This window comes from Chelonia mydas, chromosome 4 (genome assembly GCF_015237465.2).
Source record: "Chelonia mydas isolate rCheMyd1 chromosome 4, rCheMyd1.pri.v2, whole genome shotgun sequence".
NCBI classification, from domain to species: Eukaryota; Metazoa; Chordata; order Testudines; family Cheloniidae; genus Chelonia; species Chelonia mydas.
This window is the reverse complement of record NC_057852.1, coordinates 35,670,890-35,739,102: the sequence shown is the minus strand read 5'-3', so window position 1 is coordinate 35,739,102 and position 68,213 is coordinate 35,670,890. Positions and strand designations below refer to the sequence as shown.

Genomic DNA, 68,213 nt, shown 5'->3' with positions numbered 1-68,213 from the left:
GCAGACAAATTTCAGATGTATGGAAACTTCAGGATTTTATTGGGGGTGTAGGATTATTTTAGGATTCCTTGTGTTTTGTTTTAAAAGAACCATTTAAAATTTAAACTTTAAATGTAACTCCCTTATATGAAAAATTAAAATGTCTTCAAAGCCTTCAAAAGTCCTTTAAAAAGCCTTAAAGGAAAAAGTTTTTACATAAAGGTCAGCTTCCATTCTATTTTAATCCATGAAAATATGCAGTTGGCAAAGGACTTATCCCAAATCACCAGCCAGAAGATTCATAGTCCCAGTAACACCCAATATAAAGCCACAATCATTCCTGTTTAGGCCCCAGCAAAGGGACAGGAGTGTAGTTTGTGCCTCCTATTCAAGGTCATGGAGGCTGCAGGCTGGTGTGGCCTTTGGCACAGACTAAGGCAACCCTGAGAGCAGCTCTAACTTGCTCCCTGACCCAATTACCCCCCACGGGTCTTTGCAGGACGTAATAGCCAGGACGTAAGCCTGTCCCAGCCACACCCCTTCCTTCCTCTGGTCCACCCATGCCCAGCTTCTACTCTGCCCACCCTAGAATGCCCATGCATCCAGGGCTGCTTTGGAGCCAGATGCACATTACTCAGAGAGCAAACATCAGCACTTCTCAAACTTCTCTTCTCTGAACACAAAATACTAGGAATATGGTAATGAAAGCACAAGCTGTGTCAAGTGAGGAGAGAGTGGAAATTTCCGACACTGAATGCCAATACTTAATGGAAAAATTTGTAAAGCATTAGTCATTAGGAGCCTGGTTTCTTATCAGCTCCTGTGGCAGTCTAAAGTCATACGGCTGTGTATGTGACTGCACAACTGGTTGCTGCAGAGAGGGTTATAAATGTAACAAACAGAGTCCTGAACCTAACTTTGCAGTTCTTAATCAGGCTAAATTCTTACTCAAGGACAAGGCCACATTCAATTATGGTTAATATAAGAACAGCCACACTGGATCAGACCAAAGGTGCATCTAGCCCAGTATCCTGTCTTCTGACAATGGCCAATGCCAGGTGCTGCAGAGGGAATGAACAGAACAGGTAATCATCAAGTGATCCATTCCCAGCTTCTGGCAAACAGAGGGCTAGGGACACCATCCCTGCCCATCCTGGCTAATAGCCATTGATGGACCTATCATCCATGAACTTATCTAGTTCTTTTTTGAACCCTGTTATAGACTTGGCCTTCACAACATCCTCTGGCAAGGAGTTCCACAGGTTGACAGTGCATGGTGTGAAAAAATACTTCTTTTGTTTGAAACCTGCTGCCTATTAATTTCGTTTGGTGACCCCTAGTTATTGTGTTATGGGAAGGAGTAAACAACACTTCCTTATTTACTTTCTCCACACCAGTCATGCTTTTATAGACCTCTATCCTATCCCCCCCCCAGTCATCTCTTTTCCAAGGTGAAAAGTCCCAGTCTTATTAATCTCTCCTCATATGGAAGCCATTCCGTACCTCTAATCATTTTTGTTGCCCTTTTCTGAACCTTTTCCAATTCCAATATATCTTTTCTGAGATGGGGCGACCACATCTGACGCAGTATTCAAGATGTGGGCGTACCATGGATTTACGTAGAGGCAATATGATATTTTTTCTCTTTTTAGCAATCCCTTTCTTAATGTTTCCCAACATTCTGTTCATTTTTTTGACTGCCATTGCACATTGAATGGATATTTTCAGAGAACTATCCACAATGACTCCAAGATCTCTTTTCTGAGGGGTAACAGCCAATTTACACCCCAATATTTTGTATGTATAGTTGGGATTATGTTTTCTAACGTGCATTACTTTGCATTTATCAACATTGAATTTCATCTGTTTAACTATCAGCAGCTCCAATAAAGGCAATAGACAGAATTACGTTGTTTCCACTAAGGATTGAATTTGGCCCTGGGAATTTTGTCTGAGTAGCAGCTACAGGATCAGGCACTATGAGCCAAATTTATTATCGGTAGAAAACTCTATAGGCCTCTGGGGAGTTCCACAAGGGATGAATGTGGTCCTATGACTTTATATAGAAAATAAGCAGCAGGGGATGAACTCAAACAACTATTAATGTTTTCAAAAATTAGTTTTTAAATAGTAGTAATAAAGCACATAAAATATACAGAGTATACTACTATACATACACAGACCTGATTCTAAGTGGAATGCTTTCTGAGTTTCCCCATGAGACATCTGGGGCTCTTACACAGGAGAACGTAATGAGTACTACCAGAAGCCGGTGGTGAAAGTGATTGAATTCTATTGAAGGAGAGCTGAAGTGATTTTCCTCCACAGTCTGTATTCCCAGAGAATAGTGGGAAATGGGATAAGGAGGCACTAAAGAAGCTTTCAGAGAAAGTATCATCCTGCCTGTGTGTGAGACAAGGGCAACCTTATTTAACGCTAAAGATACAATATTACCAACTTTGACATCTAAATGAAGGATCTAATAACAGAGAATTAAGTTTTCTGAAAGTAATTTAAGAATAGAGCAGCAGAGTGTAATGATTAGTGAAGGATTACAGACTCCAACGAGAAACTGCAGAACTGGAATTAATTTGCAAACTGGACACCATCAAATTAGGCCTGAATAAAGACTGGGAGTGGGTGGGTCACTATAAAAATTAATTTCCCCATACTAATTTCCCCCTGCTGTTACTCACACCTTCTTGTCAACTGTTTGAAATGGGTGATCCTGATTACAAAAGTGATTTTTCCTCCCTTGGTATTCTACTGTTGAGAATAGCCCACTTCCACTTTAATTGAATTGTCTCATTAGCACTGACCCCCAACTTGGTAAGGCAACTCCCATCTTTTCCATGTACTGTGTATACCTGCCTACTGTATTTTCCACTCCATGCATCTGATGAAGTGGGTTTTACCCATGAAAGCTTATGCCCAAATAAATTTGTTAGTCTCTAAGGTGCCACAAGTACTCCCTGTTTTTTCACCTGAAAGTATTTTTTAGCTTATTTGCGGCTGATTCCTGCAAAAAATTGCCCTTATTGTTCATTGCTCAGTCCTATGGGAAACTGTAGATGGCAATCAATACACAAATAAGTTCTTACTGTTTTAAGGTCCTATTTACACTAATAGCCACATGCTTATAACACAGAATTCATTTAAGACAGGTAAAAACCTGGCTAAGGCTTGCATTGTAGACAGGACAGAACAATGATAAAGTCCAATGGTGAAGCACAGTTGAGGAATACTTAAATTATGATACAATCCTGCCTCCACTGCCTTATTCAACTGTTCTATAACCATGACAAATGCAGCCCCTGTATGGGAACTGAATTCCCCAAGACAGTAGATGTTACAAGTGTAAAGTGGACTGAATGGTGATGGCTACTGCACAAGATAGGAAAAATAAGGGAGTGATTTAAAGGTTAAGTTAGCAAAGGAGTCAGTTAGCAATAACTTGTGTTTGTTTTTTGAATAGCTGCAATAAGAATCAATCAAGCATGAGGCATTAGGTAATGCTTCACTGAAAACACAACAGAGCCAAATAGTTTCCTTTTTACCTTTCTGATTGCTGCTGGCAATTGAGAAACTAGGAATCATGATTAACAGAGTACAAACTTAGAATATTATTTAATTATGTTGGGTGACACTAAACAGCACCACTTAGCATAAGTAATTAGAGGGCTAGAAATCAGAGTTAGGTAATAGAATCAAGCTGTTAAATCTTTTTTCCAGCAACAGTGCAATTGTAGAAGATATTTATTGAAATAAATTCAAGCTTTAGGGCAGAGAAAGGTTTATTCTTACTGAAAAATTTTATCATCATCATCATATGCTTTTACTAATCCTATTAAGACCAGGAAAAGGATGCAGTTTGCTAAACTGTATTTCCACTCTCTTTAGGAAAAAGCAGGGCCATTTTCTGGAGCTCAGCTATCTACAGACAAAGTAAGATCAGCTAGGGAGGAGGGACATACAGTCCTGAGCTTAAAGGGCTAAAATGCCTGAAGAAAGCAGATACTTAGCTGATATCAGCTCTAGCAAGGCCTTTTACAAGGTGCATGAATACACAAAGTGATTGTAAAGGAAATGCTGGAGAACTCGTTTTAGTGTGTGACATTAGCAAGATAGCATTAAGATAGATATGCCAGAATGCTTTACTGTAACCTGCACCAGTGTTCCTTAAACACTGTCTAGATTTTCTCACTCTTCGAGAACCAGTAATTTGGAGGGGGAAGTATTGATCCTAAAAGAACACGATTATACAGATTTTTAAAGAGATATGAATCCGTTGATTTAGCTTCACTCTGATAAAATTTTCAAAAACAAGTTATTTAGGAGTTTAAAGTTCCATTTTCAAAAGTAACTTGGGCACTTGAGTCTCACAGAAAGTCAGTAAGACAAAGGGCTTATCTACATAAACATTTAGTTTGTGGCAAACTGAGGCATGAATCTACCTCACATTAGCTTCCCACAGTCTGTCTGTGTGGACCCTGCTGGTACATATTAACAGTTCATGCACTAACGAACTGTCAGTGTGAGCCACCAGAATGGACTGTTGGACCATGGCAGGCTAGGGTAGGTTAGATCCACACCTCCGCTTGTCACAAACTAAATATTAGTGTAGCTGAGCCCCAAGATTCCTGACTGCCTGTCTCTTTTGAAAATGGGACTTTGGTTCCTAACATTTCCTTTGTTGCAAGCACAGAGGGAGGCATGGCTGTGTTGTTTTGAGACAAGCTGTTTTTTTTGTGAGAAAAAGAATAGAGGTTTACTAAAAAGCAGAAATAATTATCCCAAGCAGGTAGTCTTTGTAAATGAAGGGAGGAAGAAGGCTGATGTCCACCTCCTATCCTGGTGTACTAGTATGGATCCAACAGGCTCTTCTCCATAGTACTCTCAGAAGTCCTCTATGAAACCCAAACTGCTACAGTCATACTGAAATAATCAGTTCCCTCCCTTGCTGGGAAGCCAAGAGCAGTTTCTCAGTGATGAACTCGGCTCCTACTGCACAAAACAAATGATACCTCCAGCTCCTAAAAATGGGGTTTGGGAGATTAGATCAATCACTGTTAATGCTTTAAAATAGATACACAGTAAGGGGTATATTTAAAATACCTTGACAGAGGACACAGCAAGGCAGGTTAGAAAGGCAGACACACAAATTTCTTGCAAATAGTGCTTGTTGTGGGCACAAACTGGGAAGCAAAGACAAGTAACAAAACCACCGGGTTGTTCTCACACCCAGGATAGAAAGCAAAATACAAGATGAATGGATATAACAAATCCTAGATCCTGCATTCAGTCCTGTATTAATTCTCCCTCTATTTCCCTTTAATGCCATTGGACCAATTCCTGGCCAGTGGAGAGGCAATCCCCCCTCTTTTATGCCCTTCCACTCCAAGCTGCCATCAGCATCTTGCTAAAACAGACCTCACTGATTCCTTGGGCCTTGTAGGGAGAGATTGTCCTTTCTCCCCATTAGCTTTGGTAGCTGGTGGTGGATTGGAAGGAAGCTAATTCATCTGCAGCTGGACATAGGTCAGCAACTGCCTCACCAGAAAGGTATTCTCTCCCATTGACCCATAACATTTTAACCTTTTAAAACAACTTTCCCTTGGACAGATGACTCTATTCTTCCAGTTTCTTCACTTTATTCACTCTGAGAAAATGTTTTGCAAGCACTTGATAAAACATTTTTAAACACTGCTCCTGACAGCATTAATTTGCTAAGCACCAAACATGTAATCAGGGTCATCCAAGACACAAATGAATACAGTTGCTGCTCCATGGAGTTTGCACCCTATAAGGCAGACACAGACAAGATAAACACACTAAGAAATGAGGACTTCAGTTCTTTTTGTAAGAAGTCCTCTCTTCCATATGCATCTCTGGTATAAAGCTAGAGCAGAGAAGACAACTGAAACAGTAAAATTAGTGTCTGTGGAACTTGCATCAGGTTGTTCTATGCACATGAAGTAGCATGGAGAAAAGACAAAGCTGGGAACACGTGAAGGAAAGAAGGTGGTGATCAGGCTGTCTTTGTTGATGGAGCAAAGGAGCTAACAAATGAGATCCAAGAGGTAGGCTGAGGCAAAGTTGTGCAAGGAAATAGGAAGTTTAAAACTGGTGTGGTAGGCAAGAGGGAGCTAGTGATACAGCCTGATAGATGAGTGAGGAACATAACTCTGGAGAGACTGTCCAAAGGGGAGTCAAGGAGGCCAGATAAGAGAGAAGTTGCAATAATCAAGATGGGAAATTAGCAAGGTGTGAACAAGTGTTTTCACCATTGGGACGGAAAGGAAGGGTTAGATTTTCAGTGTATTGTGGTGAAACATGAACCTCTTCCACCTTTATTACCTTACAATAGACACCAAGTATAAAAGTGCATTAGAAATAACCAGACCGATTAGAGTATTTGTAAGCTCCCCTTTTGAAACTATTCTGTCCCCATTATAAGAAAGTTAGAGTTTTCTAAGAATAGAATTTAGGTACTCATTGAATAGATAAGCTATAGAATATAAAACAAAAACTAAATTACTCTTAAAGGCACATAGTACATAGGACTAAAAATACTTATACAGAGAAGTTAACCAAGATGCTTGGGAAATCGGTAGTATCCCACATTGCAAGGAATTTTACTAGAAAATAATGACCGTGGGCCTGATCCTGCAACCTATTACTCATGCGAGCGGTCTCATACTTCAAGTAAGACTATTCACAGAAATTTGCAGAACTGGGCCCCAAGGCCTTCTACACAATTGTTCTAAAGCAGATCAATCCCTATGTTGCCTTACCAGTTCTGGCTTTTTGTGTGGTATAAACCAGTGTGGTTAACCTTTCCAGACTACTATACCCCTTTCAGGAGTCTGATTTGTCTTGTGTATCCCCCAAGTTTCACCTCGCTTAAAAACTACTTGCTTACAAAGTCAGACAAAGGAATACAAAAGTGTCACAGCCCACTATTACTGAAAAATTGCTGACTCATTTTAACCATATAATTATAAATCAATTGGAATGTAAATATTGCACTTACATTTCAGTGTATAGTATATAGAGCAGTATAAACAAGTTATTGTATGAAATTTTAGTTTGTACTGACTTCACTAGTGCTTTTTATGTAGCCTACTGTAAACTAGGTAAACATCTAGGGTGAGTTGCTGTACCCCCTGTAAGATCTCTGTGTACCCATAGGGTATGCATACCCCCTGGTTGAGAACCACTGGTAGACACGTGCATTTTTTGGAATGGCCTGAAATGAAACAACTTCTGGGTTGATGAATGAGAAAGAAGAGTTTGATGTGGATACACTTTGGTATATCTTGGGCTGTGTATCATTCACGAGTGTTAAACGGTGTCTATTTAGAGGTCTACAAATTATGGGCTTATAAAGTCTCTCTCATGCTACTGACCAAATCTAGTTCCTCCACAGGTTGCACCCTTAACCAGAAAACCCTCCAGCCACTGAAGCTGAAACGAGATTACACAGATTTTTGGAATGAGACAGTTTATATTCTTTGACATTTTAACTTTTAGTTATGTGATGCTGTATGCAGTTACCAACAGCTGCTATAGTCCACTGATGAGCATCTGTGGACCCTTCCATAGCTGATTTACAATAATTTTAAATTCAGTTGAAATCTGTGGATTATCAAGACATATCAGATATATTTTATTAATCAGTTAGCTGCTTCCAAATGTAAGACAGAACACCACAGAGGGGAAAAACAATAAATTCATGTGAGGACAGAATACATTTTATTAGAAAGAGTAACAAAGTGCTTTCAATAAGACTTATGTCACACAAATATCTCCAGGAAACAACATTTTCCCCCTTATGGACAGTTACAATATGTCAATTTTCAGTACAAATGAGGTTCCATCAGCTTTGCTGTATGTGCAGTTTCCTCCCTGTACATAGTAATTCAAACATTTAAGCATCTGAAGACTCTTTTGGAGACACAGTTCTTATTATCTGCCCCAAAGACCAATAAGGATTACACAGTTCATTATTTAATAAGAATTTGGGTGATGTAATTCTTTTATACAATCACTGTATACAAACATACATAGATATGTAATTAGAACTGGAGAGAGAGACTGAGTCGCCTGTATTAATGTTAATGATTTTCAGCATGAGACTATACCCCTTGTATCCAAACAAAATTTACATTCACCCTTTATTTCTGAAGTAGGGACTCTATTCTGCACTCTTTGCATATCCAAAACTTCCAATGACTTCAAACTGTAGTTTGGGGGTGGGAGGAAGAAGCAATACAAAGGCTACTCATACATTTTCTCACAATATTTGACACAATTTTACAACATATTTTCTTTTGATACACATCTTTGTTCAGTTATGTTGCTCATTTAAAGCCATTTTCAATATAATGGAATGTCTTCCCCAGTTCACCCTCAAAAATAAAAAAAAAGAACCAACCAAAACAAAGAAAAACAGGGAAGGGAAATGCTGTAACATATAGATATTAAAGGCAGACAATCCTGTATACAATACAGACTATAAGTAATGAAGTAGGGGACATTACTGAAAGCCGGGGGGGGGAGGGGGTGTTTAAAGAGGAAAAGGGAGGGAGAGAGGCGTCCAAATGATAGATTTGTCCATCTCCATCTATTCCACGTTAAGTTTCAATAATAGAGGGAGCTTTTTTTTTTTTAAGGGTCATAAAATGCGGATATGAAAGAGTTGTAGGGCTGGATATAGTATCCTTCAAAAGAGGACAGACATAGCTGACACTATACTTGATTTTAGTTCAAAAGGAAAGAACCACCTTTTTATGAATGTGTGTTACATGACGTGTGGGAAGGAGAGCTACTGGGATGATTATATGCATATTGTTTGTGATCATTACTATGCACAGACAACAAATTATATGCAGAGAACTATACTGTCTTCCCTACTTCATTTCTGTGCCTGTGATCAAGCAGCCCCAGTTTTGGCCAGCTATTCCTTAAATTCCAAAACAATGGAAGGTTTCCTTTCACTTCAGGAAATTAGTGTATTCTGCATCACAACACACAGTCTGTGCACACACAGTCTCAGCAACAGGGAATATCCTACAAGACATTGATCTTTTCCCTACAAGGCAAAAGGGTTCAGATGAAATGCTCTGAACAATAACTTGTATGGGAGGAAAAAGACATGACATGTAAAAAATAAGCAAATTTTGTAATACAGCTCATATATACATATATAGATACACACATAAAACCACAACTATATATAAACAATACACAAACATACTATGTATATATTATTTTTTAAAGGATTTTTAAATGTTTATCCTTAGGCACTTGTGGGTCCAGAGCTCCTTCCATTACATTCAAATTGTATTCATACTTAGCTTTTGGAAATCCAGATTTCCAGCAATGTTTGAGTAAAGTATATATGAGAATATTTTATGATGTACAGTATTCCTATGTCATCAGTATACTTATTTTACTCATGTACAGACTGATATATTCTTTAACCTGGGCCCAGTCAACACACACTTACAGCTGAGCTTAACTTCTCACATGCAAACAGTCTCATTAATGCAGTGGGGCTACTTACAGAGGTAAACATATACATGAAATGTTACAGGATTGGGGCCTTAGTGCTTAAAACCACAAACAGTAATTGGTTTCAATGGTTGTAAAAGTTTACAAGGAATGGCTCCACAGGTCCTGCAACTGGATCAATGTGTGCAGGCCATGGACTCCAATATTCCTAAGGACCCAATTAACTAAAGGATCGGGGCAATAGAGATTGTTTTCATTGTGTTCAATGGTCTTTAGATGAAGCCCATAGTTTGTAAATAACTAAAACTACACATGGTTAAGGTCTGTCAATCCAAAAATGTTTGCAAAAACAAAAGTAAAGTAGCATTTCAAAAGCTTATATCTTAAATTGTAAACTGCTTTATTTAAACAAATGTAATAATGAAAAAATGCATATGGATAGGGTCAATTCTGTATTTAAAATAAATACAATGTTTTGAGAGGTGCTAAATTTTTAGCCTATTAAGTGAAAATTTTCTCTGGCCTTTCCTCTGCTCAGCACTTCTCAGGATTGGATCCTACATTACCAAAGTGAATTTTACAGATTTATTTTAAAAATCTATACAATATTATATCTTATTCTCTGATATTTCAGCTTACAACATGCATCTCTAGATGGTATATTTCCAAATCAAACACCAAAAATTCCTGAGTAAGACTGCAGTTGAAATCTATCTATACTTATCTTACTTGTGTAATTGCTTATATCTTACATTAGGGCCTGGGTCTGCTGTTCTTGTACAAGCAAAACTTGCATCTAAGTTAGGACTGGGCCCAGACTGCAGTAAACCAGAATCACCATCAAAGTTGATAGATTCACATTTAATACTAGTAATTCAACCCTCCTGTACATGAGGTGTAGAGGGGCTGTGGTCAGTATTCAAGCACATTAGCTGGAATAGTAGTTGCAGGGGTGGGGATTTATATTTATTTGAAAAGTCCCCAAATTATTTCTTCTAAGAGAACTGTTCTGATATTTAAAAAAGTCATTAATGGCCAAAGCCAAGCACACATGAGTAGACCTAGGCCTAGTCTACGCTAGAAACTTTGCCAGCACAGCAGAGTCAGTTAGGGGTGTGATTCTTTTCTCATAATTATATATTGGCAAAAGCATTAGGGTAGATACAGTTATACTGGCAACAGTGCTTTTTTGCCAGTATAAGCTGGGATAGTTATGTCAGTAGAGCTAGACTGACAAACCTTTTCTAATGTAGGCCTGGCATTACAGTAACTAATGTGTGTGTACACACGCACAAGCCAGTGGAAGAACACATTTTTATTTAGTTAACAGATTTCAGGGTCCAGCTTTCAAAAAGCTTACAGGAGAACAATGTAAAAATAACAGAACATAAAACTCATGGTTATTTGTACTCTTCAAAACAGAGAGGAATTTTCATTATACAAGAACCTGTCATTTCAAAATATCAGCCACACCATAGAAGAGAGGCTGACCCCATTTGGATGGAGGTGTTTTTATACCACATTTAATAAAAAGACAACCTAGGACTGAGCCCTCAAGGGTGCACTGGCTCACATACCCTCACTCAGGGCTTGTCCACACCAAGTTAGTATTTGACAGTAGATTCACACCCTGGCTTGCTGTGTACTAACGTACTGTGTAGACAAGGCCTTCGAAAGAGTAAGTTACTTTGGACAGTACCATTATTGAGAGCATATCCTTTTCATTCCCTTTGGATATGTGCTAGGATTGATGACTTCCTTTAAAATGAGTATGTAAATTTTAGTCTCACAAATGTAATGTGTAGCATGATTGGAAAATTGCAGCTTTTAATATGCCACTGTTTGCTTAAACACATAAATCCACTGAAAGGTGCCATGGTTGTAATATGTTATCCAGCAGGCCATTCATCATACTCTACTGTTGCACGTATATAATGACAAGGCACAAAACAGCAACTAGTCCAAGAGCTTGTAAGCCAAGGAACCAAAGCATAACCCAGAAGAATATGACTATTACAGGTTCCACAATCCGTTCTCCAAAATACATCCTTGTGAAGCCTATCCTGATAAGGCTTTTGTTTAGTTCACCAAAGAGAGTCCCCATCTTTTTATAGTCATCTATAACAGGCTCTACAGTGTGGTTTCTTTGTTCTTGCTGGATCTGTAGACAGAAAACAAAAGCAGAAAATAGTTTGGACATATAGAATATGTATACGATACTTTTCAGAGTAGCAGCCATGTTAGTCTGTATTCACAAAAAGAAAAGGAGTACTTGTGGCACCTTAGAGACTAATAAATTTATTTGAGCATAAGCTTTCGCGAGCTACAGCTCACTTCATTGGATGCATTCAGCTGTAGCTCACGAAAGCTTATGCTCAAATAAATGTGTTAGTCTCTAAGGTGCCACAAGTACTCCTTTTCCATATACGATACTGTTATTATTGTCTGTGTCTTACAATTTACAAACATCTCAGTTGTTTCTACTTTCAAGAATTAGAAAAAAAAATCAAATAAAATATACCAAAAAGTAGATGTAAAAAGGAACTCATTAAATTCAATACCTGATATGAGTCACATATTTTAACATAGTCAACAGTGAATATAGTGGATTCATTGAAAAAGTCATTTCCAGTAAGACTTTAGAACCACTGAACCTGCATGAATAACCTCTACTAGCAGACTACAAGCCATTAGGTATTTTGCACAAGACAAAGAAACTGAAGGGATTTTTATTATTGAAAGATGGCCAGGGAAGACAATGGGCTAGGATAGCAACAGGGAAAGCTGAAATTCATACTAGTGTGAATACATGGTGCAAGAAGTTGTGGAAACCTCCCACTATTTCCAGAGGTAGCGGTAGGCCGCAGTAGGGGTTGAGGAAAATCACAGGTGAAGTAGTGGTACCAGGGAACCTTTGCACCATTAAAGGGGGCTCCACACTAGCTCCAAATGGGACAGATTGGAGGGGGGCAACTGGATCTTCACTTATGCAGATCTTCACGTATGCAAATCCAGTGGTACAAACACCATTGTACAAGAGCCACAGAGGGGCAGAAGTCATTATTCTATCACATGGGTTGGAACAGCGGCTGCAGAGCTGGGGCAGCTCCATGGAATTCATTGCGCAAAACCTAAATACTTGGGATTTGAGTGAAGAGGGGTGAATTTCATGTTCAATAAGCACACTTTCAAGATGATAAAGTAGCTCAGGCACATGCCTTTTCTGATGCTTCCATTAGTAGCTATCACAGCGTAGACGAAGCTACACATCAATATTTTGGTCAACAAATCAATATTTCCAACAGGCTGGATGTAAACCCTAATTATAGTTATTAAGTGTTCATCATAAAGCAAAGTTTATGGAAGAGGGAGTACTGTGTCAAGTCTGGATTTATATTCAAAAGCTAATTTCTAACCACAGCTTCAATTATATCTAAGGGTAGAAGTCCACCTATTTCCTGTGGGTACAGCAGATAGTAATTGGCTGCCTGATGGACACTACCTGGGTAACTGATAGTGGGATCTGGTCCCCATTACAGAATCTGATAACCTATAATTTTAAAACGCTGAATTCCCATTAGTGTAAAGCACTTGCACTTAAGGGCTATATTGCAGCTCCAGGGATCACAGTGAGCATGCATGGAAAGACACCGCACACGTGGCTGGAGACACTTTCCATGTGCAATGCTGATGCAGACAGAATACTTCTGGGAGTGCCTGTAGGAGTAACTCCTACACCTTCCTGGAGAAACAGCATCTTCTGTCCCAACACTGGTCTTGGACAGCTGGCCAGCGCAAAATGGGATAGGGCCACATCCCATGGGGTTTGTTCAATACCACAAGCAATGCAATGACTTCCCTGATACTTGCACTACGGGAGGGTAGCAGCCAAGATCCAGGCTACACCATGCTCAGTTGGCCTTTTGGACAAAGGCAAAACCTTCAGCAAGACCCTTAAGTGAGCCATCACCTCATCAGGCCAACAGTTCTGAACTATCTTCAATCTCCACAAGGAGGACTGAACAAATTTTGATAGCCTGGAGGAAACAACTGAAAACACTAAATAATAGTTCACCCCTGAATTTATGGATTTGAATTCTTCCCCGTAACATAGATTAACACTACAGAGTACTGTCAGATTTTTGATGGAGACGCACATATCAAACTTAGTTCAGGACTGCCTGGAGTTTTACTTTTGTCTTATACATGTGACATGAATTAGTCCCAGGCCATTGGTGGGAAAGCCTGGAGTCCTTGCCTCTCTCGTATTACTTTACTCTGAAAGGTTGAAGCCAGCAAAATCACATACATTTTATTACATCAGAACAATGAATAAATACAATATTCTATTTTCTGTAATAGCCTATATTACAAAATTTTAAAAGTCTCTTCTAGAAATGTTTTTTAAATGAAGGCATTTACTTCATTCCCCACTTCTTAAGCACTGAAACAAACAAAACAATCTTGTATTCCTGAATCTGAGGTAAAATAGATACTGAAGCACATTAAAACTAGAACAAAAGCCTTCATTGTACGGCATGTTTAATATGGCAGAATAAATGTCACCCATTTTTCTGATACTGTAATATCTGTGGCAGATTATAAAGTAACTTTCAAAAATGAGATTCTTCATCTAGGGGAAAGCTGCTAAAGCAGTTAGCATGTTAGTAATCTTTTCCTTGGACCGAAAAAATCTAATAAAGAGAAATAATGTAGGGCTCTCCTCAGTAATTCAACATATTTCTAAACTAGTCTCTGTACAGATCTGAGTTAAAATTAGAATTTGAAAATGTGCTTCGAAGACTTTTGAGATGAGCAATTTTGCTTCAGCAGAGTATCAAAAAACAAGTGAAACTGAAAACAGATTACCAGCCATAAAATATAGACGGCACATTTTTCTTCACTAATGCTGCATAATTATTCCATATTCTTGCCAAGTACTTTCTTTACCAGTGGAGCTACAGTGGGAGTACTGTTAATATAAAACTCCAACAATTGGTTATGATACTTCAGACAGCTAAAGAAATATTACTAACTAAAGCTTAAAATTATTCATAAGTAGTCCCATTGAATTTAACTAGAATACTAAGCAGCATAAAGTTACGTAAATTGTCAGTGTTTGTAGGACTGCAGTGTTAGTGAGTGTATATGATCTTTGTTCAAAAATGAACTTTCAAACACTTAGCATTATCTGTCACTGTTTTAGACCCTTATTCATGATTGATTTCCATGAGACTATTCACACAGTTAAAGTTAGGCATGTCTTTAAGTACCTTGCTGAATCAGGCCGGGCCTTTGTGAGTGCTGCCATAATATAACAATGTTTTCAAAAGAGAAAAAAAATGGTTACTCATCTTCTCATAACTGTCGTTCTTCGAGATGTGTTGTTCATGTCCATTCCAACCAGGTGTGTGTGTGCGTGCATGGCAGCCGGAAGACTTTTCCTCATCGGGTTGGTCCGGGCCCGACCGACCCTCCAGCCCCTCAGTTCCTTCTTGCCAGCTACTCCGACAGAGGGGTAGGTGGGTGGTTATTGGAATGACATAAACATCACATCTTGAAGAACAGTTACAAGAAAGTCGGAGCTGTCCACTAACTGGAGCACTGCTCTACCGAAGTCCACATTGTCTTTGGCCTGCTGGGTAATCACATAACGCGCGGTGAAAGTATGTATGGAGGAACACGTCGCTGCTCTGTATATTTTCTGGGTCGGGACTTGCGCTGGGAATGCGGCTAAAGAAGCTTGCACCCTAGTGGAGTGCGCTGCGAGCAGAGGGGCACGCAACTCTGCCACATTATAGCATTCACGGATGCAGGATGTGATCCACGAGGAAATTTGTTGTGAGGAGACTGGAAGATCTTTCATCCCGTCTGCCACAGCCATAAAAAGTTGAATGTACTTCCTAAACGTTCTTTCAATGTAAAAGATTAGATTTCTGCGGACATCCAGTGAATGAAGCCTCTGCTCTCTGCATTCAAGCGTGGCTTAGGATAAAACAGTGGGAGGAAGATGTCCTGGTTGATGTGAAACTGGGAGACCACCTTTGGGAAAAAAGCTGGATGTGGCTTGAGCTGAACCTTGTCCTTATAGAACACGGTGTAAGGAGGCTCTCATGTTAAGGCCTTGAGCTCAGACACCCTCCTGGCTGAGGTTATCGCCACCAGAAATGCCACCTTGTATGACAGGTAAAGCAGGGAATATGTCGCCAGCGGTTCAAAGGGCGTACCCATCAATTTGGAAAGGACCAGATTGAGGTCCCGGGTTGGGGTTGGTTGCCGAACGTGCGGATATAGCCTGCCGAGACCTTTCAGAAAACGGCTGACCATAGGGTTGGCAAACACCGACTGCCCCTCTTAGCCTGGATGGAAGGCAGAGATGTGGGACAAGTGAACGCTTACTGACGACATGGACAGTCCCTGCTGCTTGAGATGGAGAAAGGAGTCTAGTATGAGTGGAATAGAGGTGAGTGTCAGGGATGGGTGATGCTGTGCCAACCAGATTGAGAATCTCTTCCACTTGGCAAGGTAGGTAGCCCTGGTGGAGGGTTTCCTACCACCAAGGATGACTGTTTAACTGGGTCTGAGCAGGAGAACTCCGTGGGGCTCAGCCATGGAGCTTCCACGCTGTGAGGTGCAACAACTCGAGGTTTGGGTGCTGGAGAAGGCCGTGATCCTGAGTTATCAAATCCAGGAGGAGAGGCAAGGTAACTGGGGCTTCCACGGACATTTCCAGGAGACTTGTGTACCAGTGTTGGTGGGGACAGGCTGGAGCTATCAATATCACTGAAGCCTCTTCCCTCCATATCTTGAGGAGCACCTTGTGAATGAGAGGGATGGGCAGGAATGCATATAAGAGACGGCCTCCCCAGGGGAGGAGGAGGAACGTGTCTGTGATGGTGCCCGGGCTGTGATTCAGGAAGGAGCAAAACTGTTGGCACTTCCTGTTGCGTTGCGTGGCGAGGCGAACAGGTCCATCTGGGGAAAGCCCCAACATTGGAAGATGGACTTCGTGACGCCTGGGCGTAGGGACCACTCGTAGCTGCGAAAAGACCTGCTGAGACAGTCCGCCTACTCATTCTGTACTCCTAGGAGGTACGATGCTTGCAGATGTATCGAATGAGCTACACAAAAGTCCCATAGTGTGAGGGCTTCCTGGCACAGGGGAGAGGAGCGCGCACCCGTTTGTTGATATAGAACATTGCCATGGTGTTGTCTATCAGCTCCCTGTCAAGTGGGCTTGGAAAGTCTGGCATGCCAGATGCACCGCTCTCAGCTCTCTGATATTGATGTGGAGAGTGAGTTCCACCTGAGACTAGAGGCCCTGTGTCCTGAGGTCTCCCAGATGTGCTCCCCAGCCCAAGGCTGACGTGTTCGTCACTAGCCAGAGGGATAGCTGAGGACAAGTGAAGGGACCCCTGCATACACTACCAGCGGTGGCTCAACCCACAGGAGGGAATCGAGGACCAGGCAAGGCAGAGGCATGACCCTGTCCAAACTGTCCTGAGCCGGCCAATACACTAAGGCTAGCCACAATTGGAGAGGCCAGAGTCTGAGTCTGGCGTGTTGCACCACATAGGTACAAGAGGCAATGTGTCCTAGAAGTTTCAGGCAATTCCTTGCTGTGGTGGTAGGAAACTGCCTGACTCTTCGAATGATGTCGCCCAGAGCCCAAGAACCTCGCTTCCAGGAGGTATGCCCTGGTGTGTGTCAAGTCCAGCACCGCCCCATGAACTCTTTCCACTGAACAGGGGACAGAGTCAATTTCCCCATGTTCAGGATAAGGCCCAGTTCATCAAACGTCATTCTTATGAAGTCGACTTGTGCCTCCACTTGAGCCCTGGAGTCGCCAGTCATTGAGGTACGGGAACACTTGTACCTGGCGTCTGCGTAGGAATGTGGCCATGACTGCTATGCACTTGGTAAACACACAAGCCGCCGCTGACAGGCCGAACGGGAGGACTGTGAACTGGGTAGTGTTTGTTGCTCACCACAAATCTGATATACCTTCTGTGGGACAGTGGAATTGCTATATGAAAGTACATGTCCTTCAAGTCAAGGGCGGCATACCAGTCCCCTGGATCCAAGGAAGGATGATGGAGGCCAAAGAGACCAGGCGGAACTTCAGTTTCCTCATGAACTTGTTGAGCTCTCGGATGGGCCTGAGCCCGCTTTTTGGTATGAGGAAATACTGGGAATAGACGCCCTTGCCCTTCAGCTCCTGAGGAACCTCCTCCACTTCTCCTAGCAATAGGAGCGAATGCACCTCCTGTATGAGGAGTTGCTCATGAGAAGGGTCCCTGAAGAGGGATGGGAAAGGGGGATGGAAGGGTGGGAGGACAGAGAATTGGAGGGAGTATCCCCTTTCTACCGTGTGGAGCAGCCAGCGGTCTGATGTGATACGGGCCCACGCAGCGTAGAAAGGGGATAGTAGGGACGAGAAGGTAAGGCGGTTTGGATCCAGTCCAAGTTCTGGTGTGCTGTCCTCATTTGCACTTTCAAAAGGCCTGCTTCTGGCCAGTTGAAGGTTCAGATGAGCCAGAGCCTTGGCCCGAATATGTGTGCGGCCTCTTCCTGCTGCTCCTGTGTCTCCTTCTTGAGCTGTCCTGCCGGTTCTGCGGTTGGTAAAACCGTGGAGGAGGCTGCAGCCTAAAATGCCTCCACTGCATGGTGTGGGTATCGAGGCCCAGCAATTTGAAAGTGGCTCTTGAGTCTTTTAGGCTATGTAGTCTTTTATCCATCTTTTTGAAAACAGAGTCACACCCTCACAGGGTAGCTCCTGAATGGTTTGCTGGACCTCGTTTGGCAGACCTGAAACCTGGAGCCAGGAGCGCCTTTTCATGGCAATCCAGGTAGACATCACCCGAGTGGCTGCATCAGCCCCATACAAAGCGGCCTGCAATGAAGCTCGTGAAATGAGCTTGCCCTCCTTCACAAGGGCTGAGAATTCAGCAAGGGAGTCCTGCAGCAGCAGCAGCCCTGCAAACTTTGCCATTGCCCCACATGTATTGTAGCAGTACCTGCTCACAATGGCCTGCTGATTAGAAATGCGGAGCTGCAAGCCGCCAGTGGAGTAGACGTTTCTACCAAAAAGGTCGAGTCGTTTTGCCTCCCAATTTTTTGGTGAGGGACCTTAATAGCCCTGGTGCTAATGTTGGTTAGCAGCGTCCACGACCAAGGAATCTGGTGGAGGATGGGTATACAAGTGCTCATAGCACCTGGACGGCACAAAAAAGCATCTTTCATTTCGCGTAGGCATAGGGGGCAATGGAGCCGGGATCTGCCACAAGGTTTTTGTGGTGTCAGCAATGGCCTTTATGAGGGGTAGAGCAAAATATATGCCGGTTCAGAGGGGGTGAGGATATCCATCACTGGATCTGCATCCTCCACTATCTCTTTTGCCTGAATACCCAGATAGTAACTTCAGTGCTTAACTTCAGTGCAACTATTCAGAATACATAAAGTTAAGAATATGCGTGAGTCTTTCGAGGATTAGAGCTTTACTGACCTGAATCCAATCCCCAAAGTAATGTCAATGGAAAGTCAGAGAAAGCACCAACAAAGAACCAACTAAGAAAACCAAGTTGTACATTGCAGTTTATTGAACCATCTTTTGTCTTTTATTGTAGAAACAATGTTCATGGTGGTAGAATATACTCACCTTGCTTCAGCATTTAATCACTTAAAAAACCGGTTTATTGCTAGTAACTGAGCTTCACAATTACATTTTCACCAGTAGATAACACTCTTTCTCCTAAAACCTGTATATTTCTGTGTCAAGTTTTAAAACAGGATCTTAACTATAGACATCACCATCAGCTCAGTCTATGATTTATTTTTGCAGTTGCTTATCTCTAGGGAACAGACCACCACTATAAAAACATGCTGTTAAAATATTTTAGGAAATTTTCTTATATTGGCATACCCAGTAATCCAGGTAAGGTCTGTCAAACGCTTCTGAAGAATTAGTATAACCTTTCGCGTTGTGCTCTCTACAGCTATTAATCTAATGTGGTGGCAGCGATCAACTGTATTAAAACAGCCTGCATAAAATTTTCAAAAGCACCTATATGGTTTAAGAGCTTAAGTCTCACTTTCAAAAGTGATGTAGGCACTTAAGAGGCTGTGGGCTTGTCTAAACGAACTATTAGTTCGTGGCAAGCTGAGGTGTAAATCTACACCACATGAGGTTGCCATGCACTAAGTGTCCATGTAGACCCTGCCACCAAATACTAAAAGTTCCCTTGTGTACTTTGATGTAAACTGCTTTGAAGGGGTTTAGCACAAATCCCACTGATTTACAATAGGTCATTTGCTGCTAAATCACTAAGGCACTTTTGAAAATCTTCCTTATCTAATTAGCTATTCTGAAATTGCTTTACATAAAGACTAGTACAGGTAGGTGATGATCGTACAATGATTAAATCAGAACACTTAACCTTGGTGTCACAAATGTGCTTGCTTTTCAAGCTAGAATGTCCATACATTTTTGTATCCGCTCAGTATAAAAAATAATTTGAAGTCTCACTACATTTTACTTGTGGCAAGTTTGCCATGCCATTCACAGACTTACAAGACTGCCTGTTGTCTATTTTCAGGAAAGCACATGACAACTTTGTGGTTTACGTACTGTTAGTAGGCAATGCACTGTTTCTAACTAAAATGGTCTCTCTCCCCACCATCTAATCCTGAATAGGGACCCAATGATAATCATCATTTTAGCCACTTAAAAAGTCAATATTATACATTAGATCCCATTATAGCACATTAAAACATGATAAACTCCCAAATAAAACTTAGGTATAAAAATCCCACAATGAAATAATATGATTCAAGCAACATTAAAACAAGATTGAGGAAATTTAGCTTTGAACTTTTACTTCTAAATAATTTAAAACAGATTACTGTATAAATCTAAGGCTAAAAACGTTGTTTGCAAATATCTCTTTTCCAAGACCCAATTCTGTAAGGTGCTGCGTGACCTCTGTTGCTACTGAAGTTATTATAGGTGCAGCCTATAATATTAAGTCACGGGGAGTTTCAATGGTACTACTTGCAAAGTAATGCACGAACTCATAAATAAGGATGGCAGAATTGGACATATAGGAAATATAATAACTTTTCAAGCTCAGGAACTTAGTTCTTTCTACTGCACATTGCAGGGTGGAGTACGTTAATATAGAGGGGCTTTCATTTTTCACTTTGTTATCTACAAATCAAGTTTGCTAGAGGGCGTCAACAATGAACAGAAGAGAAATCAGATGAATTAAGATAACTAACTTAATCAGAGCATTGCAGCAATGATTATGGTTGGTATTACAGTTTTAGTAAAAGTCCTTGTTTTCAGACATGTAAGTTTCTGAAGAAACACGATTTGGTCCAACCTCTACCATGTCTGTTCTTCGTTTAAAAATGACTTTTTGTATGGGGAAAAACCATAAATTATTGAGCTTGGTGCAGGAATTACTGGGTGAAATTCAATGGCCTGTGTTCTGCAAGCCAGACTAGGTGATTATAATAGTCCTTTATGGCCTTAAAGTCTGTGAAATAAAACCCAACTCAGCCATTTTTTAGTTATTGGAGTATTTCAAAACAAATCAAAACAAAAATATCCTAAGATTTTTCATGCTTTAAGAGATTTCAAGTGCACTTTTGTGTGCTCAGATTTCAGAAAGATGGGTTATTAAAAAAGAAAAAAAAAATCTCATCACAGAGTGATTGTCCCACAAGAGCAGAAGAGTTGAACTGACTAGAATGCTATCAGTTTCACTTTTCTCTTCTTGTTAATACAACATCAGCACCGTCTGAAGGAGCAGTAGCAGAACTGTGAATTCCCTCAGTGGGGGAACGTCTAAAAACATAGTGGTGTGAGAAAATGTAAGATTCCCATAAACTTTTGCCAATTTAAAACCACTGTATTTTTAAGGTTAGGGAGGAAATGCAAAACTTAGAACTAGGGGTTGTGGAGGAGGGAAGAGAAAGGAGAGGGAGTTTAAAAAAAGGGGCAGGGTGGGGAGCTGCCAGTAAGTAATGGGATAAACATTAGAATCATAGAATATCAGGGTTGGAAGGGACCTCAGGAGGTCATCTAGTCCAACCCCCTGCTCAGAGCAGGACCAATCCCCAATTTCTGCCCCAGATCCCTAAATGGCCCCCTCAAGGACTGAACTCACAACCCTGGGTTTAGGAGGGCAATGCTCAAACCACTGAGCTATCCTTATTTCCACCAGAAACAAAAGCTCTTGTCAGATTACAGACAAGAAGCACTATCTCCAGAACAGCTGATTCAACTGTCAAGACATGGCATAAGCCATAAATAAGGACAAGTCACATGCACAAAGTTACCAAACGAAAGAAATAATGGAAAGAATAGCACACTGAAGATTATCACCACATTCACCTTAAATGTGAAAAAAAAAAAAGCTTTGGATTTAAATCTGAATTGACATTTAATAATAAATGTCTAATAGGCACAAGAAAAAAAAGGTTACCACCAATAAATGGCAAAATAAAAATTAAAAAAACCAAAACCAAGCAAGGCCACAAATTTTTCCTGCAGTTTCTAGCCTTAACATAACCCAGCTACTAATTTTATCTCACTAAGGGTTATTTTCACATCAAGAAGCAGTGTGTATGGCTGATGGCATGCATACTTTAATGTAAAAAAAATGCTATGAATCTTGACTTTTTAGCTTTATAGTTATTTGCTGAAAAATACTCAACAGAATTTTTTGAATGATAAAACATTAAACACAGGAAGCTCTAAAGATGTGACAAAGCAGGGTCTCTAGAAAATACAAGGTAAAATGAAGTTCTTAAGTGTAAATCTGACCAAAAATATGAGAAAACAGATTACGAAAGCTGATGTCAGGGATATTCATGAAGGAATCAATCATGAGCACCTTCACCTCCCATGGAAGGACCCAAATTAGGTAACCAGGCTACGTATTCAGAGCAACACAACAATCAAGGCTGGGAAACAGAATCCTGAGCACAAATGTAACGGATGTTTGCTGGATATGTAGCTGCTAATACAACAAATGGAAGAGCAGAATACTCAACTTTCCAGGCACTCAGAGTAATCTGCTAGATAGGTCAAGATGGTGGTTTGGCTAGATTGTGATCCCATTTGCGACAGTTACCCCTTTGACAATCGCTTGGGCTACCTACATATAGCCTCTGCCTGCATTCCTGAAGACTACCCCCACTGAATTCTGCTCCGTGGCATACAAGGTTGCCATACATGGGCACTCGGCTTACTAATGATGTATGTTCTCAAACCAGAGCAATTCTGCTGTTTCTTAAGCTTTCCACTGCTGTGGGGAAGGTCAGGATTTCAACCTGTTTCCAAACATAACTTTGAATAATAACAACATCAAAATAATAAAATATTATTACTACTACTACTTATTATTATTTTACTTGGTTAAACACAACAGGATTTGGCTCAGAGTTAACCAGCAAGGATATTTTTGCTTTTCCTATTTTCCTCCCTCTTCTATCATTAAGTTAGAACGCAGCATCATACAGGAAATGTAGTAACCTTTCAACAAATGTTGGCTTTTATGAAAGTTTGGCATCCTATTCACTCAAAATACTTTAGAAAACCAATCTTGCTGTTCCCCAGCCACAGGAACATACCCTATAAAGAATTCACATGCACAACTCCCACTGACTTTCACTGAAGTTTAACATGCAGATTGATGGCAGAATGCAGCCCGCAGCCTCAAAAACTGATGATTAGTGCCTTTGACCGTGCAGGTCTAAGTGACAATACAGATTTTGATATTCAAGCAATAGAATACTGGGCAGAAAAACAGTAAATATCTAAACTGCTTTGGGCAAAATGACCAGGTTCACTACTCTAGAACATTTATTCTTCTGCATATAAATTAAAAGGCTAATAGATGGAAAGCAAATGAGGAACAGTTAAACAGTGCTTGCAGATGATAGAACAAACAATGAGCAACGATTTCCTGTATAGGAAAATTGCCAAGACCACCAGTATTTCTGGAAATAGTATCCATTAAAGATTTCTTTTCTAAATTTAAACAGGGAATTTCAACAAAGCATATGTTGTGGTATTAACACAGAACGATATCTGGGTCCAGTATTCATCACAGTAAAAATATATAAACATCTTTCATATTTTGAAAATGAATATGTTTTTGTAAAAATGAGAGACTTACTTGAGCACACTATGAAAACCATCATATCTTAGTCATACTACCTCCCTGTTGATGCCACATTTGATAACACATGCCAACAAGATCATCATCGGCAGCAATAAGCTTCAAAATGCCAGCAGAAGTTTTAAATAAATTTTGTATTAATGTGTTGCCTGCCTTGGATACTGAAATTATCTATCCATGTAACAGGTACAACCCTGACAAGAGTAGTGTAACTTTCCATACATCATCCACAAATGTACTTCAGCCCTAACCTGGAAAGAACACTCTTTAAGAGCAAGAATGTAGTCCATGATGATTCAAATTCTTGGCCTCTCTGTGTGTGGATCTATTTTCAGGACAGGGACCTAAGTTGTCCTAAAATATCTAATAATTTGCCTCTGTGCATAGCATGATCATGGTCTCTTAACTCTAGGGATTTTCAGCTTTGGAATTCACTTCCCTTGGTCTGAAACAACCAGAATTTGCTGATGTTAGAGAATTCTGCAAATTTCATCTATGTCCTCTGCCTTTTAGCCAAGGGGAGATGAATCTAGGTTAGTAATATTTGGGTGTGAGCTATTTTATGTTTTAAAATATCCTTTTTGTTAGCCTTGTTTTGCTATGCTGGATTAGCTGCAAAGTTTGCTGATTGTTTTATAGATTGTGCTTTAAAATTTGTTACAGGCACCGAGAGTTTAGTATTTGTGCTTTTAATTTACATATAATTCAAAAGAAATAAGATACAAAGGCCTGAACAACCAGAAATAAAATCTGAGTAGCAGTAAGTGACTTGTTTTTATAGAAGGAGAAACAAGAACAAACAAGAATAAGCTTGTAAGGCTGACCAAAGAGATAAGGAATAAACTGACAAACAATGAAAAGAAAAGCAACTGCTATGCAAAAGTTGTATTCAGCTGTTATGGCAACTAAAGTTCAAATAGGATGATGCAAACCATAGGAAAAAAGAAATCTAAGAGTACTGCCTCAAGTTGTTATGGCAACTGAAATCTGAGCACAGCAACCAAGTGAACACTATCCACAAGTCTGAATCCCTGCACATTCAGATCTTTGTGAAACAGTATACTATAATGAACTTAGATCAAAATAATATTTTATGAAAACACAAAGCTAGACCTGCCCACCCCACCCTATGATTTATCATCATGTTGCATCAAATAAAACATTAAAATAAGGCAAAAACAAAACACAGGAAATTTTAAGACAGCAAGAAGGAAAACCATTTTAGAAGTTGTGCTCCGTGTTTCTTTTAGATCCATCTTCCTTCTCTTTCAAACTATACTAAGATGCCTCTATTGCTATCATTAGAAATTTATCCCATTCATATTATTTTAAATATATATTTGATTTCAGCCCCTTTTGCACTGGTCCTTTCTTTATGAAGCCTTTTCTTGTATTTAAACATGTCCAAATATGCTTGAGGCATCTAATAACCTCAGGATTTTGTTCTTCTTTTAGCCATGTCCCCTTCTAAAATCAAGTCAACTTTACACAGCAGCACTCTAAGCTAAAGGAAAGAATTACAATTTAGCACATATGGCACTGATCTATTCTCAAATTCAGATTATAAAGGAACAACAGACAACTTCTTAAGTGTATGGAAAAAGCTATAATCTGCAGAAGTTTACTACAAAAGTGAACAGAACATGTTAATACTTAGCACGCTATTCAGTTGTGAGGGAAAAAAAACAACTTACTGCAGTAAACAACATGTGGCTACAATCACTGAAACCTTGTTGAGGAAGCTACAGAGCACTGTATTACTGTATACATGGCAGTCTCTTCAGTAGGGAGCCAAGACATTCATACCGATAGCACAAACTTATTTGAGACCATTACAGTCACAGATGAAGCCTCCACTCCGCTTGCAGATGTCCCTCTGCATGCTTGGGAATCTACTGAAATGTACATATCGTCCCACACTTAGGTGTTTATATATTTTTATAATAAATTACTGCTACCCATTTTTTTCTGTAGTAAATAGAAATACTGTATGTCCAAAACAACCCTCCAGATTTAAACACCCTTTAGGCACTTGAGACAAAAAAAAAAAAGCGTTATTAAAAAAACATTTCAGAGAAGGGAAAAACTATACTGGACTACTGTCTGGAAAACTGTTTAATATATAAAGGCCAAGTTCTGCCCTCAGGTATACTGGTACAATTGTCTACTATTACAGTTACACTGAGCAAATTTAGAGCAAAACTGGGCTATAACCTACTGTCTGTAGTTTCCAATATGTAATGTTGTATAAATTCTAGTGAATAGGTGAGGTGAATTCCCCCTTTTCCCTGCCACTGCTGAATCCCATTTTAAGAATAAGTAATCAGGACACTAGAATTTTGGTAGGAATTCTGTAAAATTAAGTAGCATTCAATTAGTGGAAAAATATGTATGAGGACATACCATTTTCACCATTTTTCCAGTGCTGTAATTCTATGTGCATAATTGCCAAGAAATCAAGGTCCTCTGTTGACTGAAAGACCCCTTTGAAGGATTTCAGCCATAGACCCTTTAACCAAAAACAACTTTAAAATGTGTATTGGAAATGTTCCAGTCAAAACTTTTAAAAGATGTCCGACCAGACACAGTATTAACTGGGCAGAGAGATAAACCCATATACTGCAGACGTGAAATAGAGAGACCATTAGGTTTTATATTTAACTGGGTCTGGAATAAACCAGAAACAGTACTTGAGGCACCACAATTTCTATTCTTAATGGTAGAAATTTGCTTTTGAAAACTCGCTGATCCTCCGGTAGTTTATGATTTAAATGATGTGGTCATTGCCTCTGGTAGAGAAAGGAAAACTATCAGTTTCCATTGATCCTACAGTTCTGCGAATGATGAAACGTCTAAGAGTGGGCTGACACAACACTGGCCTCAGTCAAGTTAACGTGAGTTGGAGACAGCAAGATAAGAGTGAACTTAAAACATCAGAGAACTATAAAATACCCTGGAAGGCAGAAGTTGCCAGTGCTGCTAATCACACAAAGGCAAAACGTAAAGGCCACATCTGTAGTCACTGAAATTATCCTCTTTGACTTAACCTCTGTTCTTTCCATACTGGAAAAATACTTGTAGCATAGCTTGTTGAAATCTTCTTTAAAAATTTCAGCGCTTCAAAACCTAAACAGGCTGACCAAATAATAGCTGAGTTTATAATCTGAAATCTCTCTGCCTCAAAAAAAAAAAAAAAGTTCTCCAAGGAAAACACCAAGAAGAAACATGCTTTTGGAAATAAAATACTGTTAAAAAATGACACGCTACATTTGGTACAGGTGTGTGCCTGGATCAGTAACTACTCTATGTGCAAAAATGCCATACATTAATTCTTGCATCTACACCACATACCACATTTGGGAGGAAGTCAGATTTTTGGCTTATCTGTCTGGATGGCTGAGGAAATTCAGGCTTGTGATCATGTGGCTGAGCTAAAGGAGAAGCCACTTACACCTCATTACACTTAACCAGGGGTGAAAATCCTGGTCTCAGTGAGGTCAATGGGAATTTTGCCATTGATTTAAATGGGGCCAGAATCTCATCCCAGATACGTTAGGCCTGGTCTACACAGGGGGGAATCGATGTAAGTTACATAACTTCAGCTACGTGAATAACGTAGCTGAAGTCGACATACTTAGATCTACTCACCGCAGTGTCTTCACTGCAGTGAGTCGACTTCTGACGCTCCCCTGTCGCCCGCGCCTCTTGTGCTGGTGGAGTACTGGAGTAGACAAGAGAGTGCTCGGGGGTCGATCACTGCCTGCCAATTCGGCGGGTAGTATAGACATACCCTTAGTGAAGGAAGACTTTAAATGTGGACTACTCTGAGCAGAGACATAAAGAGCTTTTGGTACAATCTGCATGACACACTTTTTTCCCCCCTTTTACAAAGCAGTATTTTTCTGGTTTGATGATAAAAGACGTTTAGAATCTACAGCTCTTAATGTAGGTTTTAGTTTCAGTTTTGATAAACCAACATGGTGCCTGCCAATCTAACACTTTTATCAGTAACAAAAAGGAAAGGAGTACTTGTGGCACCTTAGAGACTAACCAATTTATTTGAGCATAAGCTTTCGTGAGCTACAGCTCACTTCATCGGATGCATACTGTGGAAACTGCAGAAGATGTCTTCTGCAGTTTCCACAGTATGCATCCGATGAAGTGAGCTGTAGCTGTCTCTGCAGTTTCCACAGTATGCATCCGATGAAGTGAGCTGTAGCTCACGAAAGCTTATGCTCAAATAAATTGGTTAGTCTCTAAGGTGCCACAAGTACTCCTTTTCTTTTTGCGAATACAGACTAACACGGCTGTTACTCTGAAACTTATCAGTAACAGGCATTTATAGTTCTATGCTAGTTAACAATACAAAGTTTGTTTGCTATCCTCATCTTTTCTCTTATACAATACATACAGAACATAATATGACATTTAGCCCTCATCTACATGGGAAAGATTTTTCATATGTTTCTCCACTATAACAAGCAGAAAGCTATAGTAAAAGAGTGGGTTCATCCTGCCTTGTTTATTCTAGGTTAAGCTACTTCCCTTGTGTCATTGTGTCCACACAGCTCTGTGCTTTTTCAGAATAACTAAGCATTCTGGGCAGATATTCCCTGATGCAATATTCCACAACTAGGCACAGGGTCAGGGGCCGCTCTGCGTGGCTCCCAGAAGCAGCGGCATGTCCTCCCTCCGGCTTCTATGCATATGGGCAGCCAGGGGGCTCTGCTCCGCATGCTGCCCCACAGCTCCCACAGCCAGTGGGAGCTGCAGGGGTGGTGCCTGCAGACGGGGCAGCATGCAGCACAGCTGCCTGGCCATACCTCTGCATAGGAGCCGGAGGGAGGGGGACATGCTGCTGCTTCTGGGAGCTGCTTGAGGTAAGTGGTGCCTGGAGCCTGCACCCCAAGCCACGCCTCCGAGCCACCCCCCTGCGCCTCAGCCCCCTGCCCCAGCCCTGATCCCCCTCCTGCCCTCTGAACCCCTAGGTCCCAGCCCAGAGCACCCTCCTACACCCCAAACCCCTCATCCCCAGAGCTTGCATCCCCAGCCAGAGCCCCTATCCCTCCCGTGCCCCAAGCCCCTGCCCTGATCCCTTTCCCGCCCTCCGAACCCCTCGGTCCCAGCCCAGAGCACACTCCTACATCCAAAGCCCCTCATCCCCAGCCCCCGCACCCCAACTGGAGTCCTCACCCCCGCCTGGAGCCTCCTCCTGTACCCTGAACTCCTCATTTCTGGCCCCACCCCAGAGCCCACACCCCCGCTGGAGCCCTCACCCCCTCCCACACCCCAACCTCAATTTCATGAGCATTCATGACCCGCCATACAATTTCTATTACCCAGATGTGGCCCTCGGGCCAAAAAGTTTGCCCACCCCACTTTAAAATCAGCTGAGCTCTTCTGAACAAGGAAAATTTTTAGCTCATTTGCAAAAATATGAAATAGTTATTTGTATTGCTGACTCTTTGGCTTATTAACATTTAAGTTGTTAAAGTTTTTTTTCCTCCTATTATTTTACTGAAAACTCTCTGATGCCCTTGATTTTGTCGCGTTTTGTAATGCTGCATCTGCTTTGTTATTTGCTCATTGTTCAGCACTTGAACACATGAGAAAACATGCTCTAGAGCGAATAAAATATTTCTAAAAAATATGAAGGTGTATTTTCTCTTAACTGGCAATTAAAACTCCCCCGTCTGCCTATACATTTTAACAAGATTCCTGTCCCTTCATGAAGATCATCCTCACTGCATAAAAAAAGAGGGACAGAGATGCTTTAAACAGACAAATGTGCTTGTCGTCATCACACTCTCCTTCTAGTGGCTCCAGGATGGCAGCTTTGCACACGTAGAAAGGGCATGGCCATAATCATTTAGGCTCAGGATCCATGACGAAATGCCACGGGCACCTGATAAAACATGTGGACATGTTCTCCCTGAGTGCTCTCGCAAGGGATTCTGCTATCTCCTGGTAGCATTGCTCCTACCACTGGCTTTCTACCACTGGCTCTGTCACTGTGGTTTATTTTGCTAGTCCTTCCTCACTGGAATTGTTAATGTTGGAACCTGCAGCATTAACTTCAGAGGCATTTTGTTTCTTGTACCAGGGAAGCATAATATGTATAGCAACCACTGTCTGTTCCTTCTATTTTCTGTCCCTATTCTATGGTATCCTGTAATAAGGACCTCCCACAGGCTACAGGGTAGGAGGAGGAAGTGTGCAATGGACCCACTACTCTTTCTGTTGTATACCTCCCTACCACACACCAGTTCCACCCATAGTTTTGTTTGTATCTCTTTTACAGGAGAATGGGAAGGAAGCATTGGCCCCTCTAAGTGATCAACATTTTAAAAAGATAGGTGCACTGATGTCAGTTTAATTCAACAAAGTTGTGCTATATTCCTACTTGTCTCTAAAGCTAAGATTAAAAGAAAAGAACACATTCTATAAGTATCAAGCAAGCTTCTTCTACCGATGAAAAGGACGAATCATGACTGAGTGCACTCACCACTCCATTATGTGAAATTTCATAAAAATCAACAAAAAGCAATATTGATTGTATCTTGGTTTGAAGTAGCTTTGTATGCTAACATGGATGAATTATTGGTTGTTTTATATTTCAGCAGGGAAATTGTTAAAGCAATTACAAAGGGACATATCAAATAGTTTAAATTCAAAATTTTGATTATGCAGAAATATTTTACACAACATCAAATCCCCGTGGCAGGAAAAAAACCACAGCGGCCCAACACTGTAGCATTCAATTTCAGAAAGAGGAACTACACAAAAATGAGGAGGTTAGTTAAACAGAAATTAAAGGGTTCAGTGCCAAAACTGAAATTTCTGCAGCTGCGTGGAAACTTTTTAAAGACACCATAATGGAGGCTCAATTTAAATGTATACCCCAATTTAAAAACCATAGTAAGAGAACTAAAAAAAGAGCAAACCAACTGGCTAAACAACAAAATAAAAGAAGCAGTGAGAGGAAAAAAGGCATCCTTTAAAAAGTGGAAGTTAAATCCTAGTGAGGAAAATAGAAAGGAGCATAAACACTGGCAAATGAAGTGTAAAAATACAATTAGGAAGGCCAAAAAAGAATTTGAGGAACAGCTAGCCAAAGACTCAAAAAGTAATAGCATTTTTTTTTAAGTACATCAAAAGCAGGAAGGACCAATCTACTAGAATTCTTTGAGGCGGTCAACAAACACGTAGACCAAGGGGATCCAGTGGATATAGTGTACTTAGATTTTCAGAAAGCCTTTCACAACGTCCCTCACTAAAGGCTCTTACGCAAAGTAAGCTGCCACGGGATAAGAGGGAAGGTGCTCTCATGGACTGGTAACTGGTTAAAATATAGGAAACAGAGAGAGGTAAATAGTGTTGTCTTCTAGCGGTCTGTACTGGGACCAGTCATATTCAACGTATTCATAAATGATCTGGAAGAAGAGGTAAACAGTGAGGTGGCAAAATTTGCACATGATACAAAATTACTTAAGATAGTTAAGACCCAGGCAGACTGCGAATAGCTACAAAAGGATCTCTCAAAACTGGGTGACTGGGCAACAAAATGGCAGATGAAATTTAATGTTGATAAATGCAAAGTAATGCACATTGGAAAGCATACTCCCAACTATACATATAAAATGATGGGGTCTAAATTAGCTGTTACCACTCAAGAAAGAGATCTTGGAGTCATTATGGATAGTTCTCTGAAAACATCCAATCAATGTGCAGCGGCAGCCAAAAAAGCAAACAGAATGCTGGGAATAATTAAGAGAGGGATAGACAATAGGACAGAAAATATCATTTTGCCTCTATATAAATCCACAGTACATCCTGAATATGGTGTGCAGATGTGGTCGCCCCATCTCAAAAAAGATATATTGGAATTGGAAAAGGTTCAGAAAAGGGCAACAAAAATGATTAGGGGTATGGAACGGCTTCCATATGAGGAGAGAGTAATAAGATAGGGACTTTTCACCTTGGAAAAGAAACGACTAAGGGGAGATTTGATAGAGGTCTATAAAATCATGACTGATGTGGAGAAAGTAAATAAGGAAGTTTTATTTTCTCTTTCTCATAACACAAGAACTAGGGACCACCAAATTAAATTAACAGGCAGCAGGTTTAAAACAAATAAAAGGAAGTGTTTCTTCACACAACACACAGTCAACCTGTGAAACTCCTTGCCAGAGGATGTTGTAAAGGCCAAGACCATAACAGGGTTCAAAAAAGAACTAGATACATTCATGGAGGACAGGTCCATCAACGGATATTAGCCAGGATGGACAGAAATGGTGTCCCTAGACTCCGTTTGCCAGAAGCTGGGAATGAGCGACAGGGGATGGATAACTTGATGATTACCTGTTCTGTTCATTCCCTCTGGGGCACCTGGCACTGGCCACTGTCGGAAGACAAGATACTAGGCTAGATGGACCTTTGGTCTGACCCAGTAGGGCCATTCTTATGTAAATACAAATATATTCATAATATTGTAAATGTGTAATGAACACTGTTCTTTGCCTGAATCATCTGCAGAGCTTGCAACCCAAACATTTTGCCACAATGTAAAATGTGATTATTAGGGTCCTACCAAATTCAAAGCCGTGAAAAACACATCACGGACAGTGAAATCTGATCTTCCCAGCCAGCGGCTCCTACCCTGCTCAGAGTTCCAGCTACTAGTCCTGGCCGGGGATGGGGAGAAACAGGGCTTCCTCTTCTCCAGCAGGGGCCGCTCCCAGAGTGGGTCAGACCCACCTGTGGCTGCAGGACGGTCAAGCTGTCACCCCTGCCCCCTCGTGGAGAGGCTCTGGCTCCAGCTGTCAGCCCCTACCTTGGGCAGGAGATTGTTGGGAAAACCAGACATATGGTAATCCACCCCCCATACTCTGTTACCCTCACTTCTGCGCTGCTGCTTGTGGTGGCACTGGCTTTAGAGCTGGGCACCCGACCAGCAGCCTTCCTCTCTGGCTGCCCAGCCCTGAAGGCAGCACCTCTGCCAGCAGCAGCGCAGAAGTAAGGGTGGCAATCCTATGACCCCCTTACAATAGCCTTGTGACCCTCCCCTGACCACCTTTTGGGTCGGGACCACCACAGTTACCAATACTGTGAAATGTCAGATGTAAACATCTGAAAACATGTAACTGACTGATTTGAAAACCTCCAGGTCACGAAATTGAACAAAATGGACCTTGAATTGGTAGGGCACTAGTGATTACCCACTGTGAAAGTAACTCTAAACAAAAATGAAATTAACCAGTCTGTTTTTATTGGCTAGTTGAGTGAAATACAGAATTTCCCTAAGTGATGTTAAATGCATAACCTGCGTAAACAAACTAAGTAATTAGTTAAATTCTTATAATTATTCAGTTTTCATAAACCCCATTGTTATCAGAGAGACAAGGTAGGTGAGTAGTTACCATTTATTCCACCTATAATCTGTTCCACCTTGTTAGTAATGACGCTTTAAATAGGTTTCCCAGACCTGAAGAGTTCTGTGTAAGATTGAAAGTGTGTCTCACCAACAGAAGTTGGTCCGATAAAAGATATTACCTCACCCACCTTGTCTCTCTAACATCCTGAGACAACATGGCTACAATACTGCCATTTTAAAAAGTCCTTTTAATTAATTGCGGCAGCTCAACCAAATATTGATGTGACACTGTTTTCTGAAGTGCAACACTTTGTTTTAAAGGTTTTTTGTTGTTAGGACCTACATCTAAAGTCATTATTGCCTCCATTCTATTAGCACAGAACGCTACATTCAGGTGCGTATGTACTAGCAGAGCCTGATGCAGGACTGGAACCATTGTGAAGATATCAATAATTATTCTAAACATTCCTCCTTACCAAATCTGATTTCTCTTATTAAGGGGATGGGGGAAACAATGCCACCTCACCACATAAGTAGTTATATTATTAGAGGGCATAACAAATGTTACTGTACTATGTAACTGCATTTTATAAAAGGATGTTGTTGACATGATTAAAATCTGCAGTCCTATAATATACAATTTGAGTTGTTATAAGAAGTTTGCTATAATAAGTGGTTTCATAATCATCTTTTGCCTCAATCTAAAGAATAAATTTCAAGTAGATCACCTAATTTTCTTACTGCCTCTCATGCACTTTGCATTATTGTAATGTCTTTTTGAGTCTTTAATGTATTTGGTTGCTCCTCAATTTTCTCTTGCAGTTCAGACCAGACACGAACCAAAATTGCTAACTGAGGAAGTTGTGTGCAAAGCTGCAGGAACCACAGAAAACTGATTTGGATGGCTTACACACAATACAAAAGCTGTACTATTTTTTAAGGATTCATACTCTAAAGCTGGATACCATTAAATCTTGTTTGCAGTTTTCCTGCTTAAGATGGAATGACTGAAGATCTTTTTGAGATAGGGAGATAAAAAATGATGAATCTGATATAATTTATAAATTTGCAGGGGAGATACCAAAATCTTGAAACCCCTTGAATAACTAGCCCCAGCTCATCAGAAAGATCACCCATCCTCTCCCTTTTCCACACCAGGTGACCAAAGCACCAGGCTGCCAGGTGACTCGCACACTGAGGTCCAGCACACTCACCGGTACCTCAGCCACCCTTGCTCCAAGCACTACGCTTCCCTGGCTTCCTGGTGTAGTGTCGGATACTGCTCTGCGTAGTAATCAGGTAGCAATTTCGTACAGTAGGATTTCTTACAATCTACACGTATCAGTAAGTGCTACCGGTAGCACATTACTACGCGGAGCGGTATCCTACACTACATCGTAGCACCCAACACACCCACCAGTTCGCCGGCCCTGCACCGAGCAGCCGCCCCGGTGGAAAGGTCTCAAGGCACAGCCGCTCCCCGCTTCGCCCCGGGGCCATCGCTCCGCTTCTGGGCGCTCCCTGTTATGCCCACCCCCTTCACCGTGGGCAGGAGGCGGCGCGAAGGCCGCATCGCCCCGTGCTCCTGGGCCGGGCGGGTCCGCGCCCCCTGCCCGCTCCAGCACGGCACGGGGTGGCCCCGCTGGGTCTGTCCGCGCCCTGTGCCTGGTGCTCCACTTGCTGCTGCGGGGGGGGGGGGGGGCAGAGACACCAACCGGCACCAGGGTTAGGCAGGGGGTACAACCCCCCCACACACGGCGCCGCTCCGGGTACAGCCCCCCCCCAGGCGCTGGGGGAAGAGGCTAGCGGCTGCCTTCTCTGTGAGCAGCTGGTGCCTGTGCCCCAGGCGGGGAAGGTGAAACTGACCCGCTCCTCCGCCTGCCAGTGTCTGTGCCGGGCTCCTGCTGCTTCCGCGTCCCCTTCGCACCCGCAGTCTCCGGGCGGCAGCAGCCCCGCCATGGAGCCCATTCCCCTCCGACACCTCTGCTCCCCGGGGCAGCCTTGCCCGCAGCGCCGCCGCCGCCGCCTCTGCCCGGGACGCGCTACGGGCGGAGGGTCGAGCCCCTAGCGCGCCGCTCAGCCGCACAACGCCCGCCGCGGCCGCTGCCTGGCAGGGCGGGTCTGCGCTGTCACGGGGTCTGCGGGGCGGGGGCGAGCGCCCGCATGTGTGAGAGAGCGGGGTGGGGAAGGGCGTGTGGCTGGGACCCGTGGGGCTGGCTGGCTGCCTGCCTGCCTGAGGCAGCATGTGTCTGTGGGCAGGCGGGAGGAGCCCGCCTGGGTGTGCGTCTAGCTGAGGAGAGGGAGCTGGCTGGGGCTGAGTGGGCGAGGCTGAGCAGCGGCGTGAGCGTTTCTTTGGAGGCGTGTGTGTGTGAAGAGAGGCTGAATTTTCATATTCCAGCCCTGCCAGTCGGAACACAGAATTAAAGACAAAGCGCTAGAGCCCTTCCCTGCAGGATCTAGCTAACTCCTACTGACTTCAGGGGAAGCTATTCATATCCTACTGTCCGGGAGAATGAGGCCCTGACACAGTCAGAATTTAATATATTGTCGTCTGAATGCCCCACTGGACACACTGGGACTTCTTTATTTTTCTAGTCACAGTTGTAATGCTCTACCCTAGAGTTTCCAAACAGTAATCCAAACACTGCTGGTGGTGGCCATCAGATCATATGCTGGAGAGCTGAATGGTTATGTAGTGCAACTTGCCACTCCTTATTTCTAGCTTCTAAATCCCAATAAAAGCCAAAACTATATTAAAAATGTTCCTATCACCTTCTATAATCTAAGCAATGGCTTTAGGCAGGGCCAGATTTACAGTTTACGCACCCTAGGCACAGCATCTTCAGGACACACCCCTTCTCACCTACAATTGACCTTCCTGTTTTCAGTAAAAAATGAAACTTTTAACTGACTTTTAACTTTTAGGTGCCCCAGGCATGTGCCTACTATGCCTAATTGGAAATCTGGCCTTGGCTATAGGGAGTTGCAACAATGATGGTGAATGAGAAAGGAGATGATCTGTTGTTTTGACAAGTGGGTGTCAGTGTCTACGGACCAGCAAAGGATAACATTTTAATGAAACCCTTCCTCACTTTACAACGTTAAACAGTTATATATGATCCAGGCTTGTATGTCAAGGTATTGATGGCAACTTCCATTGTAACAAGCACCATTAATATTTTAAACTTTTGATTAGACAGAGAAAAAGAAAAATCAGTTACAAGGTGTGAAATGTAAAGTATTAAATAAAGCTTTCATCTTTAACAATGTTCCTTATTCCCATTCCTTTTAGCTGTACATAGTCTTTTATACAGAGAAAACTCTGACAGTCCTTTAAATGGTATTACCTATTATTTAGATGGTCCGAAACAGTTGTTGTTGGAGTCCAGTCCTGTTTTCTCTTACACCTCTCCCTACAAGAGAAAATGCAGCTTCTGATTTTAGCTGTCTTTCTACTCACAGGCTCACAGCATTGTTTGAAAAGGTGGAGTTGTCTTTGTGGCTAAGCAAGACTCTTAAGGTACATCTACACTTTGAGCTGGGGTTGTAATTTCCAGTCTAAGGAGGCATACCTGCACTAGCTCTGATGGAACTAGCATTGTAAAAATATAGCACAGCAGCAGAGGGTGCACCCAGGGATGTATTCAGCATTTTGGCTGGGATTATACTTGGAGTGGCTAGCCCCTCCTAGAGCTAGCACAGGTATGTCTCCTCAAGATGGGAATTACACCTCCAATTCAAAATGTAGACATACCCTTAGATAGAAGGTAAAAGGAGAGTGACAAGAAAAAGGAGAAACAAATGAAAGTGGTGATAGCATCTGGTTCCTTCTTTCTGTCCCTGTCTGGTCAGGACATCTTCCAGGATCAGTATGATGAAGGCCCAACAGTGTCATTGTGGATCCCAGCAGACAGAGGGGTTGCCAGCCATTATGATGAATCTTGATTCCTCCAGTCCACCAGTCCCCTTCCTCCAATTTCTACAATCTTTCAGCTCATTGTCATGCCAGCCCATGACTTTCCCAGGAGTCTTGTAGACCACTTACCATAGTTCTTTTAATCATGTAATAAATCCAGTTTGTGCCAGTCTATTTGGTGCTGACTTTTATGAACAATTTTATATAACAGGGTGAATTGGACTTCTGTTAACTGGGGCCAATTTAGAGTTACAGGCCTCCGCACGATAAGTCTGCACAGTTTTGAACAGGAGAATAGGTGATTCACTAAACAATTTCTGAGTTAAAATGTGATCTGTGCTCTATTGCAAGGAACTCAACTGAGCAGCAAGTAGAGTTATTTGTCATATGCCATGACTGTTCATTGTTGATTTCTTTTCCCACACAATTTTACTTTGTAGTACATGAGTACGTAAACAACTTTTTATGTAATTGATACAAAGTGAATTCTGTTATTTGTTTTAATACAGTCAATACAAAGAAAGTTTAACTTCAAACACAAACACAAGCAGAAATACAAGGTCATAGTTCCTAAAGGAACCACAGTTGGTCACAGTTCACACGGTATGGATCGTGTATGTGATGGTAATAGAAATCTATTAGTGCACGACTTTTGTTGCACATAAATTTATAGATTACGTAGAACAGGTACATACTGTGTGTAGCATTTTGTGTTGTATATTATAAATAGCAGGTATTACTGCATATGGTTTTAACAGCTTAGACCTAAATTGAGGTCTTGTTTACATGGAAAAGGTGTATTTGTCAAATCATAATCATTTTAAAAATAAATTTGGTTCATAGATTTGTAGTTTCCAAGGCCAGAAGGGACCATTATGATCATCTAGTCTGACCTCCTATATAACACAGGCCATAGAATTCCCCCAAAGTAATTTGGAGAGCAGATCTTTTAGAAAAGCATCCAATCCATACTGGGTCAGACCAAAGGTCCATCTAGGCCAGTAACCTGTCTTCCAACAGTGGTCAACGCCAGGTGCCCCAGGGGAATGAACAGAACAGGTAATCAGCAAGAGATCCATCCCCTGTTGCCCATTCCCAGCTTTAGGCAAACAGAGGCTAGGGACACCATCCCTGCCCATCCTGGCTAATAGCCATTGATGGACTTATCCTCCATGAACTTATCTAGTTCTTTTTTGAACCCTGTTATAGTCTTGGCATTCACAACATCCTCTGGCAAGGAGTTCCACAGATTGACTGTGCATTGTGTGAAAAAATACTTCCTTTTGTTTGGTTTAAATCTGCTGCCTATTAATTTAATTTGGTGGTCCCTACTTCTTGTGTTATGAGAAGGAGAAAATAACACTTCCTTATTTACTTTCTCCACATCAGTCATGATTTTATAGACCTCTATCATATCTCCCCTTCGTCGTTTCTTTTCCAAGGTGAAAAGTTCCAGTCTCATTAATCTTTTCTCATACGGAAGCCGTTCTATACCCCTAATCATTTTTGTTGCCCTTTTCTGAACCTTTTCCAATTCCAATATATCTTTTTTGAAATGGGACGACCACATCTGATGCAGTATTCAAGATGTGGGCGTACCATGGATTTATATAGAGGCAATATGATATTTTTCGATCTTATTATCTATCCCTTTCTTAATGATTCCCAACATTCTGTTTGCGTTTTTAACTGCCGCTGCACGTTGAGTGGATGTTTTCAGAGAACTATCCACAATGACTCCAAGATCTCTTTCTTGAGTGGTAACAGCTAATTTAGACCCATCATTTTATATGTATAGTTGAGATTATGTTTTCCAATGTGCATTACTTTGCATTTATCAACGTTGAATTTCATCTGCCATTTTGTTGTCCAGTCACCCAAGTTTGTGAGATCCTTTTTGTAGCTCTTTGCAGTCTGCTTGGGACTTAACTATCTTGAATAGTTTTGTATCATGTGCAAATTTTGCCACCTCACTGTTTACCCCTTTTCCCAGATCATTTATGAATATGTTGAATAGGACTGGTCCCAGTACAGGCCCTTGGGGAACACCACTATTTACCCCTCTCCCTTCTGAAAACTGACCATTTATTCCTACCCTTTGTTTCCTAACTTTTAACCAGTTACCAATCCATGAAAGGACCTTCCCTCTTATCCCATGACAGTTTACTTTGTTTAAGAGCCTTTGGTGAGAGACCTTGTCAAAGATTTCCTGAAAATCTAAATACACTATATTCACTGGATCCCCCTTGTCCACATGCTTGTTGACCCCTCAAAGAATTCTAGTAGATGGGTGAGGCATGATTTCCCTTTACAAAAAACATTTTGCCTCTTTCCCAACAACGTATGTTCATCTATGTGTCTTGTTCTTTACTATAGTTTCAACCAGTTTGCTCGGTACTCTAGTCAGGCTTATCGGCCTGTAGTTGCCGGGATCACCTCTGGAGCCCTTTTTAAAATTGGCCTCACATTAGCTATCCTCCACTTATTTGGTACAGAAACTGATTTAAATTATTACAAATTACAGCTGGTAGTTCTGCAATTTCACATTTGAATTCCTTCAGAACTCTTGGGTGAATACCATCTGGTCCTGGTGACTTATTACTGTTTAATTTATCAATTTGTTCCAAAACCTCCTCTAATGTCATCTCAATCAGGGACAGTTCCTCAGATCTGTCACCTAAAAAGAATGGTTCGGGTTTGGGAATTTCTCTCACATCCTCAGCCATGAAGACTGATGCAAAGAATTCATTTAGTTGCTCCACAATGGCCTTCTCATCCTTAAGTGCTCCTTTAGCATCTCAATCGTCCAGTGGGCCCACTGGTTGTTTAGGAGGCTTCCTACTTCTGATGTACTTAAAAAAAAATTTGCTATGACTTTGAGTCTTTGGCTAGCTGTTCTTCAAACTATTTTTTGGTCTTCTTTATTATATGTTTTCACTTCATTTGCCCGAGTTTATGTTCCTTTCTATTTTCCTCACTAGGATTTAACTTCCACTTTTTAAAGGATGCTTTTTTGTCTCTCGCTTCTTCTTCACAGTATTCCGGCAGCAGTCATACCAGTGCCAAATATAGAAGTAAGAGCTTGCAATCTAGAGAAAAGACAGACAGAAGATACAGGAAGGATAAAGCACGCAAGCAGAATGAGCAGTGTGATGGCAGCAAACATCACGTTAGTTCCACAATTTTTTTGGGGCGGGGGGCGGTTGGGGGTTAGGGTTACTTAAGAGGGATAAGCTAATTGGAAAGAAAAGGGAAGGGACATTTCATGCCCTGTGCGACACAGTAATGCTCAGCATAATCCCCGCTGTAGATGCAGGTAGGACAATGGAAGAATTCCACTACGACCTCTTGAGGGGGTGGAGTTACTACAGCAATGGAAAAAACCCTTCCATTGATGGACTAAGTGCCTACACTACAGTGATGCAGCTGCAGTGCTTGTAGTGTAGACATACCCCTAATGTCACGGTTACTGAGTGACCCATGCATTAGACTCCTTTTAGTCCCTCTTGAGGCCTGGCTTCTGGCAGATCACTCTAGGTCAGGGGTGGGAAAAATCCAGCCTGTCTAATGTTTCTGTCTGGCCTGCCAGGCTCTTTGGCTGCCCCCTGGCGACCTCTGGGCCGTTAAAAGTCCCGTGGCGCAGCGGGGCGCTCAGGCTGCTCCTAGAAGTGGCCGGCTGCTGCTGGCATGTCTCTGCATGCCCCTGGTGGGCGGGGGGGGGGGAGGCAGCTCCGGTTTCCAGCCAATAGGAGCTGTGGGGGTGGTGCTTGCGGGCACAGGCCACGCACGGAGACCCACTCTCCCCTCCCCCCAAGGGGCACACAGAGAAGTGTCAGCAGCAGCCGGCCGCAGCCGCTTCCGGGAGCGATGTGGGGCCACGGCCGACAGGCAGCCTGCTCGAGCCCTGCTTAGGTGCTGGCCGGGAGTCCCCTGTAGTAAGCGCCTCCCAGCCACAGCCTGCACCTTGCACCAACTACTGCATCCCAACCCCCTGTCCCAGGTCAGAACCCCCTCCTTCATGCAAACTCCCTCCCAGACCCTGAACGCCTCACCTGCACCGCAATCCCCTGCCCCAGCCCAGAGCCCCCTCCTGCACCAAACTCCCTCCCAGAGCCCTCACCCTCTCCCGCACCCCAACACTCTGCACCAGCAAAAAGCTCCCTCCTGCATCCAAACTCCCTCCCAGACTCTGCACCTCCTCCATTAATATAGTAGAAATGTGCGGCCTGTGACGACTTACCAAAATACGTGGAGCGGCCTCCCTGTGAAAATTATTGCCCACCCCTGCTCTAGGTGGAATCATGCAATACAACTACTCCTAGACTGCATCTCTGGGTTGCAGCCCCCTATGCCAGCCATGTTAGTCTGATAGGCCCAGCTGAGTTTGGCACCTGTAAGCCCTTTTTGTCCAGGGACAGCAGTTGATTAAAGTGACTCAAACTTAGCATCTTAAAGTAGCATTGAATTGCCAGAAGGAACATATCATTTAGGAAAATAAGTTAACACAACAGAGTTGGCTGGCAACTCAGTCAGCCCCCTTCCTTCCAGAGGCCATCATCTTTAAGATTTAGGATCCTTAGATTTTGGTCTGGGAGGAATACACCCTGCCAGGCTAGCTGGAACCAGGCATGGGGTATCCCCAATTAGCTTCTCCAAGCTTCTTTGTTATTTTTTCCTTTCCTGTTGATTTCTCCCTTAGCAGCCTCCTTTGATTTAACTCCTGGCAGTCAGGCAGGTTAACATCGAACAGAACCTGAGTGGCATTTCAAGTTATTATTAACAATTCCCTCATTCTCAACATCTAGATACTTGTATTTCCTGAGGACCAGATGCTTCCTCGAGGCCAAATTCTAATGCTGCCAAATGCTTTTCCTTCACCTATGTGAAGAGTTTAATAAAGATGAATCTGTAATAATATAAACAGAAGAGAATTCTAAAATCACAGAGCTCTCTGTTGGATTGAAAAGCAAATACCAAACAATGCAACAGAAACCTGTTTTTTAACAGGCTGTATTTTAACTAAATAGCAAGACTTAATAACCACTGTAACAGCTTGGGTTCAGAGTAAACTAAAGCCCACTATATGATTAACTCCTCTGTTCTTTGGATAGGAAAAGGGAGATTGAAAAGACAAGTATATAATCTTTTCAGAATTTAATTAAAATGATTTAAAACAAGTTAACATTGGTACAACCATAATCCTTGGGGCAAAGAGAAACAAAACACAAGAAAACTGGAAAATAAAAACACAGGAATATGAAAGAAAAAGCTCTAAATAATTTGTCTGTAGTTGTCAACCTTTCCACTCCACACCTCAGCAAACTGATTTAGATGGATCTGTCACAGTGTTGAGGGCACTGGGTGAAGTCTGCTTTGATGTTTCTTTTTTTTCTTCAACAACAGTGCTGGATAGTTGTAAAAAATGATTGTGTATTTGCATTTACAGTAGCATCTAGAAGCTTCAATCAGAGATCATGACCCCATTGTGGTAGGCACTGTATATATACACAGAATGAAAACACTGCCCCTGCCCCAAATTATTTATAATCTAATTGCGTAGAGTCCTTGTAGTTCATATAACACAACGAGAGCTCTTTTAGCTCATAAAATGTTCCAGGATTCATTGGTTTATCTAGCGTCTTAGTTCAAGTTCAGGAGAGATACCCAGGTAGAATGTCTCAAATCTACAACCATGAAAGAATTTTATGAAGGCTCTAGGTCCACAAACCTGTTTCATTATTAAAATAAAAAGGAGAGCAAGAGTCTTCTTCCTTTTCACTTTGTCTAACAGCTCCAGAGGGAAACGTAAGCAAGAGAAAATTGAAGTCATCAATAACTAAGCTTTATAGTCCTATTCCTTACCCCTATTTCCAAACCTTAAATATTAGTGCTTTTATCTGAGAATCTCAAGGTATTTTATCAGGAGTAATTAAGCCTCAAAACACCACTGTCAGGTAAATATTACATTTATTTCAAACAGAGATTAGGTTATACACAGCAAATAAATACAAGAGCCAAGACCAGAAGCCAGGATATTTGAGAGACTGTTCTGTTTTCTAACCAATAGATCATACTTCCTCTTTAAATAAATCGCTAATGTATGGTATGTAGTGCACATGTCCTCCTTTCTCAAAACCTGGGGTGGATACACTAGATTAGGGCTGGTCTACATGGGGAAATTAATCAAATATAGCTTTTGTGGAATAAACTATTTCAGAATAGCTTCCTGCGTGGACACCCTATTCTTGAATAAAAATAAGAATAATTAGTGCACTTCCAAAGCAGAGTAATTATTCTGGAATACAATCACTTTTGTTCCGGAGTATTGTGCGCAGAGAGGGCTATTTCAGAATAGCTATTGCTGGGTATCTTATTCTGCAATACCTACTCCAATCAATTTCCTTATGTACACAAGCTCTTAGAGTAGCTTTGCAAAATTGCACCAGAAGGAGGCCGGCTTGCAAATCTGTTTCTCTGCCAGACCCCCAGAGGCTTCACCAAACAGCCTAAAGAATTCAGTGGGGGCAAAAAGTCCTCATTTAGCACAATAACCTTTCCCATTCCCCTTCAGGTCACAGTGCTTATCTAGCCCTGATGTTTGCTGCTAGAGCTGCTGCCAAGATCTGCCATGTAGAGAGCTATGACTGGAGAAGAGGAACTGAACTGCAATGTGTTTTGGGTCTTCCGAGAAGGAAGGTCAGAGGGGAACTGTGTGGATGATTGTACTGCTGAAGGGTAGAAGTCTGACTGGGGGGAGAAGGAATAGAGTAGATGGTGGATAACTGCGTCTGTTTTGCCTTATTCTTTTTGGAATACACATGTTCCCATTTGTTTTAGATACAGAACCTGGAAAATTTGAGCTCCACTGCTACAGTGAACCAGTTCTGCACTTACACTGGTATTGAATTTTCTTTATTTTTCTTTTCCTGTTCTTCATTACAGATAAGTTCAAATCAAAGCACCACCCCTAAATACTTCCAAACTTTGGGAAAGTCTGGGTCTGTATCCAAACTTTATGACTTAGGGTCACGTCTGGTCTCTGTGTTGCCAATTCTTGTGATTTTTTTAGTTGAGAGTCTGGTGACATTTGATATATTTCTTACATCCTCAGTACACAGAATCCAGTCATTAAATGAAAGCCGAGATTCTCACGTAAAACAAACAACCAAAAAAGTTTCTAGTCATCTGGGCTGTGGAGCAAAGCTTGAAAACATGACTGAACTGCACCCAAATGGTTCAGAAACCAGATGGCAGATAAAAGGAACACTTATTTTTAAAAGTCTCATGATTTTTGGTGTCTAATGATTTCTGAACACTTGGGGATGACAATATCCAGTAGGACCCTAGCATGAAAAAAACAGTGCCTCTTAAATTCATCTTCTACTACTTATTCTAAAAGTGTGACATTGCATTTGGGGCCTGATGCTGCTCTGAATGACTCTAGTGGTGCAGAATCAGGCCCTTGGCTATCCTGGGGCTGATGTTACAAATGGAGGACTAGCACCTACCTTAGGCAAATAGCAGCAAAACCAGACAAGGTGTAAAACAAAAACCAGTTTTTTCTTAACAGAAGAAAAATTCATAATATCAAAGTCATTGCTATGCAGAAGTGTTTCCAAATATATTTTGCAGTAGGGTCCAGATGTTCTTTACATTTGGAAAAGCTAGTGCAGTCATGCTGAAGCCCATTTAAGGCCTGGTGTACACTAGGAAATTAGGTCAGTATAACTACATTGCTCAGGGATGTGAAAAATCTACACTCCTGAGTGATGCAGTTAAACCAACCAACACCCTGGTGTAGACAGCACTAGGTCAACAGGAAAATGCGCCCATCAACCTAGCTACTGCCTCTTGGAAAGGTGGATTACCTCCTGTCATCTTAGGTAGTGTCTTCACTGAAGTGCTACAGTGGCACAGTTGCAGCATTTTAAGTGTAGACAGGCCCTTAAACATAGTATTATATGCACACTTCAGTTCCGTTCCTGTTTTTCCTTCATTTTTATATTTTTCCAAGTTATTCTGTCCTCAGTTATTCAGCTGGGATTAGCTCTTTTAGAAGCTCCTATTGTCTCTCTTTGCCCTATGTACTCAAAACAAAATTTTACTACCCAGTAAAAATCCATAAAGCAATCACAGGACCTTCATAACAGAAATGTGAATGGCACATTTAACAATATGCTGTCATATTGTTAGAAATTACCCAGTCTGACCAACCGGATTAATCAGCTCCAGCCCAGTGTCTCTGTTTACAGTATGTAGACTGGCAGATTCTAGTGCTTAGTGCAGATTACCACACAGTTGTACTCTTGTGTAGGAAGGCTTATTTGATTACATTTTCTGCCACAATCTGAGGCTACGTCTACACTGCACCACAGTGCGGATGATCGGGGTGTGAACGGCAGAGAGCACTGAAACCTATAACTGCCCCATGTGGATACTGCTGACTTGAACTAAAGGGTACTCAGCAGTAGTTCTTCTTAATAGTAAAAAATTGGGTGGTGTAATGCGACTTTCTATGCCGGTTATACGTATGTAAAGCCTTAACTTCACAGTGTACATTCATCCATTCTGTAGAAAGAGAACTACATTTGTTAGACTTTCTTTTCTCGTATGCACAGTCCTCCTACAAGACTCAAAATCAATATTCAATGTGGGCCTTTTGAGTCATGCCACTAACAATTTTCAGCAAAAACCTGAAATTAACACGGCAATTTTCAGCAAAAACCATGTGCCCAGGTTCGGTAAGTGCTCTACCTCTAAACGTATTGCATCTAGGGAATGGCAGTTTTAGGGCTCTTGAAAAGGACCAGTGAAAACCATGCCCCTTTCAGCACATTTCAGAAGGTCAAGTGTTGGGAGTTTAAATGGATTATTCTGTGCTAGATCAATCCTTTCACTGCTGTGTGGTGCCGCATCACTGATGCAAGTCAACAGAAATAAGGCAAAATTGGAGACAGGCAGACTAACGTGAAACTTAGAACCTTTTTTCCACCAGTGTAAATCAGCCCCAGGTAGGTTAATTACTGAAAGGTACTTAACTGCTATAATTTTAAGCACGGTATAAGAACCTATCCAGCACAGAATTACATGATGGCTGTGTGATGATCTGTGTGAAATGTGCTGGGTGATCTCAGTGCAGTTTCGTATGGACAGGCATTTCCATCTACAAATCACTACCATTGACAGCCCTGTTGGAGGTAACAGCAAAAGAGGCACTGAACATGGAGTTAAACTCCTTCCTCAACTTTGGAGAATGCCTTCTGAATAGGTCTGAGGCATAGGGGCAGGGTAGCTCTTTCTGCTGTTGCCTGTGCTGGACCTGTTCCAGGGTGAAACAGAACTTTAGTTTCCAGCAGCACAAGACATGTCAACCACTACACCTCTTACAAGCATTAAAATTCACTTTAACATCAGACAAAACTATGCAAAATATGTAAATTTAAGCATTTTAAAACTAATTTAAAATCCCAGTTCTACACAGGAAAAATGACTGTTAAAATAGCAGTTTCTTAACTCAAACAGACCAGCTTCCACCTGGCCTATTTCTCTGCTCACTTACTTCAGCTTTACACTCTGCTGATGTCAACGTCCCAATTTAAACTCTTCTAAGGCAGAAGAAGGTAAACCATGTGCGTATCTAGTGTCACCCAAGCCACTTTGAGAACAAACAAATATTTACTATTATATTTTTATGCTGGTCTGCTTAGCTCCACAGAACCACAAGCTCTGGGAGTGTGAGTGGTATTCCTTTCTGGCTCATGCATCATCTAAGAATTTTTAAAATAAGTTTGACTTTGCCTTCTCCCAATGCAAATATTTCATTTGCTTTCACTTTTAACATTCTTCTCCCCTAATCCTACCTTACCACTCATACCTTAAACATGACACCTGCCTCCACTCTGACAGTGATACCAGCTTTTATTATGCATTAGTTCAATGTTCCCCCAAAATCCTTTGTGCTTTCTCCCCTCTCACCCCTTTATTTCTGGGAAGAGCTCCAAGTAAAAAAACTGCAAAGTCACTATGTTATCCTCCTTTAGATCTTTCCTTAAAACCTTGCAGGGTTTGGGCCATCTATGTTTCTCTTAAAGTTCCGGGTTCAAAGGCACTCAGTTTCAAAACAAGACTCAACAAAATATCAACTTTTTCCTGGCTTCAGGTTTCAACACATGCAAAAATACTATCTCATGACACCAGGACCTGCAACCATTTTCACATGAGTAGTCCTATTGATTTTTTGTTATAAACTGGGAATGCATCACTTGGAAGTAACAGAGGAGGAGAAGGACCTCGGAGTATTGGTTGATCACAGGATGCCTATGAGCCGCCAATGTGATATGGCCGTGAAAAAAGCTAATGCGGTCTTGGGATGCATCAGGTGAGGTATTTCCAGTAGAGATAAGGAGGTGTTAGTACCATGAATCAAGGCACTGGTGAGACCTCATCTGGAATATTGTGTGCAGTTCTAGTCTCCCATGTTTAAGAAAGGTGAATTCAAACTGGAACAGGTACAGCAAAGGGCTACTAGGATGATCCGAGGAATGGAAAACCTGTCTTATGAAAGGAGACTCAAAGAGCTTGGCTAGTTTAGCCTAACCAAAAGAAGGCTGAGGGAGATATGATTGCTCTCTATAAATATATCAGAGGGATAAATACCACAGAGGGAGAAGAATTATTTAAGATCAGTACCAATGTGGACACAAGAACAAATGGTTATAAACTGGCCATCAGGAAGTTTAGACTTGAAATTAGACCAAGGTTTCTAACCATCAGAGGAGTGAAGTTCTGGAACAGCCTTCCAAGGGGAGCAGTGGGGTCAAAAGACATATCTAGCTTCAAGACTAAGCTTGATAAGTTTATCGAGGCGATGGTATTATGGGATCTTTGACTATTAGCGGTATATATGCCCAATGGCCTGTGATGGGATGTTAGATGGGGTGGGATCTGAGTTACTACAGAGAATTCTTTCCTGGGTGTCTGGCTGGTGAGTCTTGCCCACATGCTCAGGGTTTAGCTGATCGCCATATTTGGGGTCGGGAAGGAATTTTCCTCCAGGGCAGATTGGCAGAGGCCCTGGGGGTTTTTCACCTTCCTCTGCAGCGTGGGGCCCAGGTCATTTGCTGGAGGATTCTCTGCACCTTGAAGTCTTTAAACCATGATTTGAGGACTTCAGTAGCTCAGACATAGGTTAGGGGTTTATTACAGGAGTAGGTGGATGAGATTCTTTGGCCTGCGTTGTGCAGGAGGTCAGACTAGACAATCATAATGGTCCCTTCTGACCTTAAAGTCTATGCTCAAAAATAAATGCCCCTCTAAATGACTTCTCAAACTATCAGAGCAGTTGTAAAAAGGAAAAGGGAGGGGAGGAGAGGAAAGGGAAAACAATAAAATAATATTTTGGTTAAAAAAAAAGGAAAAATGTCAATTCAATTTTGATGGCAAAAGAAACCTTGCTGTAGCAGGAAGCAGCAGGCATTTCATTCCTTAAATAATGAGTGGGCATAGCTCCAGGGCAAAGTTCACAGAGGAACTACTTTCCGGCCTATTCTTCCAAAGCATGTGAGAGTGAGCCTCCCAGCTCAGGTCCACACTCTTATGTTAGTAAGGCTCACGCGAGTGTGCTAAAAATAGCTGTGTAGGTATTATTTTGAGGTTGTGGCTCAGATGGGAGCCTTTCCCCAACCACATGAGAGCCAAAGCTCCAACCTAAAATCAATGTCTACACAAGTGGCTCTCAACTTTTCTGATTTGTCTTGCGTACCCCCGAGTTTCACCTCACTTAAAAACTACTTGCTTACAAAATTAGACAAAAATACAAAAGTGTCATAGCCCAATTTTACTGAAAAAATTGCTTTCTCATTTTTACCATATAATTAGAAATCAACTGGAATATAAATATTGTACTTACATTTCAGTGTATAGTATATAGAGCAGGATAAACAAATTATTGTTTGCATGAAATTTTAGTTTGTACTGACTTTGCTAGTCCTTTTTACGTAGCCTGTCGTAAAACTAGGTAAATATCTAGATGAGTTGATGTACCCACAGAAGACCTCTGCATACCCCCAGGCAGGGCTGGCTCCAGGCACCAGCGAAGGAAGCAGGTGCCTGGGGCGGCCAATAGATAGGGGCAGCACTCTGTCCATGATTGAGGTGACACGTCCGCGTCTTCAGTGGCAATTCAGCGGCGGGCCCTTCACTCCCTCTCTCCCTCTTCAGCTCCAAGTCGGCGGCAGGTCCTGCTTCTTTTTTTTCCTTTGCCGCTTGGGGCGGCAAAAAAGTTGGAGCAGGCCCTGCCCCCAGGGGTATGCGTGCCCCTGGTTGAGAACCACTGGTCTACCCAGCTATTTTTAGCATGCTAGCGTGAATCCCACTAGCACAAGTCTGTGGACCTGGCCTGGGAAGTCATCCAAAAAAGTTCTGGTAAAAAAAAATTTCACCCAGCTCTATTTAGGAGAACAATTGCACACAGTGAATAATGAAGAGTTAAAACCACAGTCAGAACAAATAGTTTGTCAACAACCCTTGGACCACAGTTGTGTAAGGTTTTTGAAAAATTCTGAATACTGAACAAATTAATAAAAATTAATGCCTGTTTGATAATTTGAAAAGAGAAAATTCAAATACTTTATTTGCTACAAGTAGTTTGCTCAACTCCCTCTACAATTATATAAAGCCAAGAAGTTATAATGCAGTTTGTTTTACAGCTTTAGCAATCACAGGCACTACTACCACTGACTTCAGTGGAATTACTTGCAAGCTGAAAGTTAAGTACAAGCTTAATTGCTCAGCTGGATTGAGACAATAATAAGGAGCTCTGGATACAAATAGCATACACTTAAAACTGAACAGCAAATTTAAGGCCTGACCAAAACCTACTGAAATAATTGGAAATATTCTTGTTGACTTCAGTGGGCTTTGGCTGGAGGCCCATAGAGCACAATCCCATTGTTTTAGCCTTGTGAATTTGGCAGCTATTTAGCAAAAGCTCAATGGCCACAGAAAATAAAAGGAAACACCAAACTTTAAACTGATAATTGAATTAATTAACTTCATTAATTGCAAAGGAATTACATCGGGGATTAATTTGGCCCACTGATGTTATGGATGTAATTAGAAGTCAAAGCTGCAGTCATGGCTAGGCCTCTTGCTACTGCAGTAAAACACTTGTAGCTGAAGCAATTGGTGCACAAGGCATAGTCTATTCTTATTGACTCAGCATTACATTTTAAGTTTACAAACCTAGTGTCAGAAATCAATGGCACTTCCAGTACTCTGGGGAAAAGCTTTTTCTAAACCTAATGTACATTGTATTTATTTCTAAAATCTCATCCACTAATCCCTTCGAAATAAACTGCTGCACTCTAAATGTCATGTCTTTTCCTGTGTGTTCAATTTAAGGGAATATTGCCTTTTCAGAGCTTCTCCCACAGGATTTTCTTCCTCTCCTGAGCTGGGGGGGGGGGGGGGGAGAGGGGGAGTGTTAATCTGCCAGGAACATGGAACCCTTAAAATATTTTCTTGCAGGTTCACAGTAAATATAGGAATATAAAGTACATGTTCACACATATACTAGACACACCTATTGGGCCAGATCCTCAGCTGGTGTTAACTGTCTTACAATGAGCTATAGTGATTTATACCAGCCCCATCCCTGGCTGATCTAGACCACTGTACATCATCAATCATGAGAAATGTTCATAAGGAACCTGAGGCCACAGAAAATTCATCTGATTCTATATTGTATTTGCTGACACTGATACCCATTCTTTTTAAAGATCTCTTCCCCCCACCCCCGCTTCAGTGGCAAGGGGATTGCATAGAAATCTTTTAGTTTATGTCAATGATCTCTATTATAAACAAGCATCTATTTTAAATTTGTGTTGGAGACCTAGACAAGTGTCTGTGACCCAACGACCTCTTACTACCAACTGGCAGAGGGCACAAGGGTGTGTAAGGGTACAGGGAGCCCCTGTGTTTGTTATTTACATTTTAATTCACCAAAGAATGTCATGTAAGGTTTCTGCTGAATGCCTGCATCACACTGGTCGTCATAATCTTTGCAAAGTGTATGCGCAGATAATATGTAAGGAGTTATGGAATACATATACTGGAAATTATGTTTTTAAAGTCTTGAAGTTAAAGGTGGGTCACCCAGCAGTAATATGCCTTCAGACACGTTCCACCAGAGGAGGTGGGAGACATCTCTCTCTCTGGTTGGTCACTGTATACTGTGTGTTTTACAATGGAAATCTATTTGCATACCAAGTCAAATGCTAATGGAGAGATTGCTGGGACTTCAAGTGAGGAAATTATCAGGAAGAGTTGAACAGCAGAAGAGGGAAACCTGTTTACAGGTAAAGAACAAGAGAGTGGTTTAATATACCTAGGGGTGCAGAAAGACACCCTAGCATCTGTCTGGGGAGACAAGCTGCCAGAGGGCTTGGTCTCATGAAAGGAGGGGCTCAGCCATCCTGGTAGAATATGCTGTAAAAAGGACTTTGGGTAAGCATTTCTTATTAGACAAGAGGGCTTCTTGTTAGTTAAGTTTAAACTTCAGAATGTACTATGATTTTATTTTATATGTAATCCTAATTTTACTTACTTCTTATCTCAGACTTTCTCTTTGTTAAATAAACGAATCCTTGTTTTCGGAATAAACATATCTAAGTGCTGTGTGTTAAGCAGAGTAGCATTACATAGGTGAAACTGATATGCTGGTATGTACTATTCTTTGGGAATAGCAGGTGTGAATTCTGCGTGTCCAGTGGAACAGGGGCTGGACACTGCAGGAGGATGCTTGGAGGACTTAGGGTTTGGAGTCTGCAGATCACTAACCTGTATGAGGGCCACTGGAACCTGCACAGGCTGAGACGGAAGTGCTTGTGTTGCCTGGGGCTGGGATGTCAGAGAGCTGACTCTACGGTAAAAGGAGCCATAATGTGACAACTGTGAAATGCTGTACACTGAGGAGCGTGAGAGTGAAATCAGGCTGTAGCATGAGATTTGGGCTATGTCTACACTGGCAGAGTTACATCGCCACCCAGAGAGCGCTGAAACTGCTGTTGTGTGTTCACACTGTCAGCGGCCTGCGCAATAGTGTGTTCACACTTGCGGCACTTTCACTGGTATTCGGAGAGGTGCGGTCTGGACAGCTATTCCACAGAGTATCTCTTCCTCTTCTGCTGCTAAGAGTTGTGGGAAGGTGGAAGGGGTCGCGGGGCATCCTGGGACCTGTCCCAATGCCCGGTGATGCATTGCTTTGCATCTCAGCATCCCTGTGCTTCTGTCCACATATAGCGCCATCTTTCGGTTTGTGTACTGGGCTCTGCCTCTTCAGTTTGCAGGAATGGATCCTGCACTGTTGACCAATATGCTGCTTGCTCTGACTAACATGTCATGAGTGGCAGTGGAGTTATTCCTTAAACTACAAAGGCAAGAGGAGTGAGACATTAATCTCTCCACACGTAGTAGCTACGACATGAGATTGCTTGTGGCATTCACGGAGGTGCTGGTCATAGTGGAACGCCACTTTTGGGCTCAGGAAACAAGCACTGAGTGGTGGGATCACATCGTGATGCACGTCTGGGGTGATGAGCAGTGGCTGCAGAACTTTCGGATGAGGAAAGCCACATTCATGGGACTGTGTGATGAGCTCGCCCCAGTCCTGCGGCACAAGGACATGAGAATGAAAGCTGCCCTGCCATTGGAGAAGTGTGTGGCGATTGCACTGTGCAAACTGGATACTGCAGACTGCTACTGATTGATTGCTAACCAGTTCAGAGTGGGAAAGTCAACCATTGGACTCGCGTTGACGGAAGTATGCAGGGCCATTAATCGCATCCTGCTCTGAAAGACCGTGACTCTGGGCAACATGCATTTGGATGGCTTTACACAAGTGGGCTTCCCTAACTGCGGGATGGACGATAGATGGCACGCATATTCCAATTCTGGCACCAGACCACCGAGACACTGAGTACATTAATCGGAAGGGGTATTTGTCTATGGTTCTCCAGGCGCTTGTGGATCACTGTGTGCGTTTCATGAATATTAATGCAGGTTGGTCCAGAAAGGTGCATGGCACACACATCTTTCAGAACACTGGCCTGTTCAGGAAGCTGCAAGCAGGGACTTTCTTCGCGGATCAGAAGATCACCATGGGGAAGTCGAAATGCCCATGGTGATCCTGGGAGACCCTGCCTACCTCTTAATGCCGTGGCTCATGAAGCCATACACGGGGCACCTTGACAGCAGCAAGGAGCGGTCCAACAACAGGCTGAGAAAGTGCAGAATGACTGTTGAGTGTGCTTTTGGCCATTTAAAGGCCCGCTGGCACTGCCTATATGGGAGGCTGGACCTGGCCGATGACACTATTCCTATGCTTATAGCCGCGTGCTGTACGCTCCATAATATTTGTGAAGGGAAGGGTGAAAGCTTCACTCGTGGCTGGACCGCTGAGGCTCAGTGCCTGGAGGCTGAGTTTGAACAGCCAGAGACTAGGGCTATTAGAGGGGCACAGCGCGGGGCCATAAGGATCAGGGATGCCTTGAAGCAGCAATTTGAAGCGGAAAGCCACTAATATTTGTTGCTATGCTTGGGAGTGCAGTGCCTGTAATGCTAGGAGGTGATTGTGGCTGGTTCAGACGATGCACTGTGAAGGTTTAAGAAAACTGCCTGTTGCTTTGCATGGCTCTGTTTTCTTTAAATTAATAGAATAAAGATTGTTTTCAAACTAACACAATTCTTTTATTAAAAAAACAACAACCGGAAGAGAGAGACAAAAAAACCACACAGCAGCACTGAGGGGGATGGGGAAGGGAAGGTCCCAGGAGGAGGTGGGGTCTGGGACGGTTAAAGATTTGTGTATGTCGAGGGATCATATCCAACCTTCTCTTTTGGAGTACAGTGCAGTGGGTACTGTACTTCAGCAGGGCTAAACTGCAGAGGGACGGGTGTTGAGTGCAGTGGGTACTGGGAGGCCGCAGCGCTGGTGAGTAACCACAAGGGTAGGGAAAAATCAGTGTTCCAGGACTATACTGTACACTGGGCACATGGCTCTTGGATAGAGCCAGCACTGTAGTGGGGGGGCTTATAATCATTCCTGTCCCCACATTTTCCACAAACTGTGTTCATTATGGAAGATATCTCGCTGCTGAGGGGGAGCAGGGAATCAAGGGAGGGTCTTCTCTAAGACTGAAGCTTCCACACTAGCCCTTATGTGGCTTTCCTGTGTGCAGCAATGGTTCCTTCCCCGCCCCCCACCAGTGAAGGCAGAGTGGCACAGGAAAGTTATCCTTAATAGGGCAAGAAACAAAGCAGCTCTGCCAAAGAACCTGCGGCAGCAGATTGCCCAATATCTTCATGAGAGTTTCCTGGAGATCTCTGAGGCAGATTCCCGTGAAGTGAGGGAGTCAATCAACACCCTGTTCCGCCACTCAGACTAGGCATGTGGTGGTATGTGCATAATACAGTCAGAAGCCTGCTTTCTGCAACTCTCCTGCCCCCAACAACTCGCTTCAGCGAGTCCCAAAATCAAAGCCTCTTACCAGCGGCCTCCTCTCCTGTTTGTGCTTCACCAAGATCTGACAGCTGTGACTGACTAGCCTCCTCCGGGGTAGAGAAGACCTCCTGGCTGTATGCATCTCTGGCCTCTGAGTTGTCCTCTGCCTGTGGGTCCTCCTCCCCCTACACATCCTCATCCAAGATTTCCTCCTCCTGGCTAGGTCCACTCTCGACTGGCATGTGAGCCACTGAAGTATCCACAGTGGCCTTCGCAGTGGAGGTGGCATCGCCACTGAGTATCGCATCCAGCTCTTTGTAGAACCGGCAGCTCGTGGGTGCAGCACTGGAGTGGCGGTTTCCCTCCTGTGCCTTGTGGTAGGTGTTCTGCAGCTCCCTCACTTTGACCCTACACTGCAGTGTGTCCTGGTCATGGCCCCTTTCTGTCATGCATCGTGAAATCTGTCTGTAGGTATCATAATTCCTATGGCTGGAGCACAGCTGGAACTGGACAGCCTCCTCTCCCCAAATGCTGATGAGGTCCAGCAGCTCGGCATTTCTCCAAGCAGGGGATTGCCTGGTGCATGGAGCAGGCATGACCACCTGGAAAGATGTGCTGAGACAACTGCACGTGTCACCGATCAAACAGGAAGGGGGAATTTTGAAAGTCCAAGGAATTTACGGGGTGGAGATGACTGTTGGTCACATGAGGGCAGGGCAGTAGAATTCAAACCGATGACCAGAGAGGCAAGAACAGGCATTGTGCGACACCTCCCAGAGGCCAGTCCCAGCACTGTAATCGACCAGGGTGTCTACACTGGCACCACGGTGCTATAGCCCTGGTGCAGAAAGCTCTATGCCTCTCATCGGGGTGTTTTTTTTTTTTTTTTAAACAGCGCTGCAACTGTGCAGTTTCTATGCGCTAAGTGGCTTGGCAGTGTGTACCCCTCGGGAGTTACACCGCAGAAAGCTGCTTTACTGCACAGAAACTTGCCAGTGTAAACAAGGTCTTGATTACCCAACTCAGTATGCCTGTGTTACTGGACACTAAACCAGTTACTCCTGTCTTAAATTTAACCACACCACTTAATCTATCATCTCTTGTGGAAATGAATTCCACAGACAGATTACACCAGATGTTCTATCACCTATGGAAAAGATGGTAGAATGAAGAGAATGACTATCACAGCACTGCACTTCTGCACAAACAATAATAAAAGTAGGGGTAGGTTCAAGCAACAAAATTCAGAACTGGATTTTGGACACTCCAAAGCATGAGGATATTTGGATCCAGGTCTTTGGTTTGACCTGTAATAAAGATAGTACACATACTCTCAGTCCCTGTTTCTTTACATCTGTATCAGGAAGACAGCAGGCGTGGCCTAGGGTAGACTCTAGGCAGAAGCTCTGCAGTGAAGCAGAGGGTGTGTGTGTGTGGGGGGTGGGGGGGCAGAGTAGATTTAGGGATCATCAGTTTTCCTTATTGTAATAGTTTCTCGTTCAGTGTTAGAAAGTGACTGATTCTTTCCCTTTGTCACACATCAACTGCCTGATGCAAATCTCTGTTTGGATTCCAACCCTCCATACTCTGCCTAAAGTTCTGGGTGTTCAGATCCAGAGATTTGGTTTGGTTTGGGCCTCTCTCTAAATAAAATGGTTAATCAAGCAAATAGCAACATCCTTAAGTCATCATTTAAAGATTCTAGTGCCTTGTAGAGCACAGTGCTGCTTCAGTATCTATCATCAGCTATGAGAGTTAGCTTTAGAAAAAGGCTTTGCCTATTATATACAACTATTTTAAGGAACAAATGGGAGTCAATTTAGTGGAAGAAATTTTATTCTTCATTGTTTGACAGTAACAGGGCATTTGGCTCTAATACTGTTCCAAATGGCCTAACACTAGTTGTAACGTGTTACAGAATTAAACTAACCAGATTGCGATTGCCAAAATTAACAACTCTGAGATCATTCACCTTTTAAGAGTTAGTTGCAACTGTGCTAGCAGTAAAGGTTCAGACAATTAAAGTGTATATTCCAAATAGGAGAGGAACATTAATCCTTACTTATATCTGCTAATTTACAAGCATAAGTTTTAAAATGATGTAGCCATGAAAACAGTGGGTTCTGAACCTTGTTTTATTGTTAAATTCCTCACTATCAGACAGCTCAGAAGTCTGAATGGTTTCATTTTAGATTTGAACAAAAGTGTTAGCATAACAGATAAAACTAAGCTTAGGAATATATTTGACTTTAGGATGGTCTCACATAAATGAGGTCAACTTGGTTTATGTTATACTCACTACCTAAGTGAATATGTGGAATTTTTTCCAGTTATTTGTGCATGCTCTACTTTATATAGTAGGAAACGCTTTTATCATGTATTTCAGGTATTCCTGCCAGGCAGTTTCTTTGCCTTTAATAAATTTTAAGGAACCATATAACAGTTCTGCACATATAACAGACAGACTTTATATGGAAATAATTTCTTGAATTGTAGTGCTATGGTTTATCTTAAGAAGTTCAAAAGCAAACCGATGATTTAAGAATCCATGCTAATGATAATTTCAATGTAATTGCAAATGTAAGCTATCTGCCTCCAGTATTTTTACTGTTAAAGATTAGAGATAAATCTGGAATGTGTTCAGAGACAATGTTTTAGTAAGACTGAGAATTTATATAAAAATCATTTGTTTACAGTTGTACTCGTGATGGGATAGAAATGCATTATAGAAACTTAGAAATTAGGGCTGGAAGGGACTTCAAGAAGTCATCTAGTCCAGTCCCCTCTGCTGAGTCAGGACCAAGTAAACCTAGCCCATCCCTGACAAGGGTTTGCCCAACCCGTTCTTAAAACCTCTAGTGATGAGGGTTCCACAACATTCCTTGGAACCTATCCCAATGCTTAACTACCCTTACAGTTAGAAAACTTTTCCTAGTGTCTAACCTAAATCTCTCTTGCTACAGATTAACCCTATTACTTCCTGTCTAACATTCACTGGTCATGGAGAACAAATGATCACAATCCTCTTAATAACAGTAGAAAACATATCAGGTGTCCCTTAGTCTTCTTTTTTCAAGACTAAATAAGCCCTTTATTTTAACCTCTCCTCATCAGTCAGGTTTTCTAAATCTTTTATAAATTTTTGTTGATCTCCTCTGGACTCTCTCCAATTTATCCACATCTTTCTTAAAGCATGGCACTCAGAATTGGATGCAGTACTCCAGATGAGGCCTCATCAGTGCCAAGTAGAGCAGGACAATTACCTCCCATGTCTTACATAAAACACTCCTGTTAATACACCCCAGAAAGGGATTAGCCTCTCTTACAACTGCATCACATTATTGACTCATTCAGTCTGTGATCCACTGTAATACCCAGATTTTTTTTTAGCAGTACTATGACCTAACCAGTTACTCTCAATTTTTTAGTTGCATTTTTGATTTTTTCCTTAAGTGTAGTACTTTGCACTTGTCTTTATTGAATTTCGTCTTGTTGATTTCAGACCAGTTGTCCAGTTTGTCAAGGCAATTTTGAATTCTAATTCTGTCCTCCAAAGAACTAGCAATCCCTCCCAGGTTGGTGTCATCCACAAGTTATATAAGCAGACTCTCCACTACATTATCCAATCATCATGAAAAACTGACTAGTACCAGACCCAGGACCGGCAGCAAATTCAGCGAATTCATGTCAAATAGTTCCAGCAGTTGACCTGAAACTGCATTTTCTGGTCAAGACACTACTCATCCAAATATTTCCCCTAGCTTTTTTACTAACCTATCTTAAAGGGCTGTTGAGACATAAAATGCGGTATCAACATTATTGAATTAAGATCCTTATATGAAAGGCATCATGAAAGCACAAATTTTACTGTTTTACCCACCTTTGGGGTTAGCATTTGTTTAATCTAAATTAGGGATGAGTGACCTCTTTGTATATAGGTATTTATATGGGACCCCTCCCTGTCTGTGCACTAGCTCGAAGAGCATTTATCAACACTGTTCCATTCAGAGTTCATCATACAGAAAGATTCCTTCTAATGGGAAGGCATATTGCTATTCTGAATAATGGGAGATTAAAAAAAAAAGTAACTCCTTTTGCAGTGAGCTGAAAATATCCTTAGTGTCCTTTTTTTTTTTGATTGATGAAACTCAGTCATTTTAGTCTACTGACCTTGCAGATTAGATTTTTGCACCATCCACTTTCAAAAGTCCAAGTAAATATTGACCTACACAACTGCTGATGTGATGTTGCCGGCTTTGGCTTTAATTTGGTGTCAGACATGCGAGGAATGACTGCTATTTTTGTGGATCAACGGCCACCAATTTTCATTAAATGATAAATCAGTTTGAGATTATTTTTAGGTCTTCTCCTGCTCTCCCCTGATATGTGAAAGCTTACAGGACCATAGTTTCCATAAATTACTTATCACATAGTTGCCCCCGGTGTTTCTTTCCAGTTGACTGGCATTGTCCCTTCCAAAACATTCTTTAATATTCTTAAAAAAACCCAAAAACAAAAAAAACACCTTTTTCTTGCTTCCTGCAGAATCTCAAGCTGGATTCTATCCTCCCTGGAGCTTTGTCAGGCGGTACACATTCCACTGTTATCACTTGTTCTGGTGCGATTCTGATTTTCTTTAGAAGTTTTTATTTCTCCCCTCTGAAAATAAATATTCTTGTGGCCTGTGTCTGGTCCAAAAGAGCAAAGCCAAGATTTATTTATTTATTTTTTGGGGAGGGGGAGGATTTCCCTCTGCTTGTCCATTAAATGAGCTTCTCCATCTATTAGAAAGCTCCTGAGAATTTTACAAAAAGAAAAGGAGTACTTGTGGCACCTTAGAGACTAACCAATTTATTTGAGCATAAGCTTTCGTGAGCTACAGCTCACTTCATCGGATGCATACTGTGGAAACTGCAGAAGACGGTCTTCTTTTGCGAATACAGACTAACATGGCTGTTACTCTGAAACCTGAGAATTTTACTGTCTACTTAACTAATTTCTTCTTCAAGTACTTGAAGAAAAAAAAAGGTCATTGCTTACTTCCCACTAATCTTCTTGGGCTGCTGGGGAACCTTGGGGCAGCTGACTAGGTCCAGTATCTGGCTCCTCATTTGGTGCCATTGCTGCCACCTCCCTGGCTGTGATCCTGTGAGTGTTGTGGAGGCTGTGTGTGTGGGGAATGCTCAGCATTCGCTACAGTGGCCCATGTAGTCACAAGCTGCCACTGCCTGTAGTTACACCATGTGTGCTTTAGTAGAATAGCTACAGAACCACAGCTATGTTTTTATAGCTCTGTAGCGTAGATGCAGACTACAATGATGGAAGGGCTTTTACATTGCTGTAGGAATGCCAGCTCCATGCGTGATGGTAGCTAGGTGGATGGAAGCATTCATCCATTGACCTAACTGCTTCTACACCAAGGGATAAGTTGGCATGGTTACAGGGCTAAGGGGGTGTGGATTTTTCACACATGACTGCTGTAGCTCTCTCAATTTAAGTGTAGTCCAGATCTTACTTGCAGCTCAGCTGGATGTGTGAAAATCCAACTGAGATGCAAGAATACATGACAGGGATGCCAAATATATGAGTATCACACAAGAAGCATGACACTCAGCAGCTCTAGTAGTTGGTCTGCTCTCCCAAGCCCATGTTCAGCAACACTTGGATGTGGAAGTATTTCCTCTTAAGTCTGCTGCCACTTAGAGACCCATTTTCTCATTTTGGGACTGTTGTGTCCAGAGGGTTCCTTATAGGTGCAGTATATTCTAGGGTGCATCAGCCTCAGAAGGGGAGGGAAGGATATCTAAATGGAAGCAAAAGACTAGAGCAGCACATCCCAATTTTGCTGTTGCTGAAAAAGTTTGGAGAGGGAGGCTGGCAAAGTTTAAGAATTAAACAGGAAGTGAAAGAAACCCACAATTCATTTTATTATTGCTTTCTATTTCTAAATACCCTTCTGGGCGCTAAGGTGCTTATGTCCCATGTGATATTTTTGGATAGGCTCCTTTTAATTTTCTGCACCTTAAAATATATGTGTCATGTCCAAATTGTTACTCTGCCTTTTGCCCTGCCTCATTGAATTTCTATGGCCTGATGAAGGGGGTTTGATTCTTGAGAACATGATCACTTCAGTCTTAAATAATGTAACACAGAGTTTATTTGTTTTTAAGGTCTTTAATTGCACCATTGCTATATCCTGCGCTAATAGGCACTGCTCGTGCTTGCTCAATCCCTCTCCTCACCCCCATCTCCCAGACCTTTTCAAAGATCAGGAGATCATTTAGGTAAATGACATTGATCTGGGATTGTTTAATATTTGAAATTGCATGTACATCTGATTGTGTTTCATAGTCTGCATTTTGCTGTGAAATTGATAGGAGTGGAACCAAAATAGCAAGAATGTTAGAATTCTGCAGCAGTATATTTCAACATAAGTCTTGTGAGTCTGGTACAGTTTAATTTATGAACAGAAAAATAAAGAAAAATAATGGACAGCTGGAACTCTAATTCCACAATGGCACCTTATTTTGGTTAAATGCAAGAAATAATTTCCTGAAATTCATATAAATGGCCACCAGATGTCAACCTTACTCCACAAAAATGATGATAATGGACCATTTGACTGGCAGTTCAAGCTCCTTAGTACTTCAGCTCTCCTTTATATATGGGTTTATATCACTGCAAATCTTGTCAAGTTAGCTACTGCACTTACTCTTTCACATACACATCAGTTGATTTTATAAGCTATGTGGCAATGTTCACATCGCCCCAGGAAGTACAACTGAACCCCATATTAACTAGAATGGTTTTAGCTAGTTACACATTTAATTCTGTATAACTGACAGAACTGAATAAGAAAAGAAAATTCTAGCCATCAAAGTTCATACAACTCTTTGGGCCAGCATGATACTCTTTATTAATCTTAAATTTCAGGGTTTTTTTTTGCTATGTCTTAGTGAATAATGTTGCAGACCCTCAAGAAGAGAAGTTGAATAAGACCATTTAAATGTGAAAATGTTAAAAGTCAAGTTAAATGAAGAATAATTAAAACTCAGCAGCAGAATTAGATGCTCTGACTTTCTGAAGCATTTGCACCTGGTGTTTTTATTTCCAGATGTAAGTGTCATTTGTCTTCACACAGACATGGTTTCATATTTGTTACATGCCTGAGTGCAATTTTTTTTTTTAAAAAAAGGATGTTATTCCGACTTCATCCATTCAGTAGTGTGAAAAATAAGATTCCAAAGTGCTAACCCAAGTGTTTTCCAGCTAAAAGGGGGGCTTTAATAGCTGGGAGAAGTACACATTAAGGACAAGCAGATCTCAAATCGGAGAGAATAAAACCTGAAACTGAGAATGATACAGAAGGATTTCACAAAATGATATTCTGAAACTGAAATTATTTGCTTATAAATGGGACTGGCATGAGATAGGTATCTCTCACTGGGGTGGCCTTTTATTAACACTCAACTGGTAAACTTCTCTATATCCACTGTGGCTTGCAATTAAGCCTGAGCAAGTTTGGTTGCCTTTCACAGACAGATTTAATTTCATCCAGGTTTCAGCTCTCAGAATCAAATCATTTCAGATATAGCCATCCTTTTTGCTGCATACACCTGTTTCCACTCATTCTGACAGTTCCAGATTTAATGTGAAAAGGGCAGCAGGGCATGATGCTAAGATCGTGCTCTACATTCCTGAGAGTCTGAGCCAAACAGAGGAGATGATTCCATGACACCTATTTCATAATGCACATGGAACAATGTGATATTTCAGGGGCCTGAGTTCTAGACATTGACAATTAAATATGGTTTTGCAGAGAAATCACTGTGCTTAGTTAATATTTTGACCAAGAAACTGAAGTGAGGTGCAGTGCATTTATTTATCTGGCACTGTTAGTCATATTGGGAATCAGAAATGGAACCCCAGTACTATGATGGGGTGAACTGGTTTAGAAATAAATTAAGAACCCCTGCCAAACCTTGACCTATTTTCAGAAATGAATATGGATAGAAAAACCAAAATACCATAAAAATGAGAGCTCAGATGCAAAGGAAAAAGTCAAGCCCTTAATCCTTCTGTATCCCAGTTCTCCATCTGCAATATAGAGATAGTGTTTTCTTCAGCCCACATTTTTTTGTCCTGCTTATTTAGATTGTCAGTTCCTTGGGACAGGGACTGTCTCTTATGAGTCTGTACACGCTAGCACAGTGGGACCCCCAAGACTCATTTGGGGATTTTAACTGCTGCTGTGATACAAGTAATAGTTAATAATAGCAAACAGGAAGACCTAGGGCAGCATATTTACATAAGGCACAATCCTGCAAGGTGCTCAGCTGCCCATGTAGTCCCCAGGAGGAGAGGGTGCTGAGAGCACTTTGTAGGTTTGATCCTCTGGTTCTCTCTTTCTACTTGCCTCAAATATGAGAATTCTGTGGTGCAAATTCTGAATAAACTAAAAAGCCTATAGCAGAGATAAAAAGAGAAAATCTGGTTAATAAAAGGATGTATTTCCGTAACTAAAATAACCCCAACCCTCTACTGCAAGTGAAATGGACATTTCAAATACTGCAAGGCAGAAAACAAATCAGCCATAGTAATAATGATTACAATGAGCTTGTGATTCATATTCAAAGCAGTATAATTACAGTGAATATCATATTGGATTTCAAAATGAGGAAAGAATTTTAGTGCTTTCTAGGTTAAGGATAAACATAACTGATTTATGATTAATACCAAGGTCTGGCTTATTTTACAAATATATTGTGTTTCACACATTAATGAGGATAAAGGCATTTTTCTCATTTCTATATGAAACCCAATATTCACATACCAGAGGCAAGAGGAGGGATATTGGCTGGAGCTACTGCTAGATGAATACTTGACATCATTCATGCCAAAGTCAAGTCCATCTGTTGCATGGCAGCAGGAAGATGAATGGGATGATGAAAGATTAAAGAGAACATGGAAGTTTTTGAAAGTTGTATTGATTAAGTAACAATTATGAGAAAGCAGGTTCACCTCTTCCTGTCAGCTCATTGTGAATTACATAAGTGCAACACATTTCCTGGGACTTATTGAGAGTTGGAGGTTAGTGGCCCAAAAGCTGTGCCTTTGACCACCAACTCTTGCCAGTTGCTCATTAATGCCAAAGAAGTGCTAAGCACCAAGCTGTCGTCACTGTTACCAGCTAAGGAAACAAATAGGCGTGTTTATTATCATTACAGCACATGCAGTTTCATTTAGTGAGCCCTGGACATCTTTAAAGAATTAGGGTCTGATCCTGCAAGGCATCAAGCTCCTTCAGTGCCCATGGATTTGATTTGGAGTTTGGGTACTCCGTTTACAGAGGGCTCTTATAACCTCACAGGATCCAGCCCTTGTGTTATTTATTTAGATTTAAAAATATAGATGCCAATCCAAGGCCCTAAAACATCATTAATAATACAATAAAATTCCAGCAGCATTAAAATGATCAATTCAACAGGAACACAGCCAGCAACCTACAGAGACTCTTTTCCACCCCTTCATCATTGTGGGAATATACCTTCAGTCCTCTCCAAAGACACTGTCAAACAGCTGTCTTTTGCAGCACATCTGGAAGGTCACCCAATCTGGACTGTGTCTGACCAAGGGGAAAGCAAGTTCCAGAGTCCTGAAGCTGTCCTAGAAACTACTGCCAGCTGCCCTGTCTTTTCTAAGAAGTGGATCCAGCTCGATTGCCCTTGTTGACTGCACTGCTACATTCACCTTTCAGGCTGCTTGAATCATTTCTCGCTATTCCAGCTGAGATATTATTAAGGAGGGTATTTTGTAGGATTAAATTTTTTTAAAAAAATTGGATTCAGCCACATTTTAATCCAATGCAAGAGCAGGATGGTGGTGATCCCCCATGGAAAATACCAGACTGATATTTTTTGAATTTAAGATATTTCAGGGTTAAATCAACAAGGGGAAAAAGTCATTTGACTCTTACCTGATCATCATCCTGCCACAGTGATGGTAATTGTTGGTTGCTCCATCTGTGCATATCTGACATGCTGCTTTGCTTGTGATGAGGTGCACATGACATCTGTTTGACATGACAGAAGGCAGGAGGTGCACTCCACATCCGTATTGCTTGTGGGAGTGGCAAGAAACTGAAATGCTCTTTGGGCTGAGTGACTTCTGTGCCAGAGATGTAGAAATTCAACTTCAACCTAAGGGTCCAATCCTGCTCCCACTGATGTCAATGACAAAACTGACAATAGCAAATTCCAGCAGAATCAGACTAACTCCCTTTCTTGTGTGGAATTTTACTCTCCAAAAGTCTTCATAGCCAGGGAGGAAGGCACTACTCAGGACATGTAAGGGCATCAGAAACAAGCCCTAGAAGATTTACATTCAAGATGGAAACCAGGATTTATTGGGTTTAATCCTAATTCTTACTCCTGTGAGAACATTAAGTGACATAGGACCAGACTGTATCTGGCCCTTATGTGAATGCACAGGGAGTCTTCCCTGCCCCACCCCTCTCACACTATCTGCTTAAGGACCAACCACTTTTGGAGTCCCAGGACTTAGGGGAGCATAGGTGCAGAGATGAAGCAGTCCCTTTCTGTTCCTGCTTCTTTATAGAGATCAGCTGCATGGGCCCATACAGCAGATTGGCCACATTGGGCTAATCAGGGAACTTGGGGAGAGATTGCAACTCTAGAGGCAGAATCACTCCCTGGGATGGTGCAGGTCTGCATTACCTCTATTACAGAGTAGTGCGTGGGAATGCATAGAAAGTTCACAAGCCTGTGCTAAATAAAGGGCACTAGCCCTTCTATCTCTAAACTAACATTGCGAAAGCATATGCCATGGTAGTAACAGGTACTTTCTAAGGGTACGTCCACACAGCTTTTTAAAACTCACGGCAGTGATGGCTATCAATAGGATCTGCACTTAAAAAGCAGACAAAGCGTATACAACACATACGTTTTAAGGGCAACATGTTAAAAAGCAGAAGAATCTTCTCTGGAATTCTTCAGCATAAATAATTGGGATTGTTTATTCAATATGAGAGAAGCTCTTCCATTGTTTTAAATTAAATCCTAACTTTTTTTCATGGGGTGGGGACCTCAACTTTTTCTACCACCATTCTTCACTGTTTTCAATTTATCAAAAGCAACCTTAGCTTAGCAAGAAAAGCTACTCTAATAGAGATCTTTATTTTAAAATAGAAGGAAGAATAGAGTAGATTATAGGAGAATGTTCTGCTTGGAAAAATGCATTTGACAGACCATATTGAACTATTTCACCTTATACATAGTGTTAATTTTTACTTAGAGTGACCATCCTTAGCATGACTCTGGCTTGATATAAAACCCAAGATGGCAACACCACAAATTGTTTTATTTGTTCTTTACCTCAGAAGAGAACTTAAAATTGTAGCAATTGGGTAAATCTAGCAGACCTATATGCTTTGTGGTTTTCTGAAAGTTGATGCTTGCACAGTACTTTGAAAGCATAAAAGCAATATATAGAAGGTAGATAATGTTTATTAGGTGGCAAGGGATTTCTGCATGCCTATACACCAAGGAGGTCATAGCAGTAGAAAATGGAGACTCTCTTTCTCTCCAAAACACTTAGGGCAAGGCTTCACTGCAGAAGCAAACCAGGCTCTTAGCTATGTTTTAGCCAAGCCACTGTACCAGTCACACAGCAAAAACCTCTGACCTGGCATCAGAGGTACTTTAAACCTAGGTTAGCTTATCCAGGTGGGTGTGTGGATTAGAACCCAGGCTTCAGTTTAATTCAGGCTGGAACCTGCCCACTTTGCAGTGTGGATGTAGGCAAAAATCACTTGAGTGCTGATACCTCTGTCTTGGGGAGAATTGTGAGAAGGCTATGTCCTCCCTCAGTTGACTGGGAAAGAACTCGAGGGCATCTCAGCACAAAGAGCCAAGAAATACACCCCCAGATACACACAGGGAAGTGCAGAAACATGAGGACCAAGTAACATAGACTGGGCTTTGTCATGGGGATGTGCGCACCTAGACCAGACTAACTGAGGTGCTGAAATCCCAGTGCCAAACAGCCAGCTTAACTCTGCAACAAAGACAGCGCCTTTGGGTAGGTTTATACAACTCCCCCCCCCCAATGCACCAGTGCCAGCTGACTTGGGTTCATGGGGCTCAGGTTATTTAATTGTGGTGTAGATGTTCAGGCTCAGGTAGTGTCTACACCGCAATTAAAAAGCCTTTCAGCTAGAGCCTGCGGCAGCTGGCCAGGGCAGCTGCAGGTTTTTAATTGCAGTGTAGACATACCATTAGACTCTGTTCCATAAAGCATTTAAAGCATGCACTTAACTTTAAACATATAAGCAGACACACTGAAACAATGGGATCAATCATATGCTTGTAGTTAATCACATGGTTAAGTGCTTTGCTGGATCAGGACCTTAAAGAGCAGTAGGAAGGAGCAAGCCACAGCTTAGCAGTTATTTGTATTCTGTAGTTCATAGAACCACCTTTTTGTGTTAAACATTACATGGACCTGTAAGAGAACTGTCCATTTTTCACACCCAGGGGCAGTTCTGCAGTGTATTACCTCAGTTTTCCCTCTTCAGGGCTCTATAAACTCCACCAGTGCAAAGCCCTTAAAACATTCACCTCCTGGCTTTAAGTTATTTACTTATAGAATTCAAAAAACTCAGTGCTCAGGCTTCGTTCATCTCTGGTCTGAGTAGGTCAAACCCCATCCTACCTGGCTAGAATATTTTCTGCTAGCATCTCAAACTCTGCTGAAGTATTCTGCTCTCTGTAACAACACTGTACTATAGCTTTCTGTTCCTGCTTCTTTATAGAGACCAGCTGCCCTCTTTCAGGTGCCATCCAAGGCTGGTAATGAGGCACAGGTGGGTTGGACCAGTTCCCTCCTAAAGGGCCCAATCCACCCTATGACAGGGCTCTAACCTGCATTCTTATTTAAGACAAACTTCCATGGGAATTTTGCCTGAGTAAGGAGTGGGGCAGGAATATGAGCACATGAGCCTGAAAACACTTAGTACAACAGTGTCACAATCAGTCATGTTGACATCATTGCGGCTACTAGCACAGATTACCGCTCTAGTCAGGCTTTGTAGAGTCTATACATACCTAAGGTTGGTAAGTGCTCTAGCCCCCTTCAATTAAAAGAGGAGATACCAGACTTTTTTTCCCCTTTTTGCAGACTTGGTTGCCTAATACAGCCAAATGTTTAGAATTAAGGTAGCTATACCTTAGTTGAAGTAAGTGTCACATGACTGTTAGTGAACGTGCTCTGAAACAGTCAATATTTCCGTATTTTGATGTACGTTTATGTGTATGTTTATTATTAAAACCTAATAAAGAGAGTCAAAACAGAAAAAACAGGATTGATCAGTTCTGGATTTCCCTACCTCTCTGCCTATCTTTGTAAAGCCAACTACTGATGCTACTTTCAGCTTAATAAATACCGCGGGATGCAAAATCTGCATGAGATGAATGAATTATACGTTCACATACTCAGTAGAATGAGTGTTCTTTGTAGCACTCAGAAAGCAGGTGACATGCAACGTGATTGGGGGGAGGGATAGCTCAGTGTTTTGAGCATTGGCCTGCTAAACCCCTGGTTGTGAGTTCAATCCTTGAGGAGGCCATTTAGGGATCTGGGGCAAAAATTGGGGATTGGTCCTGCTTTGAGCAGGGGATTGGACTAGATGATCTCCTGAGGTCCCTTCCAACCCTGATATTC

The 68,213-nt window shown here is 41.8% G+C and overlaps 1 protein-coding gene across 1 annotated transcript; it reads right to left on the bottom strand.

Moving 5' to 3' along the window:
- Positions 1–7,711: 7,711 nt before the first annotated feature.
- FAM241A (family with sequence similarity 241 member A) lies at positions 7,712–35,384 on the bottom strand. The gene is made up of 2 exons (XM_037897051.2): positions 34,924–35,384; positions 7,712–11,656 (listed from the first exon to the last, which is right to left on the bottom strand). The coding sequence occupies exons 1-2, from the start codon at positions 35,023–35,025 to the stop codon at positions 11,411–11,413; spliced, it is 348 nt and encodes a 115-aa protein (XP_037752979.1). The 5' UTR covers positions 35,026–35,384; the 3' UTR covers positions 7,712–11,410.
- Positions 35,385–68,213: the final 32,829 nt, after the last annotated feature.

Excerpts from the sequence above, each read along its gene's own strand:
- FAM241A (XM_037897051.2), bottom strand. The coding sequence starts at position 35,025 with ATGGGCTCCATGGCGGGGCTGCTGCCGCCCGGAGACTGCGGGTGCGAA. Across the intron at positions 11,657-34,923 it reads ACTGGCAGGCGGAGGAGCGG|ATCCAGCAAGAACAAAGAAA; the intron begins GTCAGTTTCACC and ends TTCTGTCTACAG.